General features: G+C 39.4%; 3 protein-coding genes, 1 long non-coding RNA gene and 1 pseudogene across 7 annotated transcripts in view; 3 read left to right on the top strand and 2 right to left on the bottom strand.

The window, feature by feature from the left end:
• The window catches only part of mipepb (mitochondrial intermediate peptidase b), an 18842-nt gene extending 18820 nt beyond the window's left edge, over nt 1-22 (bottom strand). The window contains exon 1 of one of the 2 annotated variants that reach the window (XM_067433438.1): nt 1-22. This exon is cut by the window's left edge and continues 420 nt beyond it. The gene's annotated coding sequence lies outside the window, so the exon portion shown is untranslated. The other variant, XM_067433439.1, reaches the window with a different exon arrangement.
• A 4317-nt stretch (nt 23-4339) lies between these two features.
• Nucleotides 4340-7935, bottom strand: hmgn1b (high mobility group nucleosome binding domain 1b). Its single transcript, XM_067433566.1, has 6 exons — nt 7715-7935; nt 5879-5905; nt 5745-5774; nt 5618-5653; nt 5415-5522; nt 4340-5327 (listed from the first exon to the last, which is right to left on the bottom strand). Exons 1-6 carry the CDS (start codon nt 7730-7732, stop codon nt 5289-5291), a joined length of 258 nt encoding a protein of 85 aa, XP_067289667.1. The 5' UTR covers nt 7733-7935; the 3' UTR covers nt 4340-5288.
• An 8313-nt stretch (nt 7936-16248) lies between these two features.
• LOC137062560 (uncharacterized) lies at nt 16249-17734 on the top strand. Its single transcript, XR_010901243.1, has 3 exons — nt 16249-16483; nt 17396-17485; nt 17605-17734. It is a non-coding gene; the product is annotated as an uncharacterized lncRNA (long non-coding RNA).
• Nucleotides 17735-25537: 7803 nt separating this feature from the next.
• On the top strand, nt 25538-25654 carry LOC137063208 (5S ribosomal RNA; annotated as a pseudogene).
• A 1995-nt stretch (nt 25655-27649) lies between these two features.
• igsf5a (immunoglobulin superfamily, member 5a) lies at nt 27650-57933 on the top strand. Of its 3 annotated transcripts, none has more exons than XM_067433312.1 (10): nt 27650-27955; nt 28569-28640; nt 33336-33647; nt 39504-39785; nt 41325-41444; nt 41674-41766; nt 50904-50931; nt 51068-51156; nt 54450-54499; nt 56890-57933. In XM_067433312.1, the coding sequence occupies exons 2-10, from the start codon at nt 28598-28600 to the stop codon at nt 56947-56949; spliced, it is 1077 nt and encodes a 358-aa protein (XP_067289413.1). In that variant the 5' UTR covers nt 27650-27955; nt 28569-28597; the 3' UTR covers nt 56950-57933. The 3 variants fall into 3 exon arrangements, with proteins under 3 accessions (XP_067289413.1, XP_067289414.1, XP_067289415.1); XM_067433313.1 differs by having other exon boundaries at nt 28530-28640; XM_067433314.1 differs by lacking the exon at nt 41674-41766.
• The last annotated feature ends 14156 nt before the right edge of the window (nt 57934-72089 follow it).

Raw genomic sequence — 72089 nt, 5'->3', positions numbered from 1 at the left:
TTTGGTTATGTGCAGCTATTAATCCTGTTTATTTGTTGTTGTTTTTTTTACATCATACACTAACGAAACTGTGCGGAGGTTGCGTAAATAGTGACGTATATCTCAGACAGTCAATAAATCCATCCAAAGCACCAAACAAAAGGTCGCCTTGCCCTTGTTCTTCACTAATACACGGGTGAACATGTTTCACACGAAGATAAGCTTTGTTGTTTTGAGTTAATGGCAGGTTTAAGTCAACTGTGGAATTAATTTCGATTCAGAATCTGAATTTGAAGAGATTAGATCGCAAACTACAGTCAAACCACTTTAAATCACATTGCTTTTTTGTCTTGAGAAAAGTTCTAACAGCTAAATAAAACATTCAAACTGTATGCTTCTCCAGATGATCTGTCAAAATCAAGGACAGACAAGTTCCCTAATTTACTTTTTAGTTAAGTCAGTTTGTTTTCAATTCTGACAAATGACTATAAAGTAATCTAACCAACAACATTAGATTTACAAAGCCATGTTGGGAGAAAATAAGGAATGTGGCACCAAAAACAAAACTCAGACACTCCCTGGCCTTAAGCTGAAGTATGTTCGAATATAAACAAAAACCAGTATGACAGACATTTTCTAGGTCATCATGGTCAAAAAATGTTTGGGTGGGGGTTGGGATTAAAATCACATATGGCTGGGCAACTGCTTATCCATTTATCTTATTAGACAGTTTCTCTGTTTTCGTGTGGGAACAGGGCGACTGTTGATGTCACTTCCTGTGCCAACAGGTGCTGTTTGTGTGCTCAGATCCATCTGTCTCACATCTGATTCAGTGATTAAAATACACACATCAGTACAAAGCTGTTTTTGACTAATGTAAATTTGGTTGATTTTGTACGTGTGCATATATTCATATCATATCAAATGGATTAAGTACTTTAGTGGAATAGACCAGTTATAGAAATCAAATTAATTACATCCTTACACATAACTTGTAATACATGACTTTTATATGATAAAAATTACCCAGTCAGACCCATCAAAATGCATTGCAACCTAAAATGTTTTTGCAGGGAATTAGACAAGACAATCTTCAAATAATTTTGTAGAATGATTACTTGTTAAATCAAACAAAACTCTTGAAAAGTCCATATGCATACAAAAGAATACATGTGTACTGTGAATCTAATACAGACAACTAGTCATAAAAACAAAATTCAAAATTAGACACTAACAAAAAGTTATATGGTATTAACATGTTTATTTTTGGACACATACCATAGTAATGCCAGTGTTATTTTATCTTAATTGTGATCCTATTATAGTTTTTTAGTAATATTTTGAACATTCATATTTTTTTCTGTTTTCATATTTTGTATATTCTTTAAAGGGTCTACTACTGATGTATTTTGTAAATTATACTCCTGCATATATATTGTTCTCGTAAAAGGTGTAAATTTGTTAACGGTCACAATTGTGTTTGGTATAACACAGTATTTCAATTGAAAACACAGGTCCCGGCTGCCAATCCTAGTCATCATCCGGTCACTTGCACACAGTTCAAAACTACCAGATGTGTCGTACCTCTTAGATGTGCATGACACCCCAAGTGCTGTGTGTAGCATCACCACCCTTCCCACACTTGAAAAAGAGGCAACTGAAAGTGGCTGCAACAGTGATGGCCCAGATAGGGAGCATCTACGCTAAATGGCCCACCTGCCAGGCAGACCACGAAATGGTGATGCAGAGGTAAACCAACCAGGACAAGGCAGATGTCCTCAAGAAGCAAACAGTGCGACCCAACCCCCACGGGTAGGGCACACCAAGCGGTTCTCATGAACATCCAGCCTATCCTCCACAGTTCACATCTGCAAAGTTGAAAGTAATTTCTGTTGCAGCTTTGAAAGTCAGTGGATAATTTCTATTCTTCTTCTATTAAAAGGTTTTATACAGCCTATCAGTAATCACTCTTGTAAGATCATGTGAAGTGTCCCAAACATTTTTTTTTTAACACTGATCAGTGTATAGCTAAATGGAAGAAGAATTTTCCTCAGCACAGTGTGTGCACCCATGGTCATACTTACAAACCCGATTCCAAAAAAGTTGGGTCACTGTACAAATTGTGAATAAAAACAAATGCAATGATGTGGAAGTTTCAAATTTCAATATTTTATTCAGAATACAACATTTGACATATCAAATGTTAAAATGAGAAAATGTATAATTTCAAGGTAAAATTATTAGATTTTAAATTTCATGGCATCAACACATCTAAAAAAAAATTGGGACAAGGCCATGTTTACCACTGTGGCATCCCCTCTTCTTTTTATAACAGTCTGCAAACTTCTGGGGACTGAGGAGAGACAAGTTGCTGAAGTTTAGGAATAGGAATGTTGTCCCATTCTTGTCTAGTACAGGCTTCTGTTTGCTCAAGTGTCTTAGGTCTTCTTTGTCGCATTTTCCTCTTTATGATGCGCAAAATGCTTTTTATGGGTGAAAGATCTTGACTGCAGGCTGGCCATTTCAGTACCTGGATCCTTCTTCTACACAGCCATGATGTTGTATTGATGCAATATTTGGCCTGGCATTGTCATGTTGAAAAATGCAAGGTCTTCCCTGAAAGAGACGACATCTGGATGAGTGCATGTTCTAGAGATTGGATATACCTCTCAGTTTTCATGGTGCCTTTCCAAAAGTGCAAGCTGCCCATGCCAAACACTCATGCAACCCCATACCATCAGAGATGCAGGCTTCTGAAATTAGCTCTGATAACAACTTGGGTTGTCCTTGTCCTCTTTAGTCCAGATGACATGGTGTCCCAGTTTTCCAAAAAGATCTTCACCTTTTGATTCGTCTAACCCCAGAAGTTTTCCACTTGGCCACAGTCCATTTTAAATTAGCCTTGGCCCAGAGAAAATGCCAGCAGATCATGTTTAGAGATCGCTTATTTTTGACCTATAGTTTTACTGACAATTGTGTTCACAAGACGTTTTCTGGAAGTGTTCCTGAGCCCAGCATTGGGGGAATTGGTGATCCTCTACCCATCTTGACTTTTGAGAGACACTGCCACTCTGAGATGCTCTTTTTATACCCAAACATGTTGCCAGTTGACCTAACAAGTTGCATATTGGTCCTCCAGCTGTTCCTTATTTGTACATTTAACTATTCTGGCCTTTAATTGCTTCCTGTCCCAACTTTTTGGGAATGTGTAGCTCCCATGAAATCCAAAATAAGCCAATATTTGGCTTGACATTTCAAAATGTCTCACTTTCAACATTTGATATGTTATCTATATTCTATTATGAATAAAATATAAGTTAACAGATTTGTAAATTATTGCATTTTTTTAATCACAATTTGTAGTGTCTCAACTTATTTGGAATCGGGTTTGTAGAAAGTACACTGCAAAAAAATGCACACAGCATGCACACCTAGGAGGTCCAACACATCCGCAAAAATAAACAAATGACAACTGGGATCAACAGCTAAACCGTTTTCAATTGAAGAATTTGTATAAATTCTGACTCTGCTGTTTCTATTGTGACCTAATATTTCACCAATTTAACCAACATAAAATCAAAAGGCATACAGTTTGTGTGTTAGGGAGTTCTGTCTAAGAATTTGGGATTAAACAGGTTAATGTTTCATGTTTAGTTTGTTAATTTAGTTCAAGTTAAAGGGATAGTTCCCTCAAAAATTAAAATTCTGTCATCATTTACATAATTTAATGTCAGTAACCAAGCAGATCTCTGCAGCCATTGATTAACATAGTAGGGGAAAATACTCTGGTACAGCTTGAGCGTGACTATATGACAGAACTTTCAACTATCCCTTTAAACTCAGTGAAAATGAAATATTTCCTTGAAAACCAGCTGAAATAAAATAAGTCATTTTTTTAAACATTTATTTCATTGCAAGTAATGAAAGTGCTTTAGTAACACTTTAGTTCAAGGTCCAATTCTCACTATTAACTAGTTGCTTATTAGCATGCATATTACTAGCAGATATTGGCTGTTTATTGGTACATATTAATGCCTTATTCTGCATTACCTTTAATCCTATACCCAATACCTACACATAAATACATTACTTACTGGTAATAATCAGTAACTAGGAGTTAATAGTGAGAATTGGACCCTAATCCAAAGTGTAATCAGCATTGCATTTTTAACGGTTTTAGTTAACTGTAATAACCCTGGTTAGTTCTTTGAAATAGTATGGTACACGTAGAATATGACAAACTGCAGAATTTGAATGTGCAGATATTTAATAGACCATTTTAATATACACACATACACAATGCAAGTGTTACTAACCCTACAGTGATAAATGTAACTTCAAAATCAAAGGGAGAACAGGGTATCACAACTGATTTTTATTGGCTTGTTTTATCGAACCATAACACACAGAGAAACATCTATAAACAATGATCAAAAGAAACTGTACATTTATAATTGATATCTAAGTCCCACAAAAATATTGCTACTGCTGGTCAGAACGCTTTACAACTAATGAGATTTTCCACGTAATGACTCGTTTGTCTCGAATTTTCCACTTTAATAATACGTTTGGATATTAAAGAATCGCTGGCTTTGCGGAGATATTTATCCCACGTCTGCCATCGGTACCATAACACAAACTGGACATAAAGCCCCCCAAATAATTTTACAGCAGTTTTACAAATTTATTGCGGTACTATCACAGAAGGGACAAAATCAATACACACGAAGCACAAGCCTGACATGAACTCCAGTACTAGAGAATATGTTTATTTAGCAGAAATGATTATGGAGAACTGCAGTTAACATATGGAACACAGCTTACAAATGTTCTACAAGTAATCTTTCGCCTTATAAACAATAAACAATGAGTTATTTGCCCGCCCCTCCCTCCCCAAACACACATTACAGGTTACACAAACACACACGCACACACAAAAAATAAAATCCCTCATAAAGCCAATGGAATGTTAGTCATACGGACAAGCTCGATAAGATGTCCAGCTGTCTGCGTAAATGACATGCCCGCAACCTGCCCCTCTACCTCTCACTTTGAAAGCGACAGCAGAGAGGGGGAAAAAAAACTCCTGTCGACATTTACGATGACGGTAGTTTTTTCTGCCCAATGTACAAATGCTGGATATGATGAGATCACTTTCAAAATGTTTCTTTTCTTCCATAAAAAATGTGTCTCTACAATCAAACTACTAAAAAACCTGCCTTTAGAAAATAGTAGATAAAAATATTCCCCTGAATTGTACAAGAAAAGAGGTACAGGGAGTGCTGGTAAAAGATGAGACCTCAGCAAAATTATTCCCCGTCTTCCTTCTTGTCGCCGTCTTCCGTTGCCTGAAAAAACATCACATTGGAGTTAATCAAACATCTTCACTTAAGATCACATCACAAATTATGTAAGGGTGATATACAAAACGTTACCTCTTCGTCATCTTTTGTCTCTCCGTTTTCTGCAGGCACCTCCTCTTTCTTCTCCTCCTCCTTGGGCTCCTTGGGTTCCTTTGTTTTCTTAGGTTTGGCAGGTGCCTTCTACATTGGGTCAAATCAATGTTCATTTTATTGCTAAGTTACAGTCTATAGTTTCATTTATATTTTTATTATTTTGATTTCAGCATTTTCCTTACCTTTGGCTTAGGCTCTGCCTTTGGGGGTGCAGGTTTCTATAAATGAAAAGAGTTATAATACATCAATTAATAAACAAACAATTGTCATATTTGTTTGATAAATTTAAACAAAAACGGGTATACTCACGTTTACCAACCTCTCCGACCTTCTTTTAGGCTGCAAAGCAGTGACAGGGTTAAACCATATAACTTTATTTTGATGGAATAAAATATTTTTTTCATTAAAAATGTATTTTCATGCAAAACGTGGGATCTGCTTACCTCAGAGACTTCAGCATCATTGTTCGCCTATAAGTGTATAAACAAGTGTTATTCTCATTAGTACACAAGTCCAACAATGTAATTTAACAGATCAACTATTCTTTTAGAAGACATATTTGGAGGGAAAATGCATATTTCTTCAAATGAGAAATAATTGTATTTTTGTGTGTGCAAAAGGTGTCTTAATTTGCATAGACATTTAAAGGCAGCATAAGCAGTCAATAATTGGTTACAACGTAAACAAACTAAACATATGGTACTAAATCGCTTTTAACTTTTAATAATGTAAATGAAAACCATTTTGACATGAATAACCTAGTCAGTACTTTAACGATAAGACTCCCTAAATACAACATAACAAAAACAGTTCCTGATTCAATTTCAGTCGGACATGACGCAAGTTATAACTTGTTTCGTAAGTGAATAAAGTTTCAAAACCGTGAATTTGGTAACCAAAAATTCATTAAAAACAACAGGATTATACAAGTCACTCTTTCGATAAACAGACAAGTCTGCGGTATGTTTTTGATTCATTAAAAAAAGAATCGGCTCATCAGAGTCATTCGTTCGGGAACCGGACTACATTGTTCGTGATGTATGGTTGTTTCATTCAAAAGAATCGGTTGAAATGATTCATTCATTAGAAAAACAGATCTACCCGGGCCACGCTGTACGCTTTAATACACTAAAAAGAATCGGATCATAAGAGTCATTCGCTTTTGGATCGGATGAAATGGTTGCTGTATGTTTCGTACTAAGGATTGTGTATTTTTCTTGAAGAAACGACTCCCAAACACCCATCCAGTTAGCAGTTTATCATTGTTTATGTCCTGCCTCCTTTCGCCCATGCTGTGCTGTTCCGTCCTTTTTTTTATTGCAGTCTTGTGCGCAGCGCACCGCCCCCTTCATGGACAGCGACTCATTCAACGCTGATTAATGGAGATTTGCTCTCGCCCCACCGACCCCGCTCTGTGACATTCCCGCCATTCACTTTCAAACACAACATCCCGAGGTGCACAGCCGCGAGGGAAAAAAACACTACAGAATATACCAGAATAATAGGAAACACCAAACAGTGGCGCTATGATGTGCAAGAATACCGCCATTGCATAATCTACCACTTGCACGATCAAATATGTCGAGACGCAATCGTGCACTAAAGCCCTAACGCACGAATTAAATCCCTAATGCACGACTATGAGCGGCAGGGTGAAATATTGCACCGTCTGTCACTGTGTATTCAGACCCACGGCGAGTTTTAAATCATCGGGGTTGCGCGAAAGGGCAGCCATGACACTAAAAAACCCCCGAGCCTTTACAAAGACATGTTTGAGACATTTCAGCAGACCATACTAAGAATATAAACTGCGTTCAATTAATATATAAATAAATATTCGATGCAACAATTTGACTTGATGTCCTGCGCGCGACGTTCTTTAGGTCGCGAGTGTAACGTATAAGCTGCACATAAACGAGAACTAAGATCGTTACACCCCCTTTGTCTGATGCATGTCGACAGAGATTTGTAAACAAAAACACGACAAACATAATATACATGCACAGATCACACCACATATCCGCGTATGCATGAAAATTAATCTGATTTTAATGAACCCAGAGAGGGAAAAAATCTCAGTCGCGCGCTCTCAAATCAAAACACGCGTTTTAAAAAACAAGTATGCAAAGACAAAATTTCACGCATACCGCTGCAACAGAAGAAAAATAAGCACATTTGCATGCAACGTGTATGCATTGTTATTTTCATTCGGGTTTTTTATACTGCAATTCTATTAAAGATGGTGCCTCGATATATTAAGAAACCAATGCACTACTTACTTTGCTCCTTTTAGGCATGGCTGTAGGTTTTCACAACTCGCAAAAAATCAAGGCGGTTAAAAATGCAAGATGCACGGATTTAACGCTGAAAAACAGTCGGCACTGTGACTAGAGCGCGGTTAAAGATTCACACAGTAGGTTTGATCACAGTATAGGAAGACGTTAACGCTCGTCCGAAACAAAAACCTGCTCAAACCGGATTGGATTCTCCTCCTCCTCCTTCTTCTTCCCTATTCAATTCATCACAGGCCGACCTGACAGAGAATTTACGAATCCCACTATGGCGATGCCTTCTGTCATGAATATTAATTAGGCCGTGGTGACGTTCATTGGTACCCGTCCAATCACATCCTTTGATTACTATTCATGAGCCATGCCATACTTAGAGTACATTTCGTTCATTGGCCAGCAGAATAGCGTCCCCTTGCCAACGACTGCATTTAAGCCAATCAGAGCGAACGCCATTTCATGTTATTTATTATTCATAAGGCAAGTCTTCGCCATAGTGTGATGATCAAATCCGTCTCTCCGCCTCCAGCTCCCGGTGATTGGCCTGCTGAGACGCACTGTACATTTTCAAATCATAGCAAGATACCCGTGTGGGCACTTTTGCATGTCAATCAGTTGCGATATTATTTGTTGTTGCAATGATTTAGAGCTGGTGTGGGGAGATTATCTTAAATCTGCTGTCGATTTAAAAATGTTAGAAAATCCAAAATCATATTCATCTTTAATTTCCATGCGATTAGATCATAAACGTTATCTTTTTTTCTTCTTCTTCTTCTTTTTTTTTTTTTTACATGGTTTCCAGATGTGTGGGAGTTATTTTAGGAGCTGGATTTAAAATGGACCTCGGAGATGTTGTGTTTTTAAAGCCCCCGCGTGCAAAGGTTTTAAAAAGGCAGAAAATGGCGACTGTGCACAGACACATTTCACTTGTGTGTCCCCAATAAAATGCTGTTGTTGAAATCTACAGCCCAAAAATGGTGCAAAATACATCTGCTGGCTGTCCCAGTGGCATTGTTTCTTTTGTTTAGGTATTTTGTTTCTGCTTTTGGCGTGAAAATGATTGTAATTGTAATATTTATTAAATATTCAAAGTTATATAAAAAGCATTATCTGTCCACTTAGATTTATAAACCCGTCAAAAATAGTGGTTAAACACCAGGAAGGAAATAAAATAATATGAAAAAAGCATCCTGATAAATAGTGATTAAAACAAATTATTGTGATTGATTATATATATATATATATATATATATATATATATATATATATATATATATATATATATATATATATATATATATATATATATATATATATAAAACATTTTAAAATTGTGATTTTCAGACCTGGAAAGTAACGGAAACAATAAAATGGCAGAACCCATGACAATGTCTATAGTGAATGCAAAAACGGAGGATTATTCTCAAATTAATCCTCCATCGGGCTACATTTAAATCTTTCAAGAGACTTTTGTACACAAATAAGTATCATTTTTAAATCTCTCTTTTTCTATGATTGAAACTTGGACATGTATAAGTCCCATAATATAATATCACATACATGTTATTTTGCTGTAACTAGTGCATATAGCAGTGCACAGGACATTTTACCAATGCACACAGATGCACAGTACTGCAAAACACCTCAGCACGTATTTTCCTCTGGGAAAGATGTGTGTAACAGCTCTGTAACTTAGACTACGCCATTCAATATATTGTGCTCTGAAATCTGCCATAGAGTGTGTGTATGACCTAAAACATGTTTGGTGTCATCTGGTTCACCTAATAAAAATATATGTTCTTCATTGGATTCAAGTTCTTATCAAGAAACTTTTTTTTTTTTTTTTGCCAAGGTTCTTGAATTGGCTATATCATTATTTTGAGATATTTATAAAAAACGAAAGTATCCAGATAGAAATGTGTTGCCCATTCTCATTGGGAAAGTGGCCAAGCAACATCACATGGTAACATTGCTCAAAAAAGTTGTATAATCACCTTTAATGTTACAGGTTCTTCAGATCCACGTTTTCTGGGTGTGTTCTTATGTGATAGCTAGTCTGAGGGGTTTTAGGGTGTTGCTATGGATTTGCTTTGGTGTTCTGAGTGGTGTTTAGCGCATTGTTAAGTGGTTGCTGGGGTGTTTTGTGCGGTTGCTAGGGCATAAGTTTGTCTGAGTGGGTTTATGGTGTTACTGTGTGGTGTGAAGCGGAGGCAAGGTAGTAAGAGCTGTGTGTGTAAACCTCATTCCCCTGGCCTCAAGAGGTGCGCTAGCGAATGATGCTAAAAACTGTCTTTAGCATCCTTGTTAAAGGGTTAGTTCACCCAAAAATGAAAATTCTGTCATTAATTACTTATCCTTATGTAATTTGACACCTGTAAGAACTTTGTCCATCTTCGGAACACAAATGAAGATATTTTTGTTGAAATCTGATGGCTCAGAAAGGCCTCCATTGACACCAATGTCATTTCCTCTCTTAAGACCCATAAAAGGTAATAAAGACGTCGTTACAAAGTCCATCTCACTGCAGTGATTCTACAATAATTTTATAAAGCATAGAGAATAGTTTTTGTGCACAAAAACAACTAAATAAATGACATATAAAGAGATGGCTGATTTCAAAACACAGCTTCCTGCAGCCTCAGATCTTAATGAATCAGTGTATTGATTCATGATTCGGATCGCGTGTCAAACCGCCAAACTGCTGAAATCATGTGACTTTGGCGATGGGAATCATGAATCATTACACTGATTTATAACGTTTCAAAGCTTTACAAAGCCTTGTTTTGAAATCGGCCTATCACTATATAAGTCGTTATTTAGCTTTCTCGTCAATTCATAAAATTATTGTAGAACCACTGTAGTGAGATGGGCTTTGTAACAATGTCTTTAGTGCCTTTTATGGGTCTTGAGAGACGAAATGACATTGATGTCAATGGAGGCCTTTCTGCGCCATCGAATTTCAATAAAAATATCTTCTTTTGTGTTCCGAAGCTGAACAAAGGTCTTACGGTTGTCGAACGACATGAGGGTATGTAATTAATGACAGCATTTTCATTTTCATCATTTGAATGCAGACCGTATTTATTTGGTGCCCTGACCCGAATGAGAGTGAGGTTTAGAGGGGTGAGTGTAACAGAGGCAAGCTAGTAAGAAAACAAAAAGTAGTCATTGTTATTTAAACATGCATCCAAATACAATTATGCAGTTATGTCTGAGAACAATTTCTTAGCTTTAGGGATTGCACAAACATGTATATATTATATAGGGTTGTATAGGCATCTATTCTACACAATGGTCAAGTCAAAAAAAAATATATAGCGCTTTTACAATGACTAATGTTTCAAAGCAGCTTCACAGTGTTAAACAGGAAAATACTGCAACAAAATTTGATTCGGCTGTACAGTCGTTCTGGAGAAAACGGTGATGTTATCATCCTTATTTTAATTTTATCATATAGCGACAATCTTGGCAGATATATCTTATAGTTTATACAATTAATAAAGACCTAATAAATACAATTTATTTTTCAATATTTAGTTGAAAACTTAGATCGAAATTTTAGTGTCCCCAACTGAGCAAGCCAAGCCAAAGGCGACAGTGGCAAGGATCCAAAACTCCATCGGGGCATGATGGAGATAAATAAACCTTGGGAGAAACCAGACTCAGTCGGGGTGCCAGTTCTCCTCTGGCCTATTATCAAACAGTGTATGATTATTATTCTGATCTTAAAGGTCAGAAATCATATTAGATCGGAAAATATTTGAAAGTTCAAATATTTGAACTTGAAAGTTCAAATATCATGCAAGAGACGGGTTTATTGAGGATGATGCGTTGATTACACAAAAATGTGAATATTTGAAGGAATCGGAGTCATCATGCCGGAGACGGGTTTAATTGGCATTACTGTTATGAATTTTAATCCTTATTAAAAATATATAGAAATATATGTTAGAAAAATTTCCAAATTAAATTTGTATATATTTGTTAATAAAGATTACATTTCCAAATTACATTTGTATGTATTTGTTAATACGGATTAAAATGTTGCTTTCTAAGATTTGACACTGGTTAAACGGCATTCGCTGAAATCCCACTCCGACAATACGTTTCTCTGTACAATACTTCTTTCTGCTTGTGATGAATTTGTCTTACAGTAGGCCTATAGATAACTTATGATATTTGTGGCTTTAAAGCCATATTTTATAAAGTAGTAGGCTTAATAAGGTGAAGTGACTTTACTGGATATACAGGTGCTGGTCATTTAATTAGAATATAATCAAAAGGTTTATTTATTTCACTAATTCCATTTAAAAAGTGAAACATGTATATTATATTCATTCATTACACACAGCCTGATATATTTCAAACGTTTATTTATTTTCATTTTGATGATTATAACTGACAACTAAGGAAAATCCCAAATTCAGTATCTCAGAAAATTGGAGTATTGTGAAAAGGTACAATATTGAAGACACCTGGTGCCACACTCTAATCAGCGAATTAACTCAAAACACCTGCAAAGGCCTTTAAATGGTCTCTCATGCTGCGTCCCAATTCGCCTACTTATACTACGTCCTAAAAGTATGCATTCTTTTTGTGAAGAAAAAGTATATACTTTTGAGTGTGTAGCAGAAAAGTATGCAAGCTTCGGGACATACTACTTCGCCATCTTTAACGGAATCTGTCGCTTAGTTACGTACATCCCGTCACCGTTTATCTGCTCTGTCAATCATCGTCAGATTCGTCACATTTCAAATCCTCCAGATTCAGATTAATCTCCTACCGTATGGGAGAGAAATGAAGCCGCACGTTGATCTGCCATTTGTGGGTCTTTAATGCAGAAACTCTCCTCACGGGTTTGCAGTTTAAATATAATTATGCATTTAAAGGTTAATGGCCAAACGTGTCATTACAAAAGTGCTCAATGCTGCTGCAGGTGAAATATAATGTGGACAACACTGAATGAATATATTTTTGTCAGGTTAAATATTGATAGTTGGTCAGTCAAGCCCCTTTATCTAAACTTCTCTACTTAACCGCCGGATTCGCACATCCGTTCATGTTTGTAGTTTTTTTTAACGCTTTTTATCTGCGTTTGTAGTTCTAATCGAATCCTCGTCCAACTCGCAATGGGTTGTGGGCAATATCAGCCTTTAGAGTGCACATCGATCAGCACTTCGAATTCGGAACGGAAATAGTAAACCATCCGGGTATCTTTGGAATACTCTTTTCAACATACCACGATTTGGGACATACTAATTCTATTTTAGGATACTATTTAGTATGGATAGTATGCGAATTGGGATACAGGGTCAGTTTAGTTCTGTAGGCTACACAATCATGGGGAAGACTGCTGACTCGACAGTTGTCCAAAATATGACCATTGACACCTTGCACAAGGAGGGCAAGACACAAAAGGTCATTGCAAAAGTGGCTGGCTGTTCACAGAGCTCTGTGTCCAAACACATTAATAGAGAGGCGAAGGGAAGGAAAAGATGTGGTAGAAAAAAGTGTATACAAGCAATAGGGATAACCGCACCCTGGAGAGGATTGTGAAACGAAACCTAAAAATAAAAAAAAAAGATTTTGGGATTTTCTTTAGTTGTCAGTTATATTCATTAAAATAAAAAAAATAAAAAAATTGAAATATATCAGGCTGTGTGTAATGAATGAATATAATATACAAGTTTCATTTTTTGAATGGAATTAGTGAAATAAATCAACTTTTTGATGATATTATAATTATATGACCAGCACCTGTAGTGGTGAATTGCAGAGCAAACATATCCACTATGATCAGATGATTTCTTACCTGCTGTTTCCTCACAATGCTATTTTTGTTGTTTATTTTGTTACTGAGAGGAAAGCGTGCAGCGCATCTTTACTCAACTGAACGAAGCTCTCATCAGTGTTTACGGTGGGATGTTTGTTAACAGCATAGCGCTGTGAAAGTATTTCAATTAAATTTTTCCATAAGAAACCTAAGAACTTTGCTGTTAGTATATCACAAAATAAATCTTTGCTAACTCCACAATCCCTTTTTTACTATGTATTTAGGCTATGTATAAGGTTCACAACTTCAAAAACAATATTTGAAGTCAGTAGCCATAGACATGTTACTTATTTCACTTATTCTCAAACCAGCATATCAAAAAGAGCATTCTGGGATGAGTGAGCAGCCCTGATAGGACTTAGCGAGTGGAATCTCTAGAAACGCTCTCCACTCCCGCGGAAATATTACCATCTCGCTCATATGCTCTGGTTGGTGTTAGAGTCGCTCTGATTTCTCATTGCATATGGGATTTCTCATTGAGCGATCTAGTCCCTCCTCTACTCTATTGCCCCGTGAAGGCGGCAGGCCCGTGTGTTAATCCGTCCCTGTTTCTAAAGTTTTTCTATTCATGCGCTAGGGTGGGTGTTTTTAGAGTGTTACTACACATTTACTTGGGTGTCCCGAGTGTTTTTACTGTGTTGCTATGTGGTTGCTGTGGTTGGTTAGTTCTAAATAACTATAGTATAAAATGTGATTTATGGACCTTTATGGCATCAGCCTTTAAACCTTTCTTTAGTTTGGCTTATTTTAGCTCAAAATGCTTATTTTTAAGGGCTCCTACTGGTTCATGGTCCACAACATCATGAAAAATCTGTCAAGCCTTCAAGCACACTGCTTGTTATCTCCTTGTTCAGACCCTTGCGATTTTATGGCCAGATCACAGCAACTCCCTCCTCGCTGGTCCCCTCCCCCATGAAAACATTACTAGGCAGCTCTTTCAGGCGGGAAAGTCTCGGCGTCCTGCTCATGAAGTTCTCCCATGCTCCTGCAGGACTGGAATGGGGGTGGGGTGTAGTGGGTGTGGCCGCTGAGTTTCAGATAACAGGTCTCATTTGAGAAGCCGCCTTTGACTGTTGCCATCCTTAAGCTTCAGTTGAGACAGGAAGGAAAGGGGCACTGAAGTGATCTGTGCCGCGCACGATTACAAAGCTACTAACTAAACATACATGTGAGAGTGAGATCATTGTGCATGTGTGATTACATCAGAGAGAAAACACAGCAAAGTATACAATGAGGTCTTTACAAGTCATGACCACAATCTGAATGTCCTCAGTGTTTGGTTATCTCAGTGGTTTACATGCTAAACACCCACAGTATATAATGCATACTACAAAAAATAAAAAATAAAAATCCAGTTCAGTAGCTTATGATTATAACACATGTACAAAACTAAAAACACTGCATGGTGTTGCTATGCAGTTTCTTTGTTGTTCTGGACAGTTCTAGTGTGTTTCTAAGTGGTTGGGTGCACTAGGCTAGTGTTTTCTGGTTGGTTTCTAGGGCGTTGCTATGGATTTACTTGGTTTTTTAAATGGGTTTAATATATTTATACATTTACTTGGGTGTTTAGAGTGTTGCTATTTGGTTGCTAGAGTGTGTTGGGTGGTTTCTTGGGTATCATTGTGCATTTGCTTGGAATTTTGAGTGTTTAGTGTGTTGCTAAGATGTTAAAGAAGTGGTTTCAAGGGTGTTGCTATGCATTTGCTAGGATCTTCTGAGCTTTACTACATTTCTTTGTTGTTGCCAGGAGTTTTGGGAAGATGCTAGGCCTATAAATGTGCTTTTTTCAGTTTTTTGAGTGGGTATAAAGTGTTGCTATGTGGTTGCTAGGATTTTCTTGGTAGTTTCTTGGGTGTTGCTAGGAATTTGCTAGGGTTTCAAAATGATGTTTCTGTGCAGTTGCAGTCTTCTAGGTGATTTTAGTGTGTGGTTATGTGGTTTATAGGGTGTTGCTCTACATTTGCTAAGACATTCTCAAAGGTTTTTTTGTACATGGGTGTTTTGGGTGGTTGCTACGTTGCTAGGTAAGTCAAAAGAGCTGAACTTTCCTTTTTTCCCCCTTTTTATTTCTCATTTATACTGCTAAGTTAACACATAACTAGCCTGTTTTTTTTTTTTTTTTTTTTTTTTTTTTTTGGCAGAAACTAATGTTTCTATTGTAATTTTTTGCAAGGAAATATTTTGTTTTGCCATAAAGTTGAATGATGCATTGTGAGGATCAGTATGAATAGATTTACAATGGGATGCGTTTGAGTGAGATTAAGATACCCAGGTCACCTTGAGGTATTTCCAGTAGCTTGAACAAAAGCCTCTTTGAGGGGCAGCACTTCCTGTGGTTCTATCCAACCATCTGCCACAACATCTTATTCACTTGACCGCCTTTATATTACTCTCTCAATTATTATATAATTTGAACACCAACATTTAATTAGGACTCTGTAGTAAAATCTACCAGACTTCAGCTTTGATTTGGTTTGAATGTCTGTTTGGCTCCACCCAGACCTGCACAGGCATGCAGAAGATGATGGTGAATGCTAGAAATGTAAAACATAATATTTGTGGTGCACTCTAAAAGCCTGTCAGTAGTTGACCGAGAAGGGTTTTAGCAGAGGTTGATGTAATGTTATCAGGCTAGATAAAACGTACAGAATTGTTATCCTGCACACACAGAGATTCAACTAGCTCAGTAAAGCTTCACTGGTAAGGTTATGCAGAAGTGACTACGAGCACAGACGGCTCTAGTGAACTCACTCATTTTAGAAGTGCAAGTGTAACCCAGTGACTATATGGATCAGTAAGTGGATTTCTCCTCGAGCGAATGGCTGCCTGCCCATCTGGACATGCACGTAAAGCCCAGATTACACAGAGTAATGGTGATGCAGGAGGGGTCAGTGGGAGGGGAGCAGACAGAGCTCCTCGCCAGACTGGTACAGATTTATTATCTGCAAATTAATAATTTGTTTTCATTGATATTTTGGTTAAACTGTGTTTTATTTGGTATAAAAATTAACCATGGTTTTATATTATAGTAAAAGTGTAGTAATAATGTTTTTTGGGCTATTTTGAGGGTCGTTTTACTACAAATACCATGGTTAAACTATGGTTAGTGAAGCAAAACCATGGTTAATTTGAACTTTAATAACCATTTTTTAATTTATTTTTTATTTGTCACTCTAAAGTAAGCCTCCTCATATGTTTTATTATTATCATAGGAACTACCATGTTTACATTTTTGCTCACCTGACCTTGTTTATTGCCAGACGGTTTAATGTAAAATACATAAAGCAAAAATATGACTGTTGTCATTTTGAAGCTAAAAATCAATATGGTAGCCTGTAGACAGTCATGCATGCTCACAACACATGCACTGTTATTGTCAACAGAGGCCACGTGCCAAAGATAGATGTACAGTAGAGCTCAAGAAACAGCTGTGAACAAGTATCGATTTAACTTACTGACTTGACTCTTCTTAACAGCTTTAGAGATTTCTTAGAGTTCGGCCTTAGACAATTGCCATCATGGCTGACCAACTTTTCTTTTGTGATTAAGCTTATTGTCTCAAACTGCAGTGAAAACACACAATTGGTTTAATCAAGGGTGAAGTAATGAGATTAACAAAGAACTTTGGGAAGTCAGTAACTCTAGATGATAATGAGGGGCACAGCAGCGGATTTAAAGACCCTGTAGTGGTATTAGTGGCTTCAAAACATGGCCAGGGCCAGAGTGTGTGTCTTTGGGCTCCCCCACGCCTACCCCACCCCCCACAATATTTCCTGTTTGCTGCACAGTTTTTTTTTTTTATTGCTTACAATTCTGCTATTTGTGTATTACATCCACAGCATCCCTCAGTCAGCCTACAACAGTGATTCAATTATAAATATGGGCAATTTGGCATGAATCTTCAAACAGACAATTGTGATAGTCTGCAGGTGGGTTCGTTTTTTTTATGTGCTTAATGTCAACACTACCCGTTCACAAATTTAAAGCCTTTACAGACACCGAAAAGGCGCCATTTTCTAATGTTTTGTTTTCTGTTTTTCACACGTAGGAGCGGATTGCACAACTAGAGGGCGACAAAAGCAAAGGTATCGCTAGGAACGCTAGTATTTGCATTGGAGTTAGATCTCATTCATCTGAGATTTATCTAATTCTGAACCACAATACAGGGTTGCAGACAGATTTCAAGTTTTATTTTACAGAAATTATTTAGGCTGCAGAAAAAAAAGTTTTAAATAATTTGTGCATGCTTTTTTTTATCCATAAAAATAAAACTTGAGGATTTGTCACTGACCAATCTAAATATATGGTGATAGACATGTTTTAGTAATTAAACAGATTTTAAATAATTCAAGTAACCTGATATGTTACTTGATACCATATTATTATAATATGAATCTGTTTGACCCAATATTGTTTAGCTAAAATCATTATAATATATCATCTGAAGTCTGAAAAATGTATTTTATAGAAATTATTTTATTAAATTATTTTAATTAGTATTTCCAGCATTAGCATTAAGTATTAGAGACAGTAGAAATTGAAATAAGTCAAGCGAAATAAGAAATTAGAAAAAAAATACATGCATTTGTATACTTTTTATAATGTAATAATAATATAATACTTGGCTATATACTTTTATTTCATGTGAATGTTAAAAACAAATATTTTGAAAATACTTCCAAATACTTCCAAGGTCAAAGTTCATTGGGACCTGGTCAAAGTTTTCTATCTCTTTTTCTTTCTTAATGCTTATTTTCAATTAGGCCTAAATGATGCCATGACCATCCTATAAAGTAAGAGAAAGGAAGAACAGAACAAGAAAAATGAAAAAGCCATGAAACAAACAATCATCACTGCTAAAAACCTGGGGTAAGCAAAATAATTTTAATTTTTGTTTGCCCCATTGGCAGATTATTTTGCTTATTTTAATTCTTTTTAGTTATTCTTTTCCCAAAACAAGACAATCATTTTTAATTTTCTAGTAAATGTTTCTTAATGTAAGATTTTTTTCTTCTTCGATATTTTGACTAAAATAGTAAAAAAGAAGCTTTTTTGTTTTGTTTGCAGTGTATGAGTTGGGATTTTTTCTTCTTTTTTTCCTCCACTCTGTTAATTAGTTAAGTGCATCGGTGTTGCATTGTTTAATGTTCATGTGGCAGATGAAAAGTAGCCTAATAATATTAAAATATTAAAGAATACTCACCATCCGCTTGTATGGGAGACAACATCAGCATTTTGTAAGACAGAAAATCATTTTTTAAGAAGGACCCGTAAGGTCACACGTCCTCAAACCCCATGACACCTCTATCTGGATCCCTGTGCCAATTCTGTTTTGCTGAATGAAGCAGCCAAATTCACCGGTGCAGGAAACCTGAAGAGCTCAAGAGGAAAATCTGCAGTGCAACAGCAAGATTTCAGCGATCACACTTCCACAGTTCACTATTACGTTTTCTGTCTAAACAGCTCTCTGAAGCAATTCATTCTGATTGGTCAGTTGAGGCATTCTGTGCTCAAATTTATTTTATAATGTGTCATGTGATGGTATCAAATGTTTTTTTTACCATGGTACTTTCCGTTAAACAGTGGTACTGAAATATATATCATATTTGCATGCTGTAATTCAAAGCAAAGCTTCGGTACAATGGAGAAAGCAAATCCTGATGGTATCATGTAACTAATATAAAATCTGTAAAACAACAACAACAACAACAACAACAACACACTAACATGGTATCCCATGTGAAAACACTGTTGTCACTTCTCTTACACTTAATACTTACCCATACCACCACACCTTTCCCAACTTACCCGTATCCCACCTCAATAACAGCTGTTTCGCAATACAACATGAACACTATAAGTACATTGTACTTATTTTTTTTATGTAAGTACATAGTTAAGGCCACCTAATATAAACAAGGCCAAAAAAACCTGTACTTTAATTAAATAAAGGGCCATTTAAGTGTACTTAAAGAGAGTATACTTTCATGACTGTAATTTAAAAAAGTACACTTTGTAATAATGTCAAAATAAAAGTTTTACATTAAAGCACATTTGAAATAATCATGTTTTAAAGAATGACACTTATTTTAAATATATTTCTAACGTATTAAAGAACATGTACTTGATAAAAGTAAACTTTACTATAGTGTGTTATTTGCTACATTTAAAGTTAATATATTTTAAAATATACTAGGCTACATTGCCATTTGATCATTACAAATGTAAATACAAAAATATATAAATAGATGACATACACATTTCAATAGAAATGGCATTAGTTTACCATTAATGTTTGTAAGAAACCATACACTTTAACCATATTTCAAAGACAAATAAAGTAATTATTAAATTACATATAAAGATGCCTACTTAATGGGATAGTTCACCCCAAAATAAAAATATCATCTACCATTCTAAACGGTTGTTCTAAACTGTTATACATTTCATTCTTCTGCTTAACACAAAAGAAGATATTTTGAAGAATGTTGGTAACCAAGCATTTCATGGGCCACATTGACTTCCATATGGTATTTTCTTTCTTTTTTCCATGGGCTCCATCAAATTGGTTACCCATATTCTCCAAACTCTGTTTAAAGTTTCCCTAATAACTCAAATGAAATGTTGCATTTAATATTTAAAGGGATAGTTCACCCAAAAATGAAATTGATGTCATTAATGACTCACTCTAATGTTGTTCCACACCTGTAAGACCTCCGTTCATCTTCGGGAACACAGTTTAAGATATTTTATATTTTAGTCCCAGACCATATGCAGTCAAGTCACACTTTACAGTCCATCATGGTCCATGAAAGGGAATAAAAACATCATCAAAGTAGTCCACATGTGACATCAGTTAGTTCATTAGAATCTCTTGAAGCATCGAAAATACATTTTGGTCCAAAAATAACAAAAACTAGGACTTTATTCAGCATTGTCTTCTCTTCCGCGTTCCTCAAATAAAGATTCAAACGGTCATGAATCAGTGGATTGATTCATGATTCGGATCGCCAATGTCACGTGATTTCAGCAGTTTGCCAGTTTGACACGCGATCCAAATCATGACTCAATCTGCTGATTCATGACCGTTTGAATCTTTATTTGAGGAACGCGGAAGAGAAGACAATGCTGAACAACATTTTTGTTATTTTTGGACCAAAATGTATTTTCGATGCTTCAAGAGATTCTAATGAACTAACTGATGTCACATATGGACTACTTTGATGATGTTTTTAATCTCTTTCTGGACATGGACAGTATAGTGTGACTTGACTGCATTATGCTCTGGGACTAAAATATAAAATATCTTAAACTGTGTTCTGAAGATGAACGGAGGTCTTAAGGGTGTGGAACGACATTAGGGCGAGTCATTAATGACATCAATTTCCTTTTTGGGAGAACTAACCTTATAAGTAGGCCTACTCTTTTTTTTTTAAGTATTCAAATTGTAGGTCACTTCTTTTTCACACTGCACAATGCTAATTCTAATTTTGGCCATTCTGACTGAGCTTTTCGACAGTTGTTCACCTGCTCGGAACCTTTGTGTCTGACCTTGTGCTGTTTCTCTCCCTCCCATTGACTCTAATCAAATGTGTGACCTGTCATCTCATGGCTCTCCATAGGTGCAGTTCACGCTCAATACTAATAAAGAGCATCACTCCTGCCCCCTGCAGGCCGACTCGCACCTACCCCCCCCCCCCCCGCATTAACTCACTGCCGCCCCCTGCGGGCTGACTCGGCATCTCCTGTGAACAACATACAGTAGCTCTTCTTTTGACATAAACACAATGCACTGAGATATATCTAACTGCAGAACCACACGTAGCAGTCTGATGACAACAGGGCCAGGCCAACAGTGTCAGACCTGAAGTTAGGGTGGTGTTGATGATTGCATAACCTGCCCTAACCATCCTCCTTTACCCACCCTTCACTATAATTATTATAAGCTGAACCTTAACAAATGGAAACCACAGCCAACCACTATTCTTAATGGTGCCATCTCCACCCCAACACTAGTGTGAGGCTGCAGGCCTGGTGCTGTTGTCTTCAGACTGCATATGGTTCTACACTGAATCATGACTTCTTACTTCATGTGTTGAGTTTGGGAAGCTTTTCAGTGAATAATGATTTAAATTTAATTCTGTTCTTCACACTGTCGCCTTTGGCTTGGCTTGCTCAGTTTGGGACACTAAAATTATGATCCAAATTATTCAACTAAATATACAAATAAAATTAATTAAGGTCTTATTTAATTCTATAAACTATAATACTGATCTGCCAACATTGTCGCTTTATGATAAATTAAAAAAAGCTGATAACATCATTGTTTTCTCCAGAACGACTGTACAGCCAAATCAAATATTGTTGCAATATGGTCCTGTTTAACACTGTGAAGCTGCTTTGACACAATCGTCATTGTAAAAGCGCTATATAAATAAAGTTGATTGATTGATTGATTGACAGAGCCATATTGTATTTCTTACAGAAAATACAGAACTCGAGTCACATGGACTTTTTATGATATATCATAAACATGATTTTATGATATTTTTTGACATAATCGTAAATTGTTGTGCCGAAATCTGTGACTAGGGGGGGTCTCCTAAAAAGCAGGTTATGTGACATGGGTATGTTTGAAGTCCCCATTGTTAAGTTCTTTGGCTTTTAGTTTAAATAAGTTAGATTTACTGTTATCTATCTAAGCTAGTGTGCTCCAAAACAAAGACGAAATCCACATTTAGAAAATATTCAAAACGTACAGTTTCTCACTTCCACCAATATGGATCAATGATTTTGATAAAGACAACACGCTGCACTTCAGCTTCTCATCAGATGTTCTGTCTCATCAAAACCCCCGTTTCCACCAAAATTACCAGGAATATTTTGTCCCAGGTACTTTTTTCCCAGGAATTGGAAAATTCCCAGACCTGTTGCTGCCTGCGTTTCAATCGCAGTCTAAAAGTACCCTGAAGATTAGTCTGGTTATGTAGGACTTCGTCTTCTTATATACTTAATAAAGCCTGAACCTCGTCGTCGGTCCATCTGTCGTATTTTTGAAACACCATTGTTCATTTGAATTGCAAATGACTCTCAATGCACGCACCGCAACATACTTTTAGTTTGAAATAAAATCCTGCGTGAGATTAACCAATCAGCATCTTCAGCGCCCAAGTCCCACCCCCAAAATATGCCCGAACTTTTAAAAAGTACTACCTCGCAAGCATGGCCGTTTGAGGGGACAATTTTTACCCAGAACTTTATTTAGACCTCGGTTCCTGCGGTCGAAACACACAGAGTACCACACCAAAGTCCCTAGTTCACAGCTAATAGCTCTCTATAATCTATAGTGCCCCACCCCCAAATAGACACTGAAGTTGCAGGTCAAATTGGTCACTTCACATTTACTATTTTCTACATGGTGAATGGCACATATGCACTAAAGCCGCGTTTCCACCGCAGGAACTTTCCCCAGGAACTAGGAACTTTGGGGTGGTACTTTGGGGTGTGTTTTGACCACAGGAACCAGGGTCTAAATGAAGTTCCGGGTAAATATTTCCCCCTCAAAACGGCCCTGCTCGCAAGGAAGTACTTTTTCAAAGTTCAGGAACTTTTGGGGGTAGGACTTGGGCGCTAAAAATGCTGATTTGGTTGAGCTCATGCAGCATTTTATTTCAACCGCCATTTTTAAAAGTCTTTTGCGAGGTGCCCTCTGCGTTCAGTAAATACTTCAGTAAAAATACGACCGCTGGACCGACAACGAAGTTCAGGCTTTATTGAGCATATATGCGGAGGAGGACATCCAGTGGGAACTGGAAACGGCGACACGCAATGAAAAGGTATACCTGAAGATATCTAGTCGGTTATGCGAGCTGGGCATTGTTCACACTGGAAAACAGTTGCAGAGAGAAGTTAAAGAAATGAAAACATTACAAGAAATTAAAGGATCATAACAACCGGAGCGGTTCTGATCGGCGTGCCAACAAGTGGTATGAATGCATGGACTCGTTGTTGGGACACAGGCTGGTCTTTTCTGGTGCAGCGGTAACGAAAGACTTGGCTATTGCGTTGTTGGACTCTGTGTGGTACTCTTCTGGTCCAAGAATGGGGATGTGTGACCCATCAATTGCACCTTCACACTGTGGCAACCCCCATCTGCGCTCAAAGAGATGGGGGTTGCCACAATATACTTTGCCATCATGGCCATTGCCATTTCTTTGCCATTGCCATTTCTTTAAGCTTTTCAGTGTTTGTTAACTGAATAACTTCTTGCATGAGTACCTTCTCAACAGATGAGCAGAAGTCGTGTACACAGTGACAAACAGTACACTTTAAAAAATGCTGGGTTAAAAACAACCCAAGTTGGGTTGAAAATGCACCGACCCAACAATTGGGTTGTTTTAACCCAATGGTTGAGTTGTTCTTACCCAGCAATTGGGTTGTCTTAAGCAACATTTAACCCAACCACTGGGTTAAAACAACTCAACCATTGGGTTAAAACAACTCAATTGTTGGGTCGGTGCATTTTCAACCCAACTTGGGTTGTTTTTAACCCAGCATTTTTTAGAGTGTAGCAATTCCAACTCCAAATAAATGATAGATGCTTCTCTACTCTGAGTTGGGTTGCAAGTTTCCACAGTGCAATGGCAATTCTTTTTTGAATAGGTACACTGTGTCGGTTGTTTGTGTCATGTCTCTTCAGTTGAGGTTGCAATCGATGACAGAGGTACAGAAAAGTATCCTTAGACATCCGGAAATTACTTATCCCCTGGGCTTCAGTGAAAGTTGGAACCATGCTGTCCCACCATTCCGTTGTTCAATTGTGTACCAAAACCGATGGCGAAACATGACGCATTCGATAGTACTCGCGTATCTTAAACACACAACCGGGCAAAAACAAGTTGATGCAATCTATAATAACATTATTTTGATGCTTCAAGAGATTCTAACTAACCCACAGATGTTACATATGGACTACTTTGATGATGTTTTTATTACCTTTCTGGTCCTTCTGGAAAGGTACAGTAGCCTATACCGTACATATATATGTTTTCTATGGAGAGATAGAAAAAAGATAAAATATCTTAAACTGTGTTTTCACGCAGGGTCCGAGCTGCGTGGAAAACCCGTGCATGCTTCAAATAGAAGAGACGCCTATTTTTCACGCAACACGCGAGCGTGTTGGAAGCGTTTCCAGGCAAAATAGAATAGGAAAAGATGTTTATATGCCATTTTGACACGAATATATATTAATAAATGAAATGTTCATGTTTGAAAGTCTGTAGGTTAACGTAAATGCCTAAGCGTCATTACACTAATAGATTCCATTTGTAATGGCTCCATTGTAAGGAGGACAAAAAGGCCTCTGGGTTTGCCTATAACGTTTGTACTAGACTAACTTTCTAAGCTTTCCCTAATACAGTCTAGTCTTATAATAATAATAATAGTAATAACAATAACAATAATAGTAATAATAATAATAACAATAATAGAAAAAATAATAACACTATTATATAAATATATATATTAATCTACTGAACTATGTATAATTTACTCTAATAATCTATTAAACTAAGTATAATGTAATATATACTACAAGCTATGATATATAATGATAACTATGCTACAACAAACACGCTACTACTCGCTACTACTCGCTACTACGTACAACCAACACCTCAACACCAATGCAAACGCCTACTGCAAACCCCACAAGAGGTGCGAGGTTTCGAACCACTTTTATCCGGAAGCGATACTCAGAATGAAGCAATGACGTATTCAACAGAAACCGAGGCCTCGTTTGTCATCGTCACGTGATTTTCACGGAAACGATACAAGCCTCGAAACGGGGCTTCATCTGGAACGGCCCTTTTTGCTCGACACAAGCTCCGGAGCCTCACTTCAGATGTCCCATCACTACTGGTCGCCCATTGTGTCCCTGCGCCACCTGGACCAAAGTCTGTCAGCTCTTCTGACCATTCTTAACCAGCAGCCATATCACCCTGTAGCCCAAGACTGGTTTCCCACTGCAGCTAAGCAGGGCTGAGCCTGGTCAGTACCTGGATGGGAGACCAACTGGGAAAACCAGGTAGCTGCTGGTAGAGGTGTTAGTGAGGCCAGCAGGGGGCGCTCACCCTGTGGTCTGTGTGTTTTCTAGCGCCCCAGTATAGTGATGGGGACACCGTACTGTCAAAGAGCACCGTCTTTCGGATGAGACGTTAAACCGAGGTCCTGACTCTCTGTGGTCGTTAAAAAACCCAGGATGTCCTTCCATAAAGAGTAGGGGTTTAACCCCGGCATCCTGGCCAACTTTGCCCACTGGCCCCTGTACATCATGGCTTCCTAATAATCCTCATACACTGATTGGCTTAATCACTCTGTCTCCTCTCCACCAATCAGCCGGTGTGTGGTGAGCGTTCTGGTGCAATATGGCTGCCGTCGCGTCATCCAAGTGGATGATGCAAATTGGAGGTGGTTGAGGAGATTCCCCCCTTCTATGTAAAGCGCTTTGAGTGCCCAGAAAAGCTCTGTATAAATGTAACAAATTATTTTTATTATTCTCTTGTGTTGCTGTGTTCTGAGAATAAACTCTCTTTCATCTATAACTTGCTATTGAATCCGCCTCTGTTTTATATGACAATGAGATTCTGCTCCTTTCTGGAGCCTGGAGCTCTAGTGGCCAGTCGATGATTAGCAATTTAAGTTACTTCCGTATTCAGTTACTTAATAGTTACTATTAAGTTACTTCTGCTTCAACAGAAACTAGGGGAGGTTGCCACTCTCTTAAAATACCTCACAGATCCTTTATAAATCCATGTTGTAAATACCTATTTCTGACTACAGTCAAGAACATGTTGTTTTCATGCATGTGCCTTTAAATGCAAATGAGCTGCTGCGTTCCACCCCTTCTCCACACAGTTACTGCCTCAATCGGATTCTCCGCCAAATACTAACAACACTTCGACATGGTTTTGATTATCATCTATATCGTGATCACATTCACAGATAGCATAGTTCTTCTTTCATTTTTAAACGGTTATGGTCATTAATGACTCATCCTAATGTTGTTCCACACGCGTAACACCTCTGTTCATCTTCGGAACACAGTTTAAGATATTTTATATTTTAGTCCGAGAGCATATCTAAGTGTATGCACACTATACTGTCCATGCCCAGAAAGTGAATAAAAACATCATCGTTAAATCGTGACATATGTGACGATTTACATATGTGACATCAGTTAGTTCATTAGAATCTCTTGAAGGATCGAAAATACATTTTGGTCCAAAAATAACAAAAACTACGACTTTATTCAGCATTGTCTTCTCTTCCGCGTTTGTTTTCAAACCTCAAATAAAGATTCAAACAGTCATGAATCAGCGTATAGATTCATACGGCTCGCCAATGTCACATGATTTTAGTTTGGCATGTGCTGAGAAAGGCTTACCATAACAAAGCTTCTGGGTTGGTCTTTTTCACATTTTCTGGGTTGGGGACACAAATGGATGTTTTTATTTTCACAAACGCATCGCTTGAGGGTGAGTAAATCATGGGCTAATTTTCATTTTAGGGTGAACTATCTCTTTAAAGTCAGATTTTAATCACATGTCCCCTTTAAGGGTTGGGTTTGTTTTTATCCCAGTGCTTGAGCTGGTAGGACAAACCCAGTCAGGTCAAAGTCTGAGTTGATTTATTGTCAGTCTCTTCTGTAGTAGGGGAAGAAACCAAATACAATGTTCCCTGGAGCCTCAGTGCATGTAGTTTCATATGTGTGTCAGGCCTGACTACGTCATTGTTACCTGTTTGCATATGTCGTTCTCTGTACACTATGCACACAGCTGATGCCCAGGTAACTAAACAAACACAGTTGCTCAATACCCAGAGATATCCTGGTTTTCTTTTTGTCTATATATGTGAACATCACCTGTAGAAGTTCTTTGCACATATAGTGATGGAGACTTGACATATAAATCCGCTGAGCTGCAGGAGTGACTGCTGTTGACACTGTAAACTTTTTTTTTTTCTCTGTGAAACTGGGTGTGTCTGTTTCAGAGGATTTAAATCAACTACATTCAAACACAGCCTTGCATGAACCCAAACAGTCCGTGGACTCACGCACCCCAAAGGTAATCTTTCAGGTAGAAGAGCCACCTCGTTTGACATGTCAGCGTGACTTCAGAACCTCACGAGATCTGCTGACACATGCAAAGCAGACAGGCTCGATGGGTTTCGACTGCATGGAGATGTAATAGAGGCTTACCTCTCTGTCTTTGATAACATGACGGTCAGCAGCCTGCTAGACTTTGGCCCCTGTGTAGGCCGACAGGTGATAAAGATGATCTGACGAAGGACCGTTTCTATATTTTCCTGGATTAATTGAATTCCATGGAATCTTTTAAAAGGTATGTGTTGTTGCTCAAGATATTGAATTTGAACAGCTTTTAAGTTCACTGAAAGGAGGGTGTGTTTTAAAATCTGAAATCTGTAATATCTGTTCTAGGGTGTGTACTGAACAAATAATGTAGTAAAAGACCAAAAGACTTGTGTGCAATAGCACATATGTAGGATGAATTCAGGGTGATTAGGACACTTTTTCCAAGTCATCTCAATGGCAAAACGTGTCCCAATCACCCCGTGTATGTATGTAATATATATCAGTAATCCCTTCAGGAAGTTCATTTTGTGAGAGATGAATTAATAAAGATTAAAAAAACAACAACAACATTGTAATATTAGTAATGTTTTGAGCAGAAAAGTTAATAAAAGCTTGATAGTTTAAATAACTTGAATTTCTGGACATTTATGACACATTTGTGTTTACCTCATAATACAATAAGATATTTGCACACATTGTTCATGAAAAAGACACACCTACTGTACAAAACAAAACAAAACAAAACAAAAACACACAAGGAATTTCTAATGCTTGAAGACAATCAAATGAACATTAATAATTTCAGGGTTGTGTCCCAACAGTTGGCCAGCCTGTTTCACAATGGTGCGCATTTATTTTAGGAAGCTGGTGTAACGATAACTAAGGAAACATGGATTTTTTCAGACTGGGTCTTTTTCTTCTGATCAACATGGGTGAGTTTTCATAATCACTTCCAGTATTTCTGCCTTGTTTTCCAGTAAAAAATGTTTTTGGGGAAAAGTAATTGAAATGAGTGAAATCTTAAAAACTATTTCAATGGGAATGCAGACCGGGGCAAGTTGTCACACTTTGTTCCAGTCCATATTTTCTTAATATATGATTTTTTCACACTATATGAAACCTACCATTAAAAAGCTAAATTGAAAAAAAGAAAATGTAATTATGAAATTGTGTAAATTGTTAACATTTCAAACAACAAACTTTAAAACAGTTTGAAGGACTGATTAAAAACTCACTGCTAGAAAAAAACAAACATTTGTGCTCATTTTACTCGCACACAAAATTGTGTGATTTATTTTGGACTTTTGACTCAAAATCTCACATTTAATGATATAGCCCTTGTGACAACGGTCTGCTGCTCAGCTCTTTGTTAATGCACCTCTGTTTCATTACAAAGAGGGAAAACCAAGAGAAGGTCTAAAATATAATGACCTATAATGGCTTATTCACCATATCCCCCAGAGTTAGATTAGTCCATACATATTTTATCTCCGTTGCATCCCATAACTCTGCCTGACGCTCACACCGCTAGCCTAGCTTAGCACAAAGACTGGAGGTAAACGGCTCCAGCTAGCCGCTCAATAAGTGACATAATAACGGCAACATTTTCCTATTTACATGTTGTGATGTGTATAGTCACAGCGTGTACAAATCATAAGGTTACACACAGCCATCTTATGAACCTATACATACTGGGGACTATATTCTCAGAAGGCAAAGCACTGCTCTACTTCTGCGGAGTGATTTGCTCGCAGCACCTGAGAAGCACCGTTGTTACTTCCGTCAACAAAACCAACGTGACTAGGTAGCTAGTAACCAACGTGACTGTTGATCAAGGCTGACTATGAAGAATTGTCAGAGGTTTTTACTTGGTATCAAACCAAAATCCAGAACCATATCGTTTTGAACCAGAATACACAGATGAGGAGTTACAAACGTTGGAAGCGGATAGACAAGACATTGAATTACATATATCACCGCTCATTTGTGTTCTGTGACAGAGCGCATTCGTGACAACACAATACTAACATTACAGGGGATACATGGAGCAGTAGTGATTACCCTATTCATGTAATAGTGTCAATAACGTTACACTAGATCTAGCAAATGGCACTGTTAGGCTAGTCATCTAAAAACATAACGGAACACTTACCGCAGCCGCAGGTGATCCACTCTGTCCTGTCTGTACTACCAATGGGATGGCTGTTTCCTTCAGCACACGATTTGTGTGGCAAAATCGTTTTTTTCAATCAATCAATCAATCAATCAATCAATCAATCAATCAATCAATCAATCAATCAATCAATCAATCAATCAATCAATCAATCAATCAATCAATCAATCAACTTTATTTATATAGTGATTTTACAGTGACGATTGTGTCAAAGCAGCTACACAGTGTTAAACAGGACAATATTGCAACTAATTTTGACTGTACAGATGTTATAAGCTTATTTTAATTTATTATATAGCGACAATGTTGGCAGAACATTATTATAGTTTATAGAATTAAATAAGACCTAATTAATTCATTTTGTTTTAGTTGAATAACTTTGAATAATTTTCATAATTTTATTGTCCCCAACTGAGTAAGCCAAGCCAAAGGCGACAGTGGCAAGAAACCAAAACTCCATCAGGGCATGATGGAGAAAAATAAACCTTGGGAGAAACCAGACTCAGTAGGGGTGCCAGTTCTCCTCTAGCCTATTATCAAACAGTGTATGATTATTATTCTGGCAACCTCAAAGGTCAGAAATCATATTAGATCGGAACATTCAAAATTTCTGGGTATCACGCAAGAGACGGGTTTATTGAGGATGACGTGTTGATTACACGAGAGTATGAATATTTGAAGGATCGGAGTCGTTGCGCCGGAGACAGTTTCTTGAGGATGAAGTGCCGGTCAGGCAAATTGATACGGGCTCAGCAGACAGTCCAGGATGAGCTGTTATGTCCAGGTCCACTATCCGATCCGGACACGGCCCGGATCCGGCCGACTGCAGTAAACCTCGGGATAAACAGAGAGACTAACATTAGCGTAGATGCCACTCTTTTTATGATGTAACGAGTACAACAGGTGTTATGGGAAGTGTTCCCGGTTCCGGCTGACCTAGTTAATGCACCCTAACAATCAGTCAGTTGATTTGAATAATGTAAGTTAAAAATGTTCTATGTGTATGCCATTGTAAAGAGATGTGTTTTTAGTCTAGATTTAAACTGATAGAGTGTGTCTGCTTCCCGAACAATGCTAGGAAGACTGTTCCAGAGTTTAGGTGCTAAATAGGAAAAGGATCGACCGCCTGCAGTTGATTTAGATATGTATTATCAACTGGCCAGAGTTTTGAGACCGCGATAGACGTGATGGAGTATAATGTGTTAAGAGCTTGCTTAAGTACTGTGGAGCTAAACCATTTAGTGCTTTGTAAATAATAAGCAAGATTTTAAAATGTATGCGATGCTTAATATTGAGCCAGTGCAGTGTTGACAGAACTGGGCTAATATGATCATACTTCCTGGTTCTAGTAAGAACTCGAGCTGCTGCATTTTGGACCAGATGGAGTTTGCATGGCGGGCCATCACAAAGCACGTCAGCCAGGTCATATAGTAGGCTATGTATAGCCTGTAGTGTGTGTGTGAGTGAGTGAGACTGCTGCCTGTTGAACAGAGGGTCGCAGGAAGAAGGATCTGAAGTGCCGGTGTTTCGGCTACAAAAAACCCGCCGCACTGATCCAAAACCAGCCCAATTTTTATCCACCCGCCCATACCCATTTGTTCCCGCAAAATAGATTGCGAAACCACCCAATTGGGCGGGAAATTTCCCGCCCAATATGGCAACCCTGGCTGCGAGCAAATCACTCCGCAGAAGTAGAGCAGTGCTTCGCCTTGAGAATATAGTCCCCAGTATGTATAGGTTTATAAGCTGGCTGTGTCTCATGTAACCTTGTGATTTGTACACAATGTAAATACACATCACAAAATGTAAATAGGAAAATGTTGCCGTTATATTTTCTCACTTTTTGAGCAGTAGGCTAGATAGAGATTACTTCCAGTCTTTGTGCTAAGCTAGGCTAGCTGTGCCCGGAGATGAAAATGATATGTATGGACTTATCTAACTCTGGGGGATACGGTGAATAAGCCTGAAGTCCCAAAAATTCAGCGTGTTTCTTTCATTTTAAGGCCTGTTCACATCAAGAACATTCAATATAAAGATAACTGGCAACCACACAGCGGACATTATCGTTCTGTTGATTGTAAGCATGTGCTTGTCTGTCACTTTAAATGCTTCAACTTGTTGCAGCAGGATGGATTCTGATTGGCTGTCAGTAGCCGTGTTTCCATACCCTCCAAATTGCGCAAAATTAAAATTGCGAGTTGAAAATACTACCAATGGAATGGGTGAAAACTCCCAGTTATGGCAGAAAAGTTTTTACGCTCGCATGAGGTGATTTTTCAGTTAATTAAAAAGACACCTAACATACATAAAAGTTGATCATTCTTTAAAGATGAAGCGGTACATGATTGGACAAAAGATGAGGCAGAGTTTTTTATTAAAAGATAAGAGGAGTTTACGGGTGCTTACAAGGAAATGCAACAATTTACAAAACCTTAAAGCCGGAGAAATACCCAGAAACACCTCATACGTGGCAGCTCCCTTCGAGTAAAAATAATGGCTAGTACGGTGGCTGCGATATATGTGAACATCCCAACATCTGTTGCCATGATTTTTGAAAATACTTATTGCAAGAGGAATATTTGTTTGTTACATAACATTTAATGAAAAACGCTGTCATTTCGCAATAGTTTTTTATCAACGTTTAAAAAATGCAGCTTGAGATTTGCACAAATCTGTTTAATGGAAACACAGTCGTGTTTTTTTTCTAGGCTTGGTTGTGTTTATGGGGCGCAGTATAACATGTCTTAATACTTTCTTTTTTTCTAAAAACCCTGTATTTTTCTTATATTTTATATTGTTATTCCACACCGCTGTCTCCATTGTCCTCCTTTGTCTTCCTGCTTCTATGAAGCCCATCCCTCCGAAAAACACAATGGACTTCGATCGGTTAGATGGCCAAATGTAGTTTCATGTATTTTTATTGGCTGAAGCACAGCACAGGCACAGGTTGTCCAGAAATACCACGCCCCTTACCATTACGGGCAGAAGTCACATCTGCAGTGACTAGCAAGGGTTTAGGATGTCACCAACCCAGGAAGTCCTCGTTGTAGTCCAAACCGGCCGTTTTTAGGCAATAAACTGCCATAACTTTAAAATACAATATCTCCGTCTGCATTGAACTTTCAGCGCTGTAACTTTGCAGATACTGTTTATGCTCAAGCAGCAACATTACACACTAACTAAAGTTAAAAAAGTGAAATCGCATGCAACCATCCCTTTAAACCTAACTATAAAGTAAGTACATGTAGTTTATTACTATTACTTAGTACTTGTATAATTACTATTACTCAGTAATTGTATAATTGCTCTGACAAATGACTCTGTAAATTAAGTGTAACCAAAATGATTTATGATGAGCAAAACAAACAAACAAGAAAGTATGCTTTAATAACTGGATCTAAATAACTCTGCTGAATTGTTTTGAATCATTTGATTCTTGTCAAATTCCCCACAGGAGTGTCTGCTGATGTGCAGCTCCAGCCTCTGAATGCAGTGGTGCTTAGTGGTTCGAAGGCTCGGTTCAACTGCAGCTCAACTCAGGCCACATCTGCCATGACCTGGACAGTCAATGGACTCTTGGTTATCACCATTATAGAGGGATCTGGGGTGCTGAACAGCACAGAGCGATTTGCTGTGACAAATTTCACCACGCCTGGAAATTACAAATGGGAGCTTACAATAAGCAATGTGCAGAGAAATGATGCTGGTAAAGTCACTTGTCAGGTTTTGGGTGGAGAGAGTCAGGTGGCCACACTGTCTGTTCAAGGTGAGTATCTGAAGCTCTGTTGTGACTCATTTCAACTGATCATGCCACTGTGATACACCTTAAACAAATGACGTATGGAGTATGTTTGAAGTATGGAAAATGTTTGGATTATAAAGATATGACAGAAAGTGCTAGATGAGAGCGAAAAGACACACGCACGCACGCACACACACACACAGATCAGGCATAACATTATGACCACTGACTGGTGACATGAGTAACATTGTTTATCTCGTCATCACGGCCCCTGTTAGTGGGTGAGATATATCAGGCAGCAAGTGAAAATTTTGTCCTCAAAGTTGATGTTTAAGAAGCTGGAAAAATGGGCAAGTGTAAGGATTTGAGGGAGTTTGATGAAGACCAAATTGTGATGGCTAAATGACTGGGTCAGAGGATCTCCAACACTGCAGTTCTTGTGGGGCGTTCCCGGTCTGCAGTGGTCAGTATCTATCAAAAGGGCTCCAAGGAAGGAACAGTGATGAACCGGCGACAGGGTCATGGGTGGCATTTGTGCACGTGGGGAGCGAAGGCTGGCCCGTGTGGTTCGATCAAACACACAAGCTACTGAATCACGTTTTCTTTTACATCACATGGATGGCCGGGGTGAGTGTACGTGCTGGCCTGGGGAACACATGGCACCAGGATGCACTAAAGGAAGAAGGCAAGCCGGCGGAGACAGTGTGATGCTTTGAGCAATGTTCTGCTGGGAAACCTTGGGTCCTGCCATCCATGCGGATGTTACTTTGACACGTACCACACTGTAAACAAGCAAACAGTTGGATCAACTTAAAACAATTATTTCACTAGGTCAATCACACATATTTCACTAATTTGAGTTCATTCAATCCTATTATTTACATTAGTCTAACTTAATTTCACTGCATTCCACTTTAAATGTATTATATTTTCATAAATTAATTACTTAAATAGGTAACACCTAAAAAAATAAGTTTTATCAACTTAATTTCACTAGGTCAATCACACAAGACTCAAATTGCTTTTGAAATATTTATTAACATTAATTAATTTTAAATGCTAACAGTGATTTGAGGAGCACAATGAGTATGAGGTGTTGATTTGGCTTCCAAATTCCCCAGACCTTAATCCAACCGAGCATCTGTGGAATGTGCTGAACAAAAAAGACTGATCCATTGAGGCCCCACCTCGCAACTTACAGGACTTAAAGGATCTGCTGCTAACATCTTGATACCAGACAGCACACCTTCAGCATAATATATATATATATATATATATATATATATATATATATACCGCTTTGAAAAAAATTAAGTGACCATTGCAATTTCGTCTTAAATCAGCATCTCTACAATTATGGAAGCCATTCCATTCCAATGTCTGTTGAATTCCAACACAGGCGTACCTCAATCTAATGAACCAAAATCTGAACCATATCTTATTTAATAAGGAAAAGTATAAAAAAACACTTTTGTTGATGGCAAAAACAGTGCTAGTAGTACCTCAAAAGTAATTGGAATCAAATAATAACTATTGACCATGCCACAAAAGTTTAAAAGAAAAGTTTTGAGTGAGGAAAAGAAGGGTTCAATTCTGGCTTTACTGGCAGAGGGATACAGTGAACGTCGGGTTGCTTCCATCCTTAAAATTTCAAAGACGGCGGTTCATAAGAACAAGGTCAAGCAGCAGACATTGGGGATAACAAAGGTACAGACTGGGAGAGGGCCGAAAACGACTCTCGACTGACCGCCAACTCATTTGAATGTCACTCAACAACCGTAGGTTGACATCAAGTGACCTACAAAAAGACTGGCAAAAGGCAGCTGGGGTGAAGTGCTTGGCGAGGACGGTTCGAAACAGGCTCCTAGGGGCAGGCCTGAAGTCATGCAAAGCTAGAAAAAAGCCCTTCATCAATGAGAAGCGAAGAAGAGCCAGGCTGACAAGAGACCATGAGGACTGGACCGTAGAGGACTGGAGTAGATCATCTTCTCTGATGAGTCAAATTTTTTTAGCTTTGTTCAACACCTGGTCCGTCTAATGGTTAGACGGCGGCCTGTAGAGGCCTACAAGCCACAGTGACTCACACACACTTTGAAATTTGGTGGAGGATTAGTGATGATCTGGAGTTGCTTCAGCAAGGCTGAAACCGGGCAGATTTGTCTTTGGGAAGGACGAATGAATCAAGCCACAAACAAGGTTGTCCTGGAAGAAAACTTGCTTCCTTTCTGCTCTGACAATGTTCCCCAACTCTGAGGACTGTTTTTTTTCCAGCAGGACAATGCTCCTTGCCATACAGCCAGGTCAATCAAGATGTGGATGGAGGACCACCAGATCAAGACCCTGTCATGGCCAGCCCAAATATCCAGACCTGAACCCCATTGAAAACTTCTGGAATGTGATCAAGAGGAAGATGGATGGTCACAAGCCATCAAACAAATCCGAGCTGCGTGAATTTTTGCACCAGGAGTGGCATAAAGTCACCCAACATCAACGTGAAAGACTGGTGGAACGCATGCCAAGACGCATGAAAGCTGCGATTCAAAATCAGGGTTATTCCACCAAATATTGATTTCTGAACTCTTCCTAAGTTAAAACATTAGTATTGTGTTGTTTAAAAATGAATATGAACTTATTTTCTTTCCATTAATCGATGTCTGACAACACTGCATCGTTGTTGTTATTTTGAACAGTTGTTGCTTTCGGCAAATAAATGCTCTTAATTACAATATTTTTATTTGGAATTTGGGGAAAAAGTTGTCTGCCATTCTATTAATTTTTTTTTCCAGAGATATACTCTATATCAAAATTAAAACTAATTTAATTTGTAACTTAAATATTCAAATAAAATACTGTTCAAATAAAATAGCAAAAACTTTCCATTCATCAGAGAATCCTGAAATAAGTACAATGGTTATTATAGTTGTAGGCAGCACAACTGTTTTCAATATAATAGAAATAAATAGAAATAGGACTAGGACCAGATGGAGGCAGATGATTCGCTGTGGCGACCCCTGAAGGGAAAAGCCGAAAGAAGAAGAGAAATAAATAGAAATGGAAAGAAATCTTTCTTCATCACCAAATCAGCATATTAGAATGTTTTTATTCTTGGGTTGCATTTTGTACAGATTGCCTTTGGGTTTACAGATTTGATAGGAGTCCGTTTATTAAAACTCTTTGTTCAAACTACTGCTTCTCAGATGCAAGGTTGCAGCCTTAATGATTTTGGTCATGGTTTGAATGTTAAATTACACTCTACAAAAGCGCCTACCTTCTTGCTTAAAGATTCATCTTTGAGCCTAAGTGAGTTCCAGCACCTACATCCATATGCTGATCTTCTTTAAAACATTTAAGCATTACTCAGCAATGTTATGCATGACAGAGCGTAAAATGCAGCTAGAACATTCCCAGAGATTGTCTCCTTAAATCTATATTCACTAACTAATGCCCTCATTGGCACTAAATTAACCCTTGTGGACCAAAACACATCTATCAACTACATAACAGGAGTAATTGTTCTTCTACACAACAATGACCAAATTCAGACTTCCTGGGAATATAATGCAACATTTAAACAAGGTTCCAAACTGTTGACAAGATAAAGTCAAAGATTGCAATAGAAACTCAAATATTCCAACCAAATTTCTTCCACTCCAAATTACATTCAATATTACTTTTATAACACTGATCAGGCATACCATTATGACCATCTTCCTAATATTGTGTTGGTTGGCGTGGACTCCATAGACCCCTGAAGGTGTGCTGTGGTGTCTGGCACCAATATGTTAGCAGCAGATCCTTTAAGTCCTGTAAGTTGCGAGGTGGAGCCTCCATGGCTCGGACTTGTTTGTTCAGCTCATCCCACAGATGCTCGATTGGATTGAGATCTGGGAAATATAGAGGCAAAGTCAACACCTCAAACTTTTTGAGCTCCTCAAACCATTCCTGCTTTGCGGCAGCGTACATTAATCTGCTGAAGGAGGCCACGGCCGCCAGGGAATACCGTTTCCATTAAAAGGAGTACATGGTCTGCAACAATGCTTAGGTAGGTGGTACGTGTCAAAGTAACATCCACATGGATGGCAGGACCCAAGGTTGCCCAGCAGAACATTGCCCAAAGCAGGGCTGTAGCCACCAAAGACATTGAGGTGTTTGCATTCCAATATTTGAAATTCTTGCACTGCTCTCTTGCACTCCATTATGCAGTAGTCTGTATGTTAGGATGGCAAAAAGATTTAAAAGTTACATTTTAGTCTGGTCTGCCTCAGGTCTAATGGTGCTCGTCAATGCCAAAATATTTCGGACGGCTAATCAAATCAAAGTTGGCGGGGTTTACGCTCTCTTTTGGTTTGTTCACAGTCTTCACACAGACGAGCGTGTCTATCTATTGCTTAATGCTGTTGCGGAGACTATTCTTTCTGATGACATCACAAAACAAAATACGCACAAACGTGTCCCTGCTCTTAATATACAAACATTGAACATCTTTGATTTAAATGAAAAAAACTACAATATGAGGGCGGACTAGAACCTGTGACCTTCAACACAGTTTACAAAAAATCTATCTCTAGACCATTAAGGAATTTGAATGTTAACAGCAGATGTATTTATTCACTAATGGGAAGAACCTCGAGACTAACGATAAATTTGATGCAAAGTTATGCAAATATTATTTGCAAATAGTCCCAAATGTAATGTGTATTCGGACACCTTTCTATCAGAACCAGTATTAACTTCTTGAGCAATTTGAGGTATAGTAGCTCGTCTGTTCGATTGGACCACAAAGGCCAGCCTTCGCTCCACACGTGCATCAATGGGCCTTGGCTGCCCACGACCCTGTCGACAGTTCACCACTGACCACTGCGGACCGGGAACACTCCACAAGAGCTGCAGTTTTGGAGATGCTCTGTTGTCTAGCCATCACAATTTGGCCCTAGTCAAACTTCCTCAAATCCTTACACTTGCCCATTTTTCCTGCTTCTAACACATCGACTTTGAGGACAAACTGTTTACTTGCTGCTTAATATATCCCACCCACTAACAGGTGCAGTGATGAAAAGATCATCAGTGTTATTCACTTCACCTGTCAGTGGTCATAAATGATGTTATGCCTGATTGGTGTTTATATTATTTTATATTTCAATATTACTCTAGTGTATACACAAGAAAACAATAATTTATTTCTATTTCTCAGGAAATGTTTTTAGAACATTCTGTTAAGGTTGTTATGAAGAAACATTCTTCCAGTAACATTGATAGAATAAAATGTTCATTCAAAGTGACCTGATCTCTAATAATGTTCTCAACCCCCAACAGAAAAACGTCACTTATACATTGTTTATGGAACTTTTTGGACATTTGGTTAACTTTTTTAAAAAACAGTTTAAATGTTACTAGTTTCAGAGAACATTCAAAAGTAACATTCCCATATTTTTAAATAATTATGAAATAGAAGGTACGCTTAAAGTTTGTTTAACCAAGATAAAACATTTAATATACTGGACATTTATAATATAGTAGGGAAATTGTGAGTTTGGAAAGCACATACATTTATATTTTATATTTCTTTATTCTTTAGTGCATTTTTATAAGTGTTTTGCCTTACAAGATCTGTCAGAAAGTACAAAGTGCAGCACAAGGCAAAACAAAACTGAGATGTTATCAGTTACACCTGTGAGTCACTGTTTTCACCTGTTCCACTGTCCCGTGGGAAATTATCCGATTACATCTCAAAGTGCAGATAATCAATAATAATCTACTTCTTAATTAAAGTGGACCATGTTTCAAGACAGGCTGGACCGTCATTAAAGCGAACTCACAAATCAATAGTGATTAAGGCAGAGTGTGTGTTTGAAGAGATAATTCTGTTCTGTTCTTCTCCAGAACGTGGCAGCGTCGAGATCATAGGAGGAAATCAGACCAAAACAGAAGGCACTCAGACGGAGTTCCAGTGTCGGGCCATAGGCTGGTATCCTGAGCCCAACATGTCCTGGTCTGTAAATGGAGTGGGAAATTCCTGCAACAAAAGCTCTGTGACACAGGGAGGTCTGTTTAACTCTAGCTGCACACTGACTGTCACTGCCGTCAAAAACTCTTCTGTTCAGTGTTTGGTCACGGTACCTGCCCTGAACACACCGGAAAGCAACACTGTCTTTCTGACCGTTGGTAAGAACAATAAAGAGTTTTTAAAAATATATATTTTTTGAGTCTAATATAATAGATCATAACTTCTTGTAAATAAGGTTTGAATCCATGTTTTTAAAACCATGCACAAATCAGAACAGTTACATTCAGGAACAGCTAGAGGGCACTGCAAACACCAATCCAGCCACTTGAAGTTTAGTATTATAATCAGAGCTAATTGCAATGATAACTCTGCTGTGATTTAAAGGGATAGTTCACCTAAAAATGAAAATTCTGTCATCATTTACTCACCCTCAAGTTGTTTCAAACCTGTATATTTCTTTGTTCTGCTGTACACAAAGGATATTTGAATGAATAAATGTACCAAGCAGATCTCACCCTCATTGACTACCATAGTATTTTTTTTTATCCTACTATGGAAGTCAATGGGGCTAAGAACTGCTTGGTTACAAACATTCTTTCACATACACTACATTGCCAAAATCATTTGGACACCCCTCCAAATCATTGAAGACAAAGTGGAAGCAATTGGGAACAATAGCAACTCGTCACGAAGAGGTGGGCCAAGTTATATCACAGAGTGGGTCAACATGGAGCAGAAGTCTGCAAATTTCTGCATAGTCAATTGCTAAAGACCACCAAACCCTGGGTTTCCATGGCCAAGCAGCTGCATCCAAGCCTTAAATAACCAAGTGCAATGCAAAGCATTGAATGCAGTGGTGTAAAGCATGCCACAACTGGACTCTAGAGCAGTGGAGACATGCTCTCTGAAGTGACTAATCATGCTTCTCTGTCTGGTAATCCCATGGATGAGTCTGGGTTTGGCGGTGGCCAGAAGAACGGTGCCTGAATGCATTGCGCCAAGTGTATAGTTTGATGGAGGGGGGATTATGGCGTGGAGTTGGTTTTCAGATGTTTGGCAGATGTCACTTTGTTCCAGTGAAAGGAACTCTAAATGCTTCCGCATACCAAGATATTTTGGACTATTTCATGCTCTTTGTCGGAACCGTTTGTGGAAAGCACTTTCTGTTCCAAGATGACTGTGTACCAGGTCCATAAAGACATGGATGAGCGAGTTTGGTGTGGAGGAACTTGACTGGGCTGCACAGTGTCCTGACCTCAACCTGACAGAACACCTTTGGGATGAATTCGAGCAGAATACTGCAAGCCAGGACTTTTGTCCAACATCAGAGGCTGAGCTCTCAAATGCACTTCTAGACAAATGGAAAAAAAAAATCCCATAAACACAATCCTAAACCTTGTGGAAAGCCTTCCCAGAAGAGTTGAAGGTGCTATAGCTGCAAAGGATGGGCCAACTCCATATGAAAACCTACGAATTAAAAATAAAAATGGGATGTCATTGAAGTGCATGTCCCAAAACGTTTGGCAATATAGTATCTTCCTTTGTATACAGCAGAACTAAGACATTTTGAAAAAAAAAAAAAAGATCTTTTAAACAACTTCAGGGTGAGCAAATGATGACAGAATTTACATTTTTGGGGGAACTAACCCTTTAAGTATGAAGAAGATGCGTAATTCTCTTATCACTTTCTGTTAAAGAAAAGCCTGTTAAAAGAGACCAGACGGTGTTGATCGCTATCACTGTTGCCTTCAGTGCTGCTGCTCTTTTGTTTCTAATCATCTATGGAATAGTTTTCTTCTGCAAGAGAAGAAAGAAAAGTGAGTATTTGTGGAGATGAATTCCATTTTTCATACTATATTCAGAGATGGGCAGTTTTTTAATTACATGTATTTAAACTTTGCATTTAGCTAATTAATTTTGAGTATTTTGTCATTCGTTTTTTCCTTAGTAAAAATCAACTGTCATTTGTAATTTAAATACTTTGAGAGACTGTATTTTGTATTTAAATATGTCATTTTTATTTTTGCATTTAACTTTCATCACCAGGCTTAATACTACTACCAACTAGCCTATCAGTTTTTTGGCTAGATTCAAGCAAATCACGTGACAAGCAGTTGGATCCATTCCGGCGTGTTCAAGGTTAGAAGCAAGCAAAGAAGCCGCTTTTGCGCTCAAACTGCTTTAATGTAAATGATCTAGTAAAATACTATTAGATATTATTCACTGCATGTCATTATAGAACAGAAGATAAAGACAAATAGCTAGAACTTGTGAATTGTCTTGCTGTGTGTGACATGCGCTGTCTAGTGATTTGTGGGTGGGCCAATTATAAAAAATAACATTATTTTTAATTGCAGGGTAATAGTTAAAAACAGGATATCTTAAGCAGAATTATAACTCAGTGCTTTATTTTCACTGATAAAACAGGTTGAGCTTAAGCAGCTGTTCCACATTTTAGCTATGACGTGGATGGAGGACACTTATTAGCGGGAGATCCCCAAGACAACACATTTTATATAAAATATTTTTAGGAATGTATAGAGGGAATAAGTCAGAATTAAGATGCATTTCCTGTGGGTTTCAGTACATGTGGAAGTGGATGGAAGTTAAGGCCAAAATCAGAACAGAAAAAAAAAGAAAGAAAAAGAAACAAAGGAAATAGCAATAACTTTGGAATGAGGAGGGAAGAGGAAGACACCTTTATAATATTCAAAACCATGTAGGAGGTTTAAGAGCTAAATTTGGTAGTAGACGAATAGATACATTCATATAATTATCATTACTAGACTAAATGATTGTCTATATAATGAGCAAACATGAGTCTGGGAATTGTAGTTTAATGGGATCAGTAGAAACTGTAGAGCATGTATTTCTGAGTGTTTCTGTTGGAAGAATTCAGAGAAATTGGGATAGAAAATCTATTGAATCATCATAAAACATGCATTAATGAGATACTTAAGAAAAGTAGATGTTATATATTTTTTCTAATTTTCAATTAGTTCTTCCTGTTCTAACAATGGTCCACACTCCAGCCCAGTAGATGGCGGGAATGCACCTATCGTTTGTTTGCACAACCGCCATAAAACACAAAAAGTAGACAAAGAAGAATTGCGGGTGGTGTCTTGGGTGGTGTCATGAAAAATCGGGTACTCCCTTGAAATCAGGTCTCCCCAAACTATCAGTTATTGATGATCCTAAGTGTATATATGTAACGGATCCACTGAGGCGGGTTGTAGTTGAACCCAAGTGCAGTATTTATTAAATCTAAATGTGAACAGAAATACAACAAACATAGGCTTGGCTTGGCATCAAATTAACAGCAAACATGAACTAACCAACAATGATACAGGGGATAATACTCAACGAGAGAAAATGAAAACATGAGGGCTATTTATACTGAGATTTGGGGAACACATGACAAAAACAACCAATGAGAACAAGACACATGGAACAAGGTTGTAACAAGTTCGATAGAGTAAGGAAGGAAGAGGACACGGGGGTCGGCAGGACTGTTGATGCTTTTTATTTTCAAACTCAATTTCAACGTGCACACTTCAGTGTGTGTCTCTTTTCTCATATGCTCAGTCTCAGTTTCACTTCCGGGTCACGCACTTCCGGGTTCCGGATAACTCAGGGTCTCGCATCAACAGTCCGTCTCTCTCTCTCCTTGGTCTCCGGTTCCGCTGGTGTTTTATCCCGTCTCTGCGCTCATTACTAGAACAAGAGACAGGTGTTATTAATCTGCGTCCAACCCACTCACTTACCGCTCGTCCCGCGGCCCTCTCTCCCGCTGCAGACCTCGCTGAACCACGCCCCCCTTGCCACATACCCCCACCGCCCGACTCAGGCCGGGGAGCCGTCCGGCCTGCAGCCCCCCCCCCCCCATTTCTGGAGAGGAAATCGGCCACAGCCATCTGAGCACCCGGCCTGTGGACCACCTTGAACTTAAACGGCTGAAGAGCCAGATACCAACGGGTGATCCGCGCGTTGGTATCCTTCATGCGGTGGAGCCATTGGAGAGGAGCGTGGTCCGAACAGAGAGTGAACTCCCGCCCCAGGAGGTAATAGCGGAGAGTGAGAACGGCCCATCTGATGGCCAAACACTCCTTTTCTATGGTGCTGTACTTAGCTTCCCTCTTGGAGAGCTTACGGCTAATGTACAGCACCGGCCGCTCTCCCCCCTCCACCTCCTGGGCCAGGACTGCGCCCAGCCCCCTGTCCGACGCGTCAGTCTGCAACAAGAAAGGGAGAGAAAAGTCAGGGGAGTGTAACAGCGGCCCGCCACATAGAGCAGCCTTTACTTGGGTAAAAGCCTGTTGACACGGCTCCGTCCACTGGACCGTATCTGGTAGCCCCTTTCTAGTAAGATCAGTCAAAGGGCTGGTGAGGTCCGAATAATTTGGTATAAACCGTCTATAATATCCCGCCAGCCCCAAGAACTGTCTTACCTCCTTTTTGGTCCTGGGCCTCGGACAGGTTGCAATTGCGGCAGTCTTATCAATTTGGGGACGCACCTGTCCATGACCCAAGTGGAAGCCCAGATACCTTACTTCCACCCGCCCAATCGCACACTTCTTCGGATTGGCCGTGAGCCCCGCTCTCCTCAGCGACCTCAGGACCGCCCTCACATGCTGCATATGCCGCTGCCAATCGTGACTATAAATCACTATGTCATCTAGGTACGCAGCAGCATATGCAGCATGGGGACGCAAAATCCTATCCATGAGCCGCTGGAAGGTTGCGGGTGCCCCGAACAAGCCGAAAGGAAGCGTGACAAATTGGTGTAATCCAAACGGCGTGGTGAAAGCTGTTTTTTCTTTGGACAATGGAGACAAGGGGATCTGCCAATAGCCCTTTGTTAAGTCCAGTGTCGAATAAAATCGAGCCGTGCCTAACCGATCAAGCAACTCGTCAACCCGTGGCATTGGATACGCGTCGAACTTCGACACAGCGTTCACCTTGCGGTAGTCCACACAGAACCTGACCGAGCCGTCTGTTTTGGGGACCAAAACTATCGGGCTCGCCCAGTCACTGTTGGACTCCTCGATTACTCCCATGTCGAGCATTGCGCCTAATTCGTCCTGAACTACTTTTTTCTTGTGTTCAGGCAAGCGATACGGCCGGCTGCGAACTACCACGCCCGGCTCGGTCTCGATATGGTGCTGAATCAAGTCGGTACGTCCCGGTAGGGGCGAGAACACGTCAGCGAACTCCGCCTGCAATTTCGACAAATCAGCGAGTTGTAACGGTGAGAGGTGATCTCCCCCCGGGGCCAACGCGACTGATTGCGCTTTAATGCTCGCCTCTGGCCCGAGATCATCCTCTCCCCCGATCACCGTTGCCAACAACACCGATTCCACCTCATTCCATTTTTTGAGCAGATTGAGGTGGTATATTTGACGTGCCCCGTTCCTATCGGATCGTATCACTTCATAATCGAGCTCTCCTATCTGCCGTGCGACCTCAAACGGCCCCTGCCACTTTGACATTAATTTTGAGCTCGACGTTGGGAGTAGAACGAGCACTTTCTCTCCCGGTGTGAATTTGCGTAGTTTAGTACCCCTGTTATATGACCGGCTCTGGCGGTCCTGGGCTTGCAACAAATTCTCCCTAGATAGCCGCCCCAATGTGTGGAGTTTTGTTCGCAAGTCCATGACGTACTGAATTTCGTTTTTGGCCAACGAAGGCCCCTCCTCCCAAGTTTCTCGTAGGACGTCCAGCACCCCCCGTGGCTGTCGCCCGTAGAGAAGCTCGAAGGGGGAAAACCCCGTGGAGGCTTGCGGGACCTCGCGCACAGCAAATAAGAGGGGTTCTAACCACCGATCCCAATTTTTGGCGTCTTCCTGTACGAATTTACGGATCATGGATTTAAGAGTGCGATTAAATCGTTCGACCAAGCCGTCTGTTTGTGGGTGATAGACGCTGGTGCGAATGGATTTAATGCCCAATAATCCGTACAATTCGCTTAACGTGCGTGACATAAACGCCGTGCCTTGATCAGTGAGGATTTCTTTTGGAATCCCCACCCGGGAGATTAAACGAAACAGTGCGTCCGCAACACTCTTCGCCGAGATGCTGCGGAGAGCCACTGCTTCCGGATATCGTGTTGCGTAGTCCACGATAACTAGCGCAAAACGATGTCCGCATGCGGATCGCTCTAATGGCCCGATGAGGTCCATCGCAATTCTCTCGAAGGGGACCTGCATTAATGGTAGGGGGCGCAATGGCGCTTTTGGGGCGGCCAGTGGGTTCACCAACTGACATTCAGGACAAGACGCGCACCACCTGCGCACATTGTCATGAATGCCTGGCCAAAAAAATCGGGTCATTAAACGATTCAGCGTGGCCGCCTGCCCCAGGTGGCCCGCCATCGGGTTAGAGTGAGCCGCCTGGAAAAGCATTTCCCGGCGGCTCTTTGGTACTAACAACTGGGTTGTATCCATTTTTGTCTGAGCGTCTTGGGTCACTCGATACAACCTATCCTTAATTATGGCAAAATAAGGATACGTGACAGGCAATGCGGGTTGGAGGGACTGACCGTCGATAGTGCGGACCTGTTGGAAAGCATGTTTTAGAGTCTCATCTTGAGACTGCTCCAGAGGGAAGTCATCGCGGTCCGAGAGAATCAGTCTCTCCACCCCGCTTGGTTCCTCTGAAGCAGTTCCCAAGGGTCCCGTATCAGTCTCGCCAACCTGCACTCGCACCGCCCCGTTCCTAGCCTTGTTTCCCCAAGCGGCATCCGCGCATAACGACCCCAATAACGCCGAAAAGGCGGGCCAATTCGTCCCCAGAATTAGCGGATGCCGGAGGTGGGGACTAACCGCCACCTCAACACTATGCTTTTTCCCCCTAAACTGTATCGTGACTGGGACAACCGGATATTCCACCACATCCCCGTGCACACACCGCACCTTAACCATGCGGCTTGTATCCAATGCCCCAGGCTGCATCAGGCTTTGATGGATCGAGGTTTGGTTACATCCTGAATCCACCAAGGCCTGATATGTACCCCCCTTGATACTTACAGGAATTTGGTACTCTCCTGCTTGATCGGGGGTGGTCCGCTGGACGTCCGGGATCCGGATCATTGTTCCGATGTCCATCATCGGACACCGGTCCACAAAATGATCCGGATCGCCGCACCGCCAGCAGGCCAGCCCAGGCCTACCCGCCGCCCCGCGCGGGGAGTGGGTTGGAGGCTGAGCGCGGAAAGGGGGCGGAACCGGATCCAATGTCACTACCCATCCCCAGCGGCCCCGCCCCCCTGGGCGGGACCCGCGAACTCCCAGACGGTCCAGGGCCCATCCCACCCCGGCCTCTGGGGGGGACGCGAGGAGGGCCTGGAGGGCGGGACCTGGGGAGAGGGACAGGTCGAGAGAGAGAGAGAAAAGGGGGAGAGAGAGAGGGAGAAGTTAGTGGGGGTTCGCCGACCCCCGGGCACGCCACCAGATGGTCCTCCGCCAAGTTGATGGCCGTCTCCAGCGACGTGGGCCGGTGGCACTGGGCCCACTCGGCGGTCTTCCTGGGGAGCCGAGTGATAAACTGCTCCAGCACCACCAGATCGACAACATGGTCCACGTCGCTGCCGCCGGCCAGAAGCCATCTGCGGCACTCGTCCCGGAGCTGTTGGGCCAAGGCGAAGGGTCAACCGGACTCACCCCACTCCAGGGAACGGAAACGCTGGCGGTGTTGCTCGGGGGTCCGGCCGACCCGCTGAAGTATGGCCCTCTTTAGATCGTCGTAGTCCAGGAGGTTCGCGACCGGTAGCTGTTGTGCGGCCGCCTGGGCTTCGCCGGATAGCAGGGGGATGAGGCGCACCGGCCACTGTGCCCGGGGCCACCCGCAGGCCTCCGCGGCCTTCTGGAACAAATCGACGAAGGCCTCCGGGTCGTCTTCCGGCCCCATTTTCTGTAGGGGCACGTGCACCGGTGCGCTGGCCCGCCCAGCGGCCTCGGCGCGAACCTCCCGGTCCATCCAGCTCCGGAACCGCTCGCGGTCCTCTTGCTGGCCTTGGACGATCGCCTCGAAGCGAAGGGAGTTGATGACATCCGCAAATGGCGAGGCGGAGGGCGTTGTCATGGCGGCGGCGCTGTCCTGCTTCCTTCCCGGGTTTCGGCACCAGTGTAACAAGTTCGATAGAGTAAGGAAGGAAGAGGACACGGGGGTCGGCAGGACTGTTGATGCTTTTTATTTTCAAACTCAATTTCAACGTGCACACTTCAGTGTGTGTCTCTTTTCTCATATGCTCAGTCTCAGTTTCACTTCCGGGTCACGCACTTCCGGGTTCCGGATAACTCAGGGTCTCGCATCAACAGTCCGTCTCTCTCTCTCCTTGGTCTCCGGTTCCGCTGGTGTTTTATCCCGTCTCCGCGCTCATTACTAGAACAAGAGACAGGTGTTATTAATCTGCGTCCAACCCTCTCATTTACCGCTCGTCCCGCGGCCCTCTCTCCCGCTGCAGACCTCGCTGAACCACGCCCCCCTTGCCACAAAGGTAACCAATCAGAATATGACATAACTAAACCAACAAAAGGAGGCATAACACAAAGTTTATGCTGCATTCCAGGCAGGTTTTTGAGCCCGTAGGTTACAATTTCAAAGCACGACTCTGTAGCGTTCCTGGCTGTAACACTAGACTACCTGAACGCAAGGAATTGCGGTAGGTAGATGTTAACAAAGCATGGCGGACCAGATGGGCCTTATGCTCATTTACAATCATTTCTACCACCAAAGGTGCTTACTCCTTGCGTATTTGAGGGAAAAGGAGGAGAAAAAAACGGCACATAAGGCAAGAGAAACACTGGTTACGGGTTGCCTGCAAAGCGGCATAAGGATGCACGTGACAAGACCAGGAACTTGAAACATGACAATTGAAAACATAAACATAAAACAAAACCCGTAACCAACTGTGACAATATGCAAATTATATTAATTTAAAATATGCATTTAGATAATAATGCATATGTAAACCATATATAATAATAAAACCAATTGAACGTAATATCTTACACTTTAACTGTTAATAAATAATAATAATAGCCTATTAAATGAATAATTCAACATCCTTCATTTGTATGTAAACTCACAATGTTCAAGCATCTAACTACACGTGAATAACGTGATTTATTTGCGCAAATCAGAAGTCGTGTCTGGTGTAACGCACAATAAGGGCTGGAAACAAAATTCTAGCCGATTCGGACTCCTCCTAGGCCTTTCTCTGATTTTCACAAAAATAGAACCAGATCATCTTCAGACCATGTTGACAAAAACTTAAGGAACTCAAGTCGATTTGTCAAACCGTTCGTGAATAACGTGCAAACAAACTTAACGAAGTGCCAAAATTAACATGAAGCTATCTGCTGTCTATATGCTGTCTCTGCAACACTTTTCGACAGTGTATTCTGACCAATCTTGTTGTGTGTTTAGGACAACCACAATCTGAGGCTACATGCAACGTTTTGCTTATAACTTCTTAGCGCTTTGAACAAAAATAACAAAACTGGGCTCTTTACATTCAGTGCAGCATGCTGAGTCGAAGGATACTCAATTTTCCCATATCCGCCATTTTGTCGTAAAATGCAATATTTTATGAACGCATTGGCGTATCATTACGGAACTCAGTATGTGTCTTTGGCACAAGCTCTGACAGTACTCAAAAAGTTATGGGGCAGTGCCACTTTGTGGTCAAAAGTTATTTTGAAAAAAAAAATGTTTTGATTAAATGTGCCTATTGTATATTGTAAATGCCTTCTCATGCCGAGAACATAGATACCAAGTTTGTCATATTTGGCCAAACATCCTGTCTGCCATTTTAATTATATTTCAAAACCTACTTTTTCTAACTCCTCCTAGACCGTTTTTCCAGTTTTCACTAAAATCGAAATGTATTATCTTGAGACCATGCCAACAAAAAGTTTTCGTGTCGATAGACAAAATCGTTTTCAGCAACAAAGTTAAGGCATGATGCCAAAATGACTCTTGAGGCTATAGGCTTTTTCGACTTCACCTAGCGATGCGCAGACCGATCGGCGGCTGACTTAAAGCAGTGCATGCCAGTTAGAAATGTTGTCCGACTTGAGACAGCGCCGACAGCACGTGACTGTGATGTATGTCAACAAAGTACCGCGAGAGTGGTTTGAGAGCAGCCGGCTGATGCAGCCGCTGCAGATTCTCAAGGGGGACTGCAGGAGGCTGCTCGAGCTGTGATGACGACACAGCTGATCCACGATTGGCCGATTTCACCACATGGCCACGATGTGTTTCGTGTTTATTCTAAAACCTTATGTTATGCTAATGCTCACAAATTATTCATTTATAACACTAAAACCTCTTTTCATGTAGTTGCGATGTTATATTGTCATGTTTATCAAACTAAAATGGATAAAAACCGTTGACAACCTTTCATTGATAGTGTAGGTTTATATGTTCAACTTTAATCTTGTCCAAATAGACGCTGTATTAAGCAGTACATAAAGTGTTGCATGAAAATGTCATTTGAAACATCTGTGTATTTGAGAAATATTGCATTCATTTAACTTCATCTGTGATAAAGTTTGCAAACGCAGCGCAAGCGTCACCACGGGAAGCAGAAAGTGTCCGACCTCACGTCTCCGTTTGCAGCTCCTCCCCGCTTGCACTCGGCTACTCTCGCCGATCGCATCCATCCAGCCGCAGCCGATGTCGAACACACCTTATATCTTTGCAATGCTTTGACATACTGACACCAAGCTTTGCATGTGCCCTTGGCACCTTACTCTGATCACACCACATCAGTTTCTTAACAGTGCCACATATTGGTCAAAAGTGATAAACCATTAAATCACATTAGTAGTAACTGTATTGGATTTTTCAGCCAATTGGCCTAAAATCATCTTAATTTCTTGAATTGCTCAGTGTTACAGTTGTTCTTATGCCCAGCTATGCTTGCATGACTTATTGTGCCTTCTTTGCACTTGGCCCCCTTTACTGCAGCTTGCAGCTATATTTTTGTTTGTATTTTCAAATGACAAATTACTTTTCACAGCAGTATTTTATTTAAATACTTTTGATGAGTAAGTATTTGTAATTTGTAACTTAATACGTTTTGATGTATTTGTGCCCATCTCTGACTATATTATATAAGCCAGATTAGTTGCATTAGTGCATCCCAAATAAAAAAAGTGTCAGATTGTGTAGTTGTGATAAGCTAACTGGACTAGATACTAGCTAAACCACTTATCTTGTTTATGTAATTCTGGCCTTTATCTGGTATCAGCTCATTTACTTCTTTTCTACAGAATCAAGCTATCAAGAGGAGGTCAGGAGGTGAGAAATTAGCTCCAGTGTGTCTTTTTGATTTCAGAGAAATTGAAAATTTAACATAATGTGAAATTGTACAATTATTTATTTCAAAATCTTTATTATTGTAAGTGGTTTGCTAACAGGTGGGCTTCCGTTTCAGGGCTCGAGTCCAGTCCCAGAATAGGACGCCTGTCACACAAGATGAGCGAGGACAGGACAACCGAGGATATACTACAGATGGACATGATGGTGTGTATATGGATAAACAAACACACTATCATCCCATATGTTTACATGTACTGATTTGGCCTGCATTATGAGGATCCAAATATTGTGGCATGTATGCAGGTTTCAGGCCACGCCCTCTACATTATGAGGACATGCCGATGTCCTTGAAATTTAAATTGCTTAATAAACATACAAAATATTTTTCTTTTTTTTAAATATTTTTTTTTAAAATTGCAGAAAGCTTTTTATGTGTATAGGTTTAAGTTTAGGGTCTAGAAAATGTAATGAGCTCAGTATAAAAACCATTACACTTATGGGATATCCTCATAATGATATTCTCCAAAAAATGCTGGGTTGTTTTAACAAATGTTTTTGTCAAATATGGACAAACAAACCATACACACTATATATATATATATATATATATATATATATATATATATATATATATATATATATATATATATATATATATATATATATATATATATATATATATATATATATATATATATATATATATATATATATATATATATATATATATATATATATATATATATATATATATTAGGGCCGGGACTTTAACGCGTTAATTAAGATTAATTAATTACGTGACTTTAACGCGTTAATTAATTACGCAAAAAATAAAAAAAAATCAACCGCATTTATTTTTGCACTGCGGAACGTTTTTCAATGAATCAGTTTCGACGGACCGATTATACTGGAACACCAACTAGCGCTCCGGAGCCTATGCTCCGGAGTCAAGACAACAACAAACCTTGGGTGCGTCTCAATCAGCTCCCTAGTTCAGTAGTCAGGGCACTGATCAGGGAGTCAGCCCATTGACTTATGTCTTGATCAGTGCCCTGACTAGGGAACTAGGGAGCTGATTGAGACGCAGGGCATGAGTGAACATGAGCGGAGAAGCTGATGAGACCGCTTTGCTTGGCCCCGTGGATTGGAAATTTTGTTTTAAAAAACGAAAGAATGGAAGCGTCGTCAAGAGCATGGTAGTGTGCAAGCTATACAACAAGGAATTTGCGTATCACCGCAGCACATCGAGCCTCAAATATCACAAATATGCTTTTTCTACACTTAATGGCAAACATTGCGCTGGTCTGCTGGACTGAAATAAATAAACAATATTTTGTTGATTAAGCTTATGTATTCAGTCATTATTCAATGGTGTACTAAAAATACATGTGAAAAATTACTTCTCATTGTTCTCAGGTCAAATATTTATATGCGATTAAAATGCGATTAATTTCGATTAATTAATTACAAAGCCTCTAATTAATTAGATTAATTTTTTTTAATCGAGTCCCGGCCCTAATATATATATATATATATATATATATATATATATATATATATATATATATATATATATATATATATATATATATATATATATATATATATATATATATATATATACACTCACCTAAAGGATTATTAGGAACACCTGTTCAATTTCTAATTAATGCAATTATCTAATCAACCAATCACATGGCAGTTGCTTCAATGCATTTAGGGGTGTGGTCCTGGTCAAGACAATCTCCTGAACTCCAAACTGAATGTCAGAATGGGAACGAAAGGTGATTTAAGCAATTTTGACCGTGGCATGGTTGTTGATGCCAGACGGGCCGGTCTTAGTATTTCACAATCTGCTCAGTTACTGGGATTTTCCACACAACCATTTTTAGGGTTTACAAAGAATGGTGTGAAAAGGGAAAAACATCCAGTATGCGGCAGTCCTGTGGGCGAAAATGCCTTGTTGATTCTAGAGGTCAGAGGAGAATGGGCAGACTGATCCAAGCTGATAGAAGAGCAACTTTGACTCAAATAACCACTCGTTACAACCAAGGTATCAGCAAAGCATTTGTGAAGTCATAGCACGCACAACCTTGAGGCGGATGGGATACAACAACAGAAGACCCCACCGGGTACCACTCATCTCCACTACAAATAGGAAAAAGAGGATATAATTTGCACGAGCTTACCAAAATTGGACAGTTGAAGACTGGAAAAATGTTGCCTGGTGTGATGAGTCTTGATTTCTGTTGAGACATTCAGATGGTAGAGTCAGAATTTCGCGTAAACAGAATGAGAACATGGATCCATCCTACCTTGTTACCACTGTGCAGGCTGGTAGTGGTGGTGTAATGGTGTGGGGATGTTTTCTTGGCACACTTTAGGTCCCTTAGTGCCAACTGGGCATTGTATAAATGCCACAGCCTACCTGAGCATTGTTTCTGACCATGTTCATCCCTTTATGACCATCCTCTGATGCTATTTCCAGCAGGATAATGCACCATGTCACAAAGCTTGAATCATTTCAAACTGGTTTCTTGAACATGAAAATGAGTTCACTGTACTAAAATGGCCCCCACAGTCACCAGATCTCAACCTAATAGAGCATCTTTGAGATGTGGTGGAACGGGAGCTTCCTGCCCTGGATGTGCATCTCACAAATCTCCATCAACTGCAAGATGCTATCCTATCAATATGGGCCAACATTTCTAAAGAATGCTTTCAGCACCTTGTTGAATCAAAGCCACGTAGAATTAAGGCAGTTCTGTAGGCGAAAGGGGATCAAACACAGTATTAGTATGGTGTTCCTAATAGTCCTTTAGGTGAGTATATATATATATATATATATATATATATATATATATATATATATATATATATATATATATATATATATATATATATATATATATATATATATATATATATATATATATATATATATATATATATATAGTAATACACATATTACTAATGATGCATACTATATACTGGTGATCAGTTGAGATTTACAATACAATCCATTAAATAGTTTTGCATTTTCTTTACAATTGTTTTCTATGGAAAAATGCTTGCGTTTCTATTGTGGGTCTGCTTGCCTGTACAAAGTATGCATCATTAATAAGCTACTTATTGAATTTTGTCTTATGTCACAGTCTTTCCTCAGTACTTAATGTTAACCGGCTTGTAAAAATAGCTGGCGAGCAATGGAGGAAAGTCTTTGTTTTGCTCTCCAGTTGGCCGTTCCTATAAGGGACGGCCAACTGTCCCTTATAGGGGCCAACTGACGGCCCCAACACATCACATGGAAACTATAAAAAAGTAATTATTGCTTTCAAAATTTCTAGCAAAAATGTCTGCACACAAGAAGCCTCATTTTACTTTCTTTCATTGTCATTTATTTTAATGTGAGGTTTCAGGAAAGCATGAAGGAACTCTGCTATAAACCATCATGTTAAATACAATAATACAAAAATCTTTGCTTCTCTTTACTGCAGGACACACCGACGACAGAGTCTGGTACACAAGCTATTCTAACAAACATCAGGTGATGCCTCAGATCAAGCTTGAAGTCAACAAGAAACCAAAACTTCAACTATTTTTTTCCTTAACACAAAATCTTGTTTTAAAGTATTCAATTGGTATTCCAAAGAAACATTATTCCAAAGAAAAGGCTGTCATATTAAAGTGCACTATTATGCTTTTTTTGGATATTACCTTTCATGTAGTGTGTAATATAGCTGTTTGTGGAATTAAAAGGTCAGCAAAGTTTCAAGCATCATAATACACAAAGGTAGGTTTGTAACACATTTGTATAATGCTATGCTCTGCACTGGCTGCCTGTGAACAACGTCTACTTTGACCGGCCCTCAAACACTATAGTCATAGCTGAGGCCTGAACGAGTTTGATTCGTGTAGTCGACATGTTGAGGACTCGGGATTAAATGATATGGTAAAACTGACACCTTCAGCCTCCGGAGCTGAAATTCAGATATGGTAATGGCCGTTTTGTTTCCAACACCTGCTGTAAGCAGTAGACCAATCACAACAGACTGGGCCAATCAGAGCAGTCTGACCAATCAGAGCAGAGCAGACTCTTAGAATGCTGTGTCAAACTGTTTTAGAAACTGTGAGAAAAGAGGTGACGCTGCAATGTATATTATGAGGAAATTAAAGTGTTTTTTGACCTTGGATGCATGTAAACCTACTGTACTAGACCTCCAAAACCAAATTAGCAACCTTTAAAATATCTTAAATATGTACTATTTTTAAAATGATTTATCTAAAAACCATTAGAACAATGTTATATGTTTTGTTGACTTAGAGTATCCCAAATGTTTCCAAGAATGTTTAAATCCAGAGTAACAAGCGATTATAACCTGGACACGGACCATGTCCGTCCGTCGCCCAAAATGACATCATACCCGCGTTACTCTCGATTTCCATTTTTCTGTAGAAAACTTGGAAACACCAAAGATGTTTATGGTGTCTTTTATTAGGTGAGCAACTATTTGGATGCATTCTTCAACAGAAAACGAATTATTGTTATATAGCTAAACACATTTAGTCTTATTTTTTAAATCTGTTTTTCATGATTTACTGTGAGTACCATGTTTACCATGCCTAATATCGATCTAGCTCACTGCAGTGCAACAAGTTTCTCTTATTTCTTAATTTTCAACACACTCAAATGTACAGTACAGGCCAAAAGTTTGGACACATTACTATTTGGAATGTGTTTGAAAGAAGTTTCTTCTGCTCATCAAGCCTGTATTTATTTGATCAAAAATACAGAAAAAAATGTAATATTGTGATATATTACTACAATTTAAAATAATTGGTTTTCAATTTATTATACTTTAAATGATCATTTATTTCTGTGATGCAAAGCTGAATTTTCAGTATCATTCCTCCAGTCTTCAGTGTCATGTGATCCTCCAGAAATCATTCTAATATGCTGATTTATTTTCAAAGTTGGAAACAGTTCTGCTGATTAATATTTTTTCATAACCTGTGATACTTTTTTATAATACTTTGATGAATAAAAAGTAAAAAAAAAAAACCTTTTGTAACAACAATATACACTACGGGTCAGTCATTTTGGGGTCAGTCATTTTTTTCCTTTCTTTTTTCAAATAAATTAATAATTTTATTTAGCAAGTATGTGTTAAATTGATAAAAAAATGATAGTAAAGAAGATTTAAATTATTTAAAAATTGTTTTCATTTTGAATAAATGCAGTTCTTTTGAACCTTTTATTCATCAAATATATTAGGCAGCAGAACTATTTCCAACACTCATAATAAATCAGAATATGAGAATGATTTCTGAAGGATCATGTGATAGACTGGATGTCACGTGACACTGAAGACTGGAGTAACAATCCTGAAAACTCAGCTTTGCATCACAGAAATAAATGATAATTTAAAGTATAATACATTGAAAACCAAATATTTTAAATTGTAATAATATATCACAATATAATTTTTTATTTTTTGTATTTTTGATGAAATAAATGCAGGCTTGATGAGCAGAAGAAACTTCTTTCAAAAACATTACAAAGAGTAATGTGTCCAAACTTTTGGCCTGTACTGTATGTAGTATGATAAAACAACGCTGTGTTACCCCACATACACATGAGCAGAAGCAGATGTCATCTGCTGCATAATAATCCAGGCATCATCAAGCTGCACCTTAATTTTGAATAAGCGACATCTAGAGGCGAAAAATTACATATTGTGGCTTTAATAGGGGTACTGTAATAATTTTTCATCAAAATGTAACTGTTAAAATCCACTTTACACCTAATGTGTTTTTTTTCTCTTAAGTAAAATGGGGTGTGGGTGTCTTTTATGTTGACTTCAACGTTTCCATGCATTTCACTAGCATGATTATTTGCAAAGACTCCAAATCTGATGCAAATCTTTGGTTTTTCAGATGCCTCAAGTCTCTCTTGAAGATGGTAACAGGAAGCACAGACACATGACCATCGTCTAGAGACTAAATCTGACTGGTGAACCTTTCTGTTGGAATTCACAGACAGCAGGTGTTCTGGCTTTCTTCTCTCTTGTGCATAAACTCTTCGTTTTAGGTTTAATTACAGAAGAAAGAGAACACAAGGGACTTCATATCAGCACCTGCACAGGATTATTTATTAGAACACCGAAGCATTTTCTCGGTGGTCTCAGGCTTTTGGACCCCACTGAATACTGTATGTTTTTTTTTATCACCAGTGCATGTTTAACATAATGAGCTTTTATGGGCTTTAACAGATAAACATGATCAAAATGAGGGCGGTCGAGGTGTTGGTTGAAATCCACCCGTGTCTGTTTGGTCAGACGAATAAATCAGATTTTGTGTTCATTGTATATCCTCGTATTTGCGTAATGCATACATTGTATGCTTGCATATCCACAGCAGGTTTGTTTGAATCGACAACATCCAGTTTTCTGCAGAATTATAAAATCATCAGCATATGGCACAAGACACCCAGTGAGAGTTTTGCTTCCTGCTTTTACAATTAAACCAAAGATTTTTCATGAGAGGACCATCTTATGTGACACATTATGCTTCACGGAGCATAATGCGGTTAAAGAATTAATCTAAACCACTGATCCTTAACTCCCCACAGGGAGAAAACAGCTTAAACTGCTCACTTAAATTATTTATACATTGAAGTGTCATGAAACGGATTGGAATTATGTGATTCAGATCACTTTATAATATCAAATTCAGATTAAATTTACAACGACTGTATGTGTTGTTTTGCACTTGTCTGCACTTTCCCCCCACATTTCTACAGCATTAAAATGATTTACAATGATTTCGAACAAATGTTTTAATTATTATGCTACAAAATTGCTTTCAAGAATGGGCATATTTTTACAAAGTTATTTGTTGTTTCCCCCCTTGTTTTAAGCTCAAATCTCACAAAATTTCGTTAGATTTATGCTTTAAAGGGTTACTTCAGTGATTAGCATATGGCTTATATTCAAATAAATGTGCTTTCCCCCCTCATATCCCCCTGAGACAAGAGATTTATGCATTTTATTTCTGGAAAAATTCCTCCTATGATGCAAATTGACGATATTTGCATCATAGGAGGAATGTTTGGCCAAAGGCTAAAGACTACAGCCCGCAGAGGGAGCCATTTTCGCATGTTTTGAACCCACGCATGGGGGATGGAGATCACACTCAGAGCTCAGCTCAGCTACAGGCACTCATTTAAATGGAGCTATGGTGAGCAATGTAAGTCTTTTAACTTCTCAAATGAATTTCTATGAAAGTTAAGCTTGCAAAGGCATGAACTGAAACACACCAGACTGAACTCGCGTTGTGAATGTATGCCGCGAGTGTAGTCGCGATTACCTCAGCTCTTATCACGAAAGCTCATTAGCTCATTTATCTGACTCCTGCAGTTAGTGCTCAGTGCTGTGATACTCGCGCGGTGACTCACTCATTATATTGAACAGACACGTTCAGTTTTTAATTGTAGTGTCTTCTCCAACTCAGTCACAGTAATCCAGTTGGTGGCTTTGGGAATGTCCTCACAGGGCAGCGAAGCATTCTATGAATTGTAGTCTTTCATTCCCATGAGACAAAAATACATTTTCTGTCTTTTCTCAGTCTAGAAGACACCAAATTCAAAAATAATTTCACATTTCTACTACATTGTTGACCCAGTTTAAATACAGATTCATCTTCCCAGCGCTGAAGTACCCCTTTAAACAACAAGAAGAAAAAATGTCAGTGAGATAAGAAAAATGTGTTTAACTCCATTCTAAAATCATTCAAAATATATACTTTATTTTATTTTGCTTCTCAGGATGTTTGGATATTTTGTTCTGGAAAAAAAGATAAAAATCCTACTAAAATCCTGAAAATGTGACCATAGATTTTTATGTATTCAACAATAAAGTTATTATTAATTTATAAAACATTTTGTAAAATTTTTGTATTTGTGTGTGTGTGTGTGTGTGTGTGTGTGTGTGTGTGTGTGTGTGTGTGTGTGTGTGTGTGTGTGTGTGTGTGTGTGTGTGTGGTCCATCCACCATGGTGCAGTTGCTCGGTTAGTGCGGTTCATTTGAACATATGTGAACGCTGCCATCCGAACCCTGGTACGCACCAAACAAGTGGACCGAGACCGCTAAAAAGATGGGTCTCGGTCCGCTTCCAAACAAACTCTGGTGCGGTTAGATTGATATATGAAAACAACACGGACCAAAGACATGTAAACAAACCATAAACCGGATGTAATGTCACAAGATGCGACACATAGTCAGCTGATTATGAACAGTTCGGTAAGCAAGCTCCTACGTCATATAAGCCGACCAATCAGGTTGTGACCGTCTCGCTATGCCTTTGGTTCGGTAACTTTAGGTTTGCTGTTAAAAATGCCAGTGTGAATGCTAAGCGGACCAGGACTATATGTTTTGTTTTTTTGTCCGGACCAACCGAACCAAACTAATCGAACTACAGGTGTGAACGCACCCCAAAAAGATGGGTCTCGGTCCGCTTCCAAACAAACTCTGGTGCGGTTCGATTAATATATGAACGCAACATGGACCAAAGACATGTAAAAGAACCATAAACCGGACGTAATGTCACAAGATGCGACGCATACTCAGCTGATTTGACGACGCAGAAAGATAGGTGTATTCAAAATGAGTAACTTTAACGTTAGCGGGCAAACGTAGAGCAACGAGGAAGTGCCTCATCAATATTTGGTTCGATGAGCATGTTTAGAAAATGCTAGAAACAACGCACAAAAAGCATACCTGGCTCTTCTCATCAAAGTTCCTGTGTTGCCCATCAGTCGGTACAGACGACAGAACTGCCAGCTATTTTGCATAAGAGACGGCCGTCTCTTTTCTGCACAACGGAGGAAATCCTGGTGCTGTTTTGAATGTTTTGAACATTTTATGAGCTCTTCATGAGTTCTCAGCTGGTAAAAATAATGCCATATGTACATGCATAAAATGATCGCGTTTAATCCAGCACATTTTTTTTACTTTAGGTTCGCTGTTAAAAATTGCCAGTGTGAACGCTAAGCGGACCCGGACTATATGTTTTGTTTTTGTTTTTTGGTCCGGACCAAATGAACCAAACTAACTGAACTACAAGTGTGAACGCACCCTTAAACTTTGTTCTCTTGCATTTCATTATTTTGTTATACAGAAAAGCAGCACAGCTAAAAGGTTTGGAGCAGCACCCGCTACTGTACAATCGTGAATTTGCATTTCCTTCAGCCCGCGGCTTATTATTTCATTTTTGGTGTAAAAAGAGCTTTACATTTGCCCAAAAATAGAACTTTTTTTGTTATAAAAACAAAACCAAAAAGCAAACAGGCCCAGCCCAGCAAACGTAACGTAACGCATTACTTTTCTTTAAAAGTATTAGTTAGTTTTTAAGGTAAATAACTTTTAATTAGTAACACTGTAACGTTTCCCAACACTGAAATTCAGAACATATATGGACATCTACATTTCTATGAAATTTTTGCAAAGTTCCTTTCAAACAAAGTCTGTTTACTCGGCGGCCATATTTGCTACATCTTCTGGCTGCTATTTTGTGCATCCAAGACCAAGTCCTATTGTTTTTTAAAGGGGGGAATCGTAAAATCTCCAAAAAAACTGTTTGCCGAACTCACAATTAAATAACACTTCTCAAATCAAGCATGAACTGTCCCATACATTTTTCTTTTGCTCAAATAGCGTTGAACAAACGTATATTTAAGGCTAGACCAGACAAAGCGCATGTGCACTCCTAAGCTTGAGACATAGATAACAGACAGCGACGTTCTGCTTTCCAAAAATGAAGAATCAACGTGCTTCTCTTTGGAGGTGCTTTTTTCAATCGTTCCTTTTGTAGAACATCTTGCTGCAGTGCGTATCTGACATTCTTATCCGAGAGCTCAGCAGTCAGTCTGTGTGAATATTAGCCCTCTTTCATCTTTTCCCTTAAAAAAATAATGAATGTTCATAAATAAATAAATAAAGTTGGCTTAATGGCCAGCTGTAGGCTGGCCTCTATCCCCCTGTGGCTTGTTAAGCAACGGAGTCTTCCTCTTCCTCACGCCTCACTCCACCCAGATCTGAGCTGGCCGAGCAGCTGATATTCTCCCACTCATTACGACCACACCAAAGTCACTTCCTGTTATGTAACCAGCACTGTGTACCTCCAAGACACAGATATGGAGAATCTCCAGTTTCATTCTAATGTGAAGCAAAATATCATGGAGAAGCCCTGTGGTGATGCCATGTATAGTGATGGTGTCAGCTGGTAATTTCAAAGAATACCATAATGCTTTGATTATGTAACATGGCACTAAAAGATTACCATAGAGCATGGCACTCCAAGGTATTTTAAATATCAGTAACTTACTTTTAAAGGGGGGGTGAAACACTCAGTTTCAGTCAATCTCATGTCAATCTTGAGTACCTATAGAGTAGTATTGCATCCTTCATATCTCCGAAAAGTCTTTAGTTTTATTATATTTATAAAAGAAATATGGACTGTACCGAGTCTTTCCGGTAAAAACCGAGCGCCTGGAGGCGTATTGTGTGGGCGGAGCTAAAGAATGACGAACGCACAAAGCGGTGACGTCCTCAAGCGTGGAGAAGCCCATGGCTATCCATCTCAGCTAATACAGATAATGATCCAGAATCACATTCAGAGGCTGAAATAAATTGAACAGGAGAAACAGCAACAGCAGGACATCCGTCTCTGTGGTATGTACTGTATTTAGTGGCTTGTCAACATTTGTGTGTGTTTACTCGCAGTTTATGAGGACATGATTCGGTTTATGGACTATTGTATGCAACTAAACCTTAGCAGTAGCAAGCAAAACGGTTTTGCACGTCAGACTAGTGTAACGTTATACATAGAACAACAATGGAGTAACCGTTAGCGCATTTGAATGACGAAGCACGCAATCGTGTCGTTTACTGATGTTTACTCACGCGACGATAGCCAACAGCACAGACATTTGAAGCAGTTTTACTCACCGGCTGCTTCCAAAGCAGGACCGAACCTTTATCACTGGGACCGCTCCGTCAAAAACACACTTCTTTGGTATGATTTGGTAAAGTCCTGACAGCAGTGAACGGTGGAGATCCACTTTGCGACGCGACTAAAGCAATGTTGTGAAGCTTCCTGTCATTTCTGCGTTCAAATCGGTTCAAATGCAGCGCTGCCTTACCGGAATGCTGTGCTGAAGCGTTGAAGTCGCTTGATGTCACCCGTAGGAATAAAGTGGAGTGCGGCGTGACAGAAGTGTTCACAGACGAGTGGATCTGCACCTGAGAGAGTGTTTATGGGCGTGCATTTCCTCTCTCGCTCTAGTCACGCGCGCGCGCACCCTACCGGGAGAAGAGCCCGTACGGCCCATACAAGGACCTTCCGCTCTTATTAACGTCAAGCCGACCCATACTCGAAAAAAACTCTCAGAAACTTGTGAGAAACCGGAAGGATTATTTTTAACACAGAAATACTCCATCAAACGTCCAACATTAGTTTTTGAAATTTTGTCTATGTTTAGGATGGGAATGTCTTTAACAGTGTAAAAAGCTCAGTATGCATGAAACAGCATTTCACTCCCCCTTTAATGTCATGGTACGAACTCTGGAGCGGTTTGTTTGTGGTGAGTGATCTGACCTAAAACAGAACCAACTGCAAAAGTACTGATCATTTTTGGACTAAACCAGCTGCCATAGTCAGCTGCGCTGACATTTTGTGCATGACATTATTACCTGATAGATCGTTGGAAATATTTTCGGAAGATGAGCATGTCAAGAATAATTAATGCATGCCTCCGCTTGAAGTGACGGAAATGTATTGTTTCCTTCATTATAGAAATGTACTGTTTGCATACTGTGGTAAATAAACACAGTGTAGTAGATTATGGCCAGGGACAAAACCAGCCCGCAGTTGTCCCTCTATAGTGTTATGTAGTTTGCTGGCTTTGTCTCTTCTGTTGGAATTTTCCCACACGTAAATTCTGACCAATCGAAAAGCAGTTTAGGAAATACGCCATAGCCAATGAGGGGTGTGGATGTTGTCACGTGCCTGCGTTTTGGTTCGTTTCAACTGATTCCGACCAAAGCAATCAGTGTGGTGTGAAAAGGAACCAAAAAAGCTGAAAAATGCCCTTGGTTCGGAACAAATGAACCGAACTGGAGATGTGAAAGCATCCTTAAATATCAATAGTAATATGATAGTATTTTGATATACACCATGGTAAATTGGTAATCATTACTATATACAGTAAAATGTATTTATAATGTGTGGCATTTATACATTGCTTTTAGTAACAAGAATGTAAATGAAAGAATGAGATGGCATCTTACATGTAAAAAATACATGTTAAATATCTTAAAAATAATGGCAAGGCCAGGGTTAAAGGAAGTGTATGTAAGATTGTGGCCAAAACTGATACTGCAATCACTTTTAAATGACTGTAGAGCGTTGTCTCCTCATCCCCCTCTCCCTGACTCGAGGTTGCCAGATAGGCTGTAGCATCCAGCAGGAACGTTTGTAGCTGCAGCTGTGGTAACTAGAGCAGAGCTGGCAACCCGGACGCCGAAACACTACTGACTTTGTGATTGGTAGATAGGTGGGGGGTGGAGCTTCAGGCCAAAACACAACATGTCAACATCAACATCATTTGAGGGCTGCAACAACAACTTTTAAATGACAATATCCTGGCCGGACTACTGTTGTCAGTATTATAAGCATTTGAAATTAACATGATTTCTTAATGTCTAGAGACATATCAGGCCCATTTTATGATTAATTGAAATTTAACATTTCCTAGATACAGTTCCTTTAAGCCCAATTTATACGTCTGCATCGAGTGCAAGCAGTAGCTATGTCATAGGCTGTGTGGCGCGCATACCCTGCGACGTACCCTGACACGCACCTCTCCAAAAATGTAACAACGCATAAATTCTACGCAGGCAGCAAATGCAGTGATTGGTCTGCCAGAACCCCTCCCTCAGGTCTATAAATAAATCTGTGATAGTGTGTGTGTCCAGAAATGATAGTTTCATCCTATATTTTGTAGTGTAGAGATTATTTATTTTAGTGAATAAATACATAAATTTGCTGTGAATAGTTTATTTATTTTCTCATTAAAAGCAAAGATGTTAATCAGTGATTGTATATCAAGAACAGGGACACATCACAATGGGTGCATTTCATTTAGTGATTTCAACGGAATTAATCTCCATAACAGCAATCGATTGAAGCGCTAGTCAGTGCACGAGCCTCCTGAAAACAGCGGCCACGAGCACGACATGATTTCACAAAAGCATTCAGTGCCAGATCGCCTTTTATGCTACTCTACTAATCAACTAGAGATGCTTAATTTGTATTACATACAACAACTTACGGTGTAAGAAAAGCAGCTATCTGCCGCCATCACTGCTGACACTTTGGATGTGTCTTAAACGCATGTAATGACAGTGTAAACAAGCAATTTCTTCGGCCTTTGCCCAGCCTAGAAATCTAGACGCACCCTAGCGGCAGCAAATCTAATCTGCCCGCGAGTGTCGTCTAGCAACTCTCAATACCCTTCTGAGCTGTGATCGCCTAACTCTTGCCGGGCCAATCACATCGTGTATAGAGTCGATGGGCGGAGCCATAATGACGACGGCCGAATTGCATTTGCGTGCTTCTATTAAAAAAAACAGAAACTGGTGAACGGCGGTCTTTCGAATCAGCTTTGGCTGTGACTCTGGTAGACTTGGAGTTAAGCTTTTCTCTGAGAAAAAAACAAAGAACGACACTGAAGTCATTCTTAAAAAGGAAAGATGTGTTCGGAGTTTTGCCGACCGGATACGGCGAATGTTTAATCTATCAACAAGCTCTGCTTCACCTTCATTGCTCTGGTTGGTTGTAGCGCTATCCTATCGTGTGCAGAGGGAGTTTAAAAGACAACCGTTTATCCCGCCCCTCAGATTGAGCCCTGTCAATGGTGAGCTTCCAGACCAAACATCTTGATGTGGGTCTGGCTTGTCAGGCTAGCTTTTGCCTTGAGACTGGGGGTTAACATCAACATGCCTGTGGACACTGCCCACTAGCAGTCTGCATGTGTCTGCACATTGATGCAAACAGCAACGCAGAAGTATAAATAAAATCCAAAGCGTAACTTGCGGCATAGAGGATATGGTGTCGGTCCAACGCAGAAGTATAAATCCGCCTTTACATACGGATGTGCTCGAATGTGTTGGCCTGCTCACAGTGGTACTATTTTCACGCACGTTTAATCTTATGACTAAACAAAGGGTGCAAATGTAAGTGTGCACACCGGCGCGCAAAACGGCAGATGTTTTTAAACACCTTGGGATCGCTTTTTTGTTTTGACATGGTGCGTTAAAAACTGGCCGACCAATGAGATTGGCATTTTTGTTCACATGCGAGCTGCTGAAGTTACAGTAAAACACGACTTGGTGGCGTTCAAGCACAAAATGGTCTTGCCGAGCACACATTGATACTACGAAGAGGAAGTAAGCAGACAAAGAAGAAGATAAACTGCTAATGCTGCTTGCCGGTTGGGTGTGAAAAACACACAAGCAAATTGAAATTGTCAATTGAAAATACGCCCAATGGAAATGCATCAAATTCACGAAAACTCCTATATATCATAAACCGTTTTTACGCTCACATGAGGTGGTTTTTCAGGCATTTTGAAAAAGGACATTTTTGCGAAACTGCAATGAAAACGCGCATACAGACGCACCAAAAAACGTATCTGAAAAATGCTTGCGGTTAGCACACGCGATAATAGCTATTTTATCATGTATACTTGCATGCCTTTTGATCTGTAATAGAAAAAGCAAAAGCAAATAACCTGTGAAAAGAGATTTATTGCTTATTCTACAAAGATATTCTTAAATGGCCTGGACACTATTGTTGGTACCTCTTAGAAAATATAATAAATAATTGGATTGATATTTCAAACGAATATGTTTCTTTAATTAGTAGCACACATCTCTAATCTTGTAATCAGTCATTTAGTCTATTTAAATTAAGAAAACCAGTCCCTGTGCTTTTTGGTATCATTAAGTGCACCATAATGAACATGGACCAGAGAAAGCAAAAGAGAGAGCTGTCTGAGAAGCTCAAAAAGAAAATAATAGACAAGCATGGTAAAGGTAAAGGCTACAAGACCATCTCCAAGCAGCTTGATGTTCCTGTGACAACAGTTGCAAATATTATTAAGAAGTTTAAGGTCCATGGAACTGTAGCCAACCTCCCTGGGCGCGGCCGCAAGAGGAAATTCAACCCCAGATTGAACAGAAGGGTAGTGCAAATGGTAGAAAAAGAACCAAGGATAGCTGCCAAAGAGATGAGCAGAACTTCAAGTTGAATGTACGTCAGTTTCTGATCGTACCATCCGTCGCTTTTTGAGCAAAAGTGGGCTCCATGGAAGAAGACCCAGGAGGACTCCACTTTTGAAAGAAAAACATAAAAAAGACAGACTGGAATTTGCTAAAATGCATATTGACAAGTCACAATCCTTCGGGGAGAATGCCCTTTTGGCAAGTTGCAAGCTCTATGTTCACAAACGAAAACAAATCAAGCTTTCAAAGAAAAGAACACCATGCCTACAGTGAAACATTGAGGAGGCTCGGATATGTTTTGGGGCTGCTTTTCTGTGCCTTGAATATGTGTAGGGTACAATGAAATCTCAAGACTATTAAGGCATTCTGGTGTGAAACGTTCTGACCAGTGTCAGAAAGCTCTCTCTCTCAGTTGCAGGTCATTCAACAAGATAATGACCCAAAACACACAGCTAAAATCACCCATGAATGGATAAGAACAAAACATTGGACTATTTGGAAGTGGCCTTCTATGAGTCATGAATCCTATCGAACATTATGGAAAGAGCTGAACCTTATGGTCTGGAGAAGGCATCCATCAAACCTGAGACAGCTGGAGCACTTTGCTGAGGAAGAGTGGGCCAAACTACCTGCTAACAGTTGCAGAAGTCTCATTGCAGATTGCCTCTAAATATTAGGTTAGGGGTCCCATAATTTTTGTCAATACCATTTTTATTTGTTTTATACAATATTATTTTGAACGAAAGGGCAAAAGCAAAGTCAAATTTCTATTAAATATGGAATAAACAATGGTGGGTGCCAATTACTTTGGTCAGTTTCAATGTATTACAGAGAAAATTGTGCATTCTTCGTTTTTTGTGGAGGGGTACCACTACCAACAAATTTTAGCACGTCTGTATAAACACTATATTGCCAAAGGTTTTGGGACGCCTGACTTTTCATGCACATGAACTTTAATGACCTCCCATTCTTAATCCGTAGGGTTTAATATGTTTAAGCAACCTGTCCTCAAAAAAAAATATGACTTTATAGGTCGTTTTTCAAGAACCTTATTACGACCTATATTTACGTTTTAATGTCATGCGCCCTCTAGCTGGCGTGAAAATAATGACAGTGTCGCGTTACGTCTGACGTCATGAAATGACGTATGACTGTTGTTACCAACCAAAATGCGTGTTCATTTTAATGCAGTGTCTGGACTTTTTACCACCATTTGTCATATTTCCATTTAGCAAAAATTTTTTTTTTAAATTTACAACTGAAGAGTTTGGTTGCAAAACGCGATAAACGCCATTTTTTGACATTTAGATTTTATTATTGGAAATCACTGTTTAGATGTACCTTAATCTATGTGTGAATTGCTGCCATTAATAATATTTAAAAATGTACATTTTAAGCCTCCTACAAAATGTATTTTTTCACAAAACGCGATATCTGCCAGCCCAGTTTCTTTACAAAGTGGGATAAAGAACGTTCAGGATATCCGTGCGAGCTCAGGATGTCACGTGAGGAGAGAGTCACTGCCGGTGAAATGCTCCGAGTGCGCACGCACGCACGCACACACGCACGCACGCACGCACGCACGCAAGCACGCACGCACGCACACACACAAGCTTTTCTTAATGGTATTACAGTAGAATAATATAGCCTATGGTGGATATATAGCGTTTTGCAAAAAAAAAAAAAAAAAAAAAAAAAAATTATGTATGTTCTGGCCAAAACTAACTCGGAATCTTATTATTATTAATCAATCTTTGTATATACTATTCCATATATTTATGATGTATTGTTTTTTTAACCAATTTAAGATGTTTGACAATGTTAAGATAAATATGTTGCAGTTTGGCATGGTTTGACTTATTTATGAACTATTTAAGGACATAAAATTACATTTAAAATATCCTGGATTTGAAGAATATTGTGTCCCTGGCCTGCACTGAGCTCAAGTAATAGTTTAATGTACAAAAATTGTGAATGAACTTGACTGTTGATGTCTTAAAGGGGGGGGTGAAACACTCAGTGTTTCAGTCAGTGTCATGTCAATCTTGAGTACCTATAGAGTAGCATTGCATCCTGCATATCTCCGAAAAGTCTTTATTTTTTTAATAATTATATAAGAAAGATGCGCTGTTCCGAGTCTTTCCGAAAAAAGCTGAGCGGGTGGGGGCGTGTCGTGTGAGCGGAGCTAAATAATGACGTGTGCTCGCTGCTGCTATTGTGTTGAGTCGAGTGCGTCGTAAAGCTGTGTCATCCCTAACAGCGGGAAAAAAACTTTATTCAAAATAAAAATATGGCTTTTAATCAGATACAGCCATCTATGATCCGGAATCAGACCCAGAGGCTGCAGTTGAACAGGAGCAGCAGCAAAAACGACTAGAGCAGGACGTCTCTATGTGGTACAAGTTATACACTACCTATATAATATGCTTAGCGGCTTGTGTTATTTACATATTTATACTTGAATTATATCGTCGTATTTTTGTCTTTGAAGGTGTACATGTGGGAAGTGCAGTTGTGCACGTGTGTTTGTGTGTTTACGCGTGGTTTGTGTAGACAGTAAGTGGACTAAAAAAAACACAGACATTTGAAGCAGTCTCACTCACCGCCTGCGGTTCTAACGTTGGGACTGCTCCATCCTTCAGCATTAGGCGATCGGGAAAATCCGGCGTCGAGCTGGGCCTTATTTATGAAACAGTCGGCACCGAAATGCAGCGAACAGATATAAACATTCGCGCAACTCAGTTGCTGATCCGGAAAAGCAAATTACATCCACTGTTGCCTTAACGCGGGGGTTTTGGGGAATCTGTGCAGGACTGTCTTGGTCTGGCAACCAAAAACGCACTTTTTGGGTGACATTGTTATGTGCACATCACCTGTCCAGCATCCTACAAGCCAGCGCTTTGATGGGCGTAGCCTGTTACTTTCGCTCTCTCCCTCTCTCTCTCTCACGCGCTTCCGGTAGAATTGTCCGTAAGGCCCATACAAGGAAATTCCGCCCCCATTAACGTCAAAGGGGACGCATGATCTCAAAAAACTTGCCGAAACTTATGACTAACCGGAAGTAGTATTTTTGACAAAGAAATACTCCCATCAAATGTCCACCTTAACTTTTGAAACTTTGTCTATGTTTAGTATGGGATTCCAAGTCTTTAACAGTGTAAAAAGATCAGTATGCATGAAACAGCATTTCACCCCCCCTTTAAATAATAATGTCAAATAACCATTTCTCAAAATGGATATATCTCGTTTGGCAACGAAACTCTTCAACTACACCCACCCCATCCCTAAACCTACCCAGTGATTTATGGTGCATACACACTTTTAAGCACGTGTTCCCTGGGATCGAACTCACGATCGCATGATCACAGGTTGTTGTTGTTTAGTGCAATGCTTTACCAACTGAGCTATGCAAAACCTGAAATATTAAGCAAATAAAATGGAAAAATCCTTCAAAAATGAAAGTGTCCTGCTGTCAATAGGAGCACAACTTTAGAATACGATCCTGTGCGTCGTATTTAATTAATTAAAATATTGTCGATAGGGGCGCAACTTTAGTAAACGCTCCTATGGGTCGTATTTCAAGGAAGTGACAAACGACCTATATGCGTATTGGTTGGAGGACATGTTGTTACGTTGGCTCACCCTTTGCAGCTATAACACCATCTACTCTTCTGGGAAGGCTTTCCACAAGGTTTAGAAGTGCGTTTATGGGAATTTTTGACCATTCTTCTAGAAGCGCATTTGTGAGCTCAGGCATTGATGTTGGACAAGAAGGCCTGGCTCGCAGTCTCCGCTCTAATTCATCCCAAAGGTGTTCTGTCGGGTTGAGGTCAGGACTCTGTGCGGGCCAATCAAGTTCCTCCACACCAAACTCCATCCATGTCTTTATGGACCTTGCTTTGTGCACTGGTGCGCAGTCATGTTGCAACAGGAGGGGGCCATCCCCAAACTGTTCCTACAAAACTGGGAGCATGAAATTGTCCAAAATGTCTTGTTATGCTGAAGCATTTTTTTTTTTCAAGGTTTGGTTGTGTTTATGGGGCACAGTATAACATGTCTTAATACTTCCTTTCTTAAAAAAAAAAACATTTTTCTTATATTTTTACCTTTATTCCACACCACTGTCTACACTGTCCTTTGAACGGCTCGTTTGCTTCCTGCTTCTATGAAGCCCATCCCTCCGAAAAACGCAATGGTCTTAGATTGGTTAGATGGCCAAATGTAGTTTCATGTATTTTATTGGCTCAAGTGCCAAGCACAGGTTGTCTGGAAACAGCACGCCCCTTACCATTACGGGTAGAAGTCACATCTGGGGCAGTGTTTATGTTAATAGCAAGGGTTTAGCATGTCACCAACCCAGGAAGAAGCTCGTTATAGTCCAAACCGGCCGTTTTTGTAGGCAATAAACTGCCATAACTTTAAAAGACAATATCTCCGTCTGCATTGAACTTTCAGTGCTGTAAATTTGCAGATACTGTTAATGCTCAAGCAGCAACATTACACACTAACTAAAGTTACAAAAGTGAAATTGCATGCAACCACCCCTTTAAGAGTTCTTTTCACTGGAACTAAGGGGCCAAGCCTAACCCCTGAAAAAAAACCCACACCATAATCGTGTATGTAAACCATATATTTATGTTAAATACATTTTAAATATGAATCGCTGTATTTTATATCATGGTATACAGTGATTACCATATAGCATGTATTGTAGTATTGCATTTATATGGTTCTTTAAATGAAAGAATGAGATGCCAGTTTTAAACATATCAAAGTATGATCATGGTTCAACTGGGAAAAAAATACCACGTTATTTTATTGTACAGTATATTATGATTCTGAATGATTACCATTTGCCATGCATTTCAAAGAATTTAAAAAAAATTGCATAATTAATTTAATTTATTTGTGGTAATCGACTAAAATAACCGTAGGACACTACAACAGTCCAAACTCCAAAAGACAAAACAGTCCAAAAATGATCTTTTGAAGACCATGGACATTCAAAGTTATAAAATATTCAGAGTGTGAGCATGTATAGATCTTGGCCCACTAATAACAAATTCTCTCTTAATTCAGTTGGTTTGAATGACTCTTCTCCTGAAGCAAATGATCTTGGATGTGAGAACCGTAAAAGGTCAGCCAGACTCCACAGTTTATTTGTCCAAACAATCCAGCGGGATCTTTTGCTGAAGGCACTTTGGGAGTTAATGAACCGCCACTGTGTTTCGGGGAAAAGAAAAAAAAACAAGGCAGAAATATGGCAACCTCTAAAACGGACGGTCTTGCCAGAAGATACAGCTTGGTCTCAGGCAAAATTTAGGAGCTAATGATTGGAAAGGAGTTATTATCACCTTTGCTCACAACCTTGCTTTATCACTTTCTCACAATAAAACCTCCAGAGAGTAGCAACACTGAACGTTCTTTCCTTACAAGCCGTGAAAAATGTCTCTGTTGTAGTTATACTCACTTGAGACTTATTTCTGTCTGCATATTTAAAATCGTGTGCTTTTCTACTTCCAGCAGGAAAGGGACGATGCTGATCAGCAGACCAATGCAGAGGAATTCATTAGCAAAATTACATCAATGGTTCAATGATGAGCTCAGACATTATATGGGGTTGAAATTTGGACCAGAATGGTGGGCTGCCAATCTGAATAATCCCAAATGTGCCCTAAAGCTCCGGCAATTCATTTTCATAATCTCTAAAAGGGGTCAAAATAATGTTAAGTGTATTTAGATTTGGTATATAACCAAATAAATGTTTAAACTTATTGAACTAGTCAGGTAGAT

Source organism: Pseudorasbora parva, chromosome 23, assembly GCF_024679245.1.
Source record: "Pseudorasbora parva isolate DD20220531a chromosome 23, ASM2467924v1, whole genome shotgun sequence".
In the NCBI taxonomy this organism is placed as follows: Eukaryota; Metazoa; Chordata; class Actinopteri; order Cypriniformes; family Gobionidae; genus Pseudorasbora; species Pseudorasbora parva.
The sequence above is the reverse complement of the archived record's forward strand: the minus strand, read 5'-3'. Positions and strand labels throughout refer to the sequence as shown.

Excerpts from the sequence above, each read along its gene's own strand:
- hmgn1b (XM_067433566.1), bottom strand. Across the intron at positions 5,654-5,744 it reads GGTCGGAGAGGTTGGTAAAC|AAACCTGCACCCCCAAAGGC; the intron begins GTGAGTATACCC and ends TTTCATTTATAG. Across the intron at positions 5,328-5,414 it reads AGACAAAAGATGACGAAGAG|GCAACGGAAGACGGCGACAA; the intron begins GTAACGTTTTGT and ends ATGTTTTTTCAG.
- igsf5a (XM_067433312.1), top strand. The coding sequence starts at position 28,598 with ATGGATTTTTTCAGACTGGGTCTTTTTCTTCTGATCAACATGG. Across the intron at positions 41,445-41,673 it reads CTGCAAGAGAAGAAAGAAAA|GCTTAATACTACTACCAACT; the intron begins GTGAGTATTTGT and ends TTTCATCACCAG. Across the intron at positions 41,767-50,903 it reads TCCATTCCGGCGTGTTCAAG|AATCAAGCTATCAAGAGGAG; the intron begins GTTAGAAGCAAG and ends TCTTTTCTACAG.